Source organism: Ruditapes philippinarum, unplaced genomic scaffold, assembly GCF_026571515.1.
Source record: "Ruditapes philippinarum isolate M1 unplaced genomic scaffold, ASM2657151v2 ctg10928_1_1_1_1, whole genome shotgun sequence".
In the NCBI taxonomy this organism is placed as follows: Eukaryota; Metazoa; Mollusca; class Bivalvia; order Venerida; family Veneridae; genus Ruditapes; species Ruditapes philippinarum.
In genome coordinates, this window is record NW_026859322.1 from 1 (window position 1) to 62,211 (window position 62,211).

General features: G+C 32.2%; 2 protein-coding genes across 2 annotated transcripts; one reads left to right on the forward strand and one right to left on the reverse strand.

Annotated features, from left to right (window-relative positions):
* The first annotated feature begins 31,061 nt into the window (after positions 1–31,061).
* Positions 31,062–38,049, forward strand: LOC132756084 (COMM domain-containing protein 10-like). The gene is made up of 7 exons (XM_060747070.1): positions 31,062–31,200; positions 31,606–31,696; positions 33,452–33,562; positions 35,080–35,151; positions 35,561–35,644; positions 36,024–36,194; positions 37,637–38,049. The coding sequence occupies exons 1-7, from the start codon at positions 31,172–31,174 to the stop codon at positions 37,673–37,675; spliced, it is 597 nt and encodes a 198-aa protein (XP_060603053.1). The 5' UTR covers positions 31,062–31,171; the 3' UTR covers positions 37,676–38,049.
* A 480-nt stretch (positions 38,050–38,529) lies between these two features.
* Positions 38,530–48,890, reverse strand: LOC132756083 (coatomer subunit epsilon-like). Its single transcript, XM_060747069.1, has 11 exons — positions 48,705–48,890; positions 45,609–45,772; positions 45,092–45,194; positions 44,401–44,450; positions 43,960–44,013; positions 43,162–43,243; positions 42,360–42,515; positions 41,213–41,281; positions 40,671–40,745; positions 39,831–39,897; positions 38,530–39,194 (listed from the first exon to the last, which is right to left on the reverse strand). Exons 1-10 carry the CDS (start codon positions 48,801–48,803, stop codon positions 39,844–39,846), a joined length of 906 nt encoding a protein of 301 aa, XP_060603052.1. The 5' UTR covers positions 48,804–48,890; the 3' UTR covers positions 38,530–39,194; positions 39,831–39,843.
* Between the last annotated feature and the right edge of the window lie 13,321 nt (positions 48,891–62,211).

Genomic DNA, 62,211 nt, shown 5'->3' on the forward strand with positions numbered 1-62,211 from the left:
CTTTTTTTAAATTAAGGTTGTTTCAAGAGAAAGAATAACTTTCGTTCTGTTTGATTACGAACCATATGAAAGAGACAGTACGCCACAGCACACAGTACAAGTGTATATAGAAAAACTGAGAAATATTTTGTAAATATTAAAAATTAAAATTCAAGTTGAATTTTTAATGAAGTGGGGAGATTATAAAAATTAACATTCTTATCCATTTGAAATATTCATTCATTCATCTCAAATATAATCAACGACAACAAAGGGTAAACAAATTAAAAGCATTTTTCTGTCATGATTATTCTCCAATTCTGTTTGAACGCATGGTAAAGACGATTTTATTTATATTTATACAGGTGTCGCAATTGAACGGTATATCATAATGTGTCAACCGGACTTACGCCATCATTTAACAGTTCATGCAGCCAATACAACCGGTGTTATATGCTACATACATGGTTTAGTTTGGGCTATCGCACCTCTTCTTATGATGTACGGATACGTTTACGAGCCATCAAGACTTGCGTGCACACCAGACTGGTCACATGGCAATATTGGATACATTCTTGGACTCGTTTTTGTGTGCTTTTTAATGCCAGTGATAATATCGATGTGCTGTTACATAACCATTTACAAATTGGTGAGTGGTTCCTTTAATTATCCATAGGAAAACAGAATATTTTCGTTAGATTTATAAAACTTTTTAAGGATGCTCTTGCATTTTTGCATTTTCGACTTAAAGACATATGTAATGCAAAAACACCACATGTTTTATGTTTCTTATTTTTGCCTGATTCTGCGTTTCTTTTCGTGTTTTTTTTTTCGCATCGAGGACACATAAAAACCCCAAAGATACTACGGAGTCGGACTTTGTCGTATGTTCGTGTTCGTGGCGAATAAGCGAAAATACGACTTGACGTCAAGTCAAGTCAAGTAAATTTTATTTATAAGTCGGATACATCAACAATGAACATAAGCTCTGATGAGCTTTTTACACCGACTACAATAATATAAAACACATGTTTAATATATGATAAATGACGAAAATGGTTATGATAAAATAAGACAAATAGCATTGCTTTAACAAATATAGTAGACAAACAGCACTGTTCAGCATTCATCAGTAGCATACAAAAGTTAGAGGTAATACATAATAGATCTAAAAGAATCCATTGATATACATACACACAATAAAATGCATAGACAAACCAACTTATAAAAAGAGCAAATTATATATAAATAAATAAAATATGGTAAGGACTAAGCAATAGAATGACAAGGTTAAAATATGCATAATGAACATCAATCCTGACATTAACATACACACAAACATTCAAGTTATACATGTAAATAAAAGATGATACATAGCACATAAAAAATAGAAATAAATCTATTACAATAAAAGCACACAAAAGCATAACACATAAAAATAAATAGAAATAAATCTATCACACTAAAAGCACACAAAAGCAGCTCATATAAGATAATTAAACAAGCACAGTGATGAAACAAATGCAAAGCAAAAGTAACTAAAAACTTGAAACATCCAGCATGTCGCTGCCAACATTTTTTTTCTTTTTTGATGATGTACATGCGCTATGTGATATTACATGAAGTACAGGAGCAGTTCTCCCCTTGCCAAGTATTTATCAATGATCTAAAATGGTTAAAAGATGAAGTTTGTCTAAAATTATCTGGAAGTTGATTCCAAAGTTTGGCAGCGGCATACCGGAAAGATTTCTTACCATATCTGTCAGTTCTTGGTAAAGGTGCCTCAATAATATTGGTGTGTCTAAATTATATTTCGAATGTTTAAGATGTAGTAAATCATTTAAATAAACAGGAGACATATCATTTAGAATTTTGTATGTTTCTAAAGCAATTGCTCTTAATCTCCTAACTTTCAAAGAAATAAGGCCGGACTTCTTAAGTAGTTGATCAAAGTTACTGTTAAAATCATCATAAATAAATCTCAAAGCTCTTTCCTGAATTTTTTCTATTTTCCTAGTGTTTGATTCATTGGTAAAATGCCAAGTAAGAGGACAATAATTAAAGTTTGACATGACAAAAGGGTAGTATATTGTGAGTCTGCTTAACCTATTAAGATGTTTACCAATTCTCTTTAGTACATTCAGTTGTTTAGAGGCTTTCCTACATATATTTGACACATGTGAATTAAAATTTAACATAAAATCTAAGTTTACACCAAGCAGCTTTACTTCATCATCACATGGTATTTCTATATTTTTGAATTTAAAATTAATTTTCTGCTGGTGGGTTTTCTTCCCAAGAGCTATTGCCTGGAACTTCTCAGGGTTAGCCTTCATTTGATTTTTTGAGAACCAGTCTATCAAAGTTAAACTATCTTTTCCTAAAGTGCTAACTAGGTCTGTTTTACAATTGCTACGTAGTTCAACTACCATAGTTTCCCGACTAATTGCGTTTTAACACATCTGCAGATAGAACTTCTAAATCACACGTCATTTTCACACTTTATTATTGAATTCTGATCAAGCCGGTAGCCAAGGGGCATGAGTGTTGACTTCGTCCATAAACATTGAAATCGGACAGAGCTAGCTTGCGATAACTTAAATTTGGCCCTGCCGGACGACCAACAATGTTGACTTTGTGACATCATTGTGCTTTGTTAATGTTAAGATAAATTTGAAAACTGTTTTTGAAATGGTCATGAACCTCACTAAAACTTAATTTCTTTATTTATCACGAACTTTAATACAATGATTTTCATTTTCTGTTTTCTACTTGTAAACTCAAGTAATACAAACAAAACTATCATAATTATATTCTTTTGGTTCAGTACAAAGACAAAATGAAATTTATCAGTCAATGTTGTAATTTTGTGTATGTCTATAACCGTAGGCAACAACCAAAACGTTTTTCTTTTTTGACATTCTTTAACTGAAATATTAATTCATGCACATAGGTTTTGTTTAGTTTCTAGTAAAAATAAGGCTATTTAAGAATGTTTTGATAATTATATCTTTTCATTTTAGATTCAAGGACATGCAATAAGAACACGATTCAACTCATCTTTTGACAGCAATGTTGCGTTCAATACGGCGATTACATTAGGTATGAGGTCATATGCTTTAAAACAGTTTAGTCAATATCTTGTTACGCACCCACTTAATCAAACCAAGTCTGAAACATTCTCAATGCGTTCTTAAAGGGATTGTTTTTTATATGTCTCTATTTTATGTAACAAAGGTCACTTAAAGCCTATTCGACAAATATGTACGTTAACGTTATTGCTTATATAGAACGTTAAGATCTAAAGTGGCCTGCATATGTTTGTCCTTACATTTGATGTGGAGTTGGTCATGACAAAATGACCACTACTCATCAGTATGTAGAACTTGTAAGTAACCATTGACTTGGCCACTAAAAGATTATCAGACCATTTACTAAATATCGGTTTTGCCAACAGCCGGTTAGGACTAGCAATGTTTAGCAATGTCAGTAGGTCAAGGTCATCAAGCTCTTGGCAACTAAAAGCTTGTCTGTCAAATAACTATAAATATGACTAATAGATAACATCTATTAATAATGAGGTTATAAGACCAAAGGTCAAGGTCGAAGTATCAATGTTTGCGTAAAATCCTTGTCATGTCAATCATTTGAACACGTAAAAAGGTTAAGTTTTTGAGATAAAATGGTGCTATCCATTGATTTAATAAGAATAGTTTTTTTCCTTGGCCACCCTTCTTAAGACAAAATGTAGTTCCCACATCTGAAAATCCTTCCTTTCAGCCTGCAATGGATACAGTTCTAGTTTTATCATACTTTATGTACTACACGTATGACGAGTTTATAATATTCTAATTCGGAATCAATTAGTAATGTATATTGTATTTTCATATTCACATTTAAGATAACAAACAACTATGTAGACAAAAAGCAGATTTGCCTATTATGTGACATGATAAAAATCTTTAAGGGGAAACAGCTTACATTTGATTTTTCTAGTTCCGTTATTTACCAGTGATTTTATTGTTGTTGCAATATGATAAGATATGGAATAATTTATCCGTATAAAAGTGTATTATTCCTTTCTCCTGTCTTTTACCAAAGAAAATGATTTTGAAGTTGACATTTCAGGTACATACTTTATCACATGGACACCGTATATGTGTATTGCTCTTCATAAAACTCTAGGAATGGAAGGACAGATTAACCTATCCAAAGAAATAACGCTTATTCCCTTGGTTGCTGCTAAAACGGCAGGATTATGGCATCCGCTTGTCTTTGGTTTTATCAACAAAGATATTCGTAATGTCATTAGATCTGAGGTCAGTCAGTGCTGTCAAACATTAGGTATTAATCGATTATCTAGACTCCAATCATCACGTCGATCAAAATCACATTATGAAAGGTCAAACCATCAAGAAAATGAAGTTGTTCATAAAAATAAAACTTATCAAAAAGTTGACAACGCTTCAAGTGACCAAGATGAAAAACCGGTCAATTCATCGCCTCAAGCCACTTCTGAAGTTTAAATGTCTAAGACTTGAGGTGAAAATGGCATGGGGAAGAATATTGCTTATATAGAACTAAATTTTTTTCTCAAGTTCGACGGATATGGCGCAGTTTTAATAGCCTTATCCATCATTCTAACATAATTTCATCTCTCTTTTTAAAGTTCATAATATAATGTTGCATCATTTGTCAACTAAGTCATTTGTAAAAGATGCTTATTTACTAGGAAAAGATAGATTTGTACAGATTGGTACGACGCAATTCGATTTTATGGAAATCATTTTAACGGAAAATTGAGGGTATACCTCTTGTACTTTATTTACTGGTGATAAAAACTCTTTTAAACAGTTGTACATCTTACACATGTTAAATCCTATTGAAATTTTGGGTATATTTATGTTGTTGTTGATTCATTTTTTGGGTATATATATGTTGTTGTTGATTCATTTTTTTGGGTATGTTTATGTTGTTGTTAATTCAAATTTTGGGTATATTTATGTTGTTGTTGATTCATTTTTTGGGTATATTAATGTTGTTGTTGATTCGTTTTAATTTTTGTTAGAATAGTTATCTTTAAATTAAAAAGGACATTTAAACCTATATGTTCTATCACAACGAGTTTTTGTTTAATTATATATTTCTTGCAATTGTAATACACATTATTCAAAGCTCTTAAATTATCATAAATCATGCTACTATATTTTCTTTCTTTCGCGCCATTGTTCATATTGAGCATAACATTGGTGTTCATTACAAAAGACGTCTCAAGAGCAATGAAAAATCATTATATGTAATTAAAAGGAAGGATCTAATTTCAGGATCCACTAATGAGAAACAAAACCTTAGTGCAAAATTGCTCACCATCCGACTTAACCAGTATTCAATAACGCTACAACGATTTTTTAATCAGCCACCTCATGATATACATGCATGATATTTTGTGACATTTTTTTTTTTCGAAATTATCATTTTAACTGCAGATTTTCAAGAGTTTTACTTATTTGTAACGAAATGTGATTTATTAAGTACACAGTATATAAACGATTTGAACCCCAACCGGATCTTGTGAGAAGAATTCAGCATCTAAACGTACAATCAGGCGTAATGACACATTAAACTATTAAAAATCGGCTTGAATTTAATATGTTACGGTATGTTAACATTTGATTCATATTAAGAGATAATTTATCTTTGCTTAAATATACATCCATAACCTTCTTCGTAAAATATATGCGCATAAAACGCTGTGCTCTTCGCCTCATATTTTGTTTATGTCAACACACGCCGATTACACAAGCAAATGTATGCCTAAAATTGTTTTATTTTACTATAACTCATATCTGAATCTTAACTTTATTGTCTTAACCTCATGTTACCGGACAGACACTTGTGAAAATATCTTTGAATATTGATAAAACATAGTAAATAATAGTGGCGACATTTCTGATAACTGTACCCGTCTTGCTAAAACAATTTTAATGATCTGTATCCTACTTGTGTTTTCACTGAACCATTACTTGCGAGTCACTTTTGATGATTTTATTGTGTTTTTGTCGTATGTTCTTAATTTTGATGTGCAGAATATGAAGTTATTGTGTCACAAGAGAAGGGTACATGTTTTAGTTCTTTGTAAGTAACTAAAACTGCATATGAATGAAGGTGCTTCGTCATGTTTTCACTGTCTTGAAAATACCGGCATGAAGTGGCTGTTTATACGAATCAGAAAGACAATTGTTTCTTGAAAGGAATAATTAACTAACGACATTGTTGTTAGTTTTGACGTGACCGTTATATAACGTCACGTATAAAAAAAACTCGAAATATCATTACAAGATTTTTTTGCAGATTACTTATTTCAACATGTTGAAAGCTTTTCACCTACCGTTGATTTCATTCTGCTTTTTTAATCACTGTTTTATATTCTCAGAAATTAATTGACTTTCTTTTTCTGACATGTACGACTTTTATTCTTGAATATCTTTCATAGACGTCGACAATTTTGGCATCTTTTTAAACGGAGAATATTTGGGAATTTTGAAATTTTAATTGTCAGTGTTTCAGCTATTGGTGTTATAAACTTCTTTTTTTTTTCGTTTACGTTATTGGCTGTGACGCTGAAATTTTTTAAGTAGAAAATTTTATTCTTCTTATTTTCAAGTTGCAGTCTGGATGGCGAATAATTAGAGGTCAATGATATCATTGAAATTCGTAGTCTTTACTGAACAGTATATGCAGTTGTATTCTTGCATGGTGATGCGAAAGAAAAATATACATAGCATTATATATTTTCTTAAACAAATGATTAACAATATTATCAGTTAAACCAATTCTCGGTAAATACCTTATATCCCACCTTATATACTAAAATTCTACTATAATCATTTATATTTTCTGGCAATAATTGAGACAAAATCGCAATGAACGTAAACTTTTTCTCCAATAAATCTGTAAAAATACTCACAAGTCAGGGTACAGATAAAATTCGTAAACTCACAATTAAGTAGGGTTCACAATCACCAGCAAGTAACGTTCAGTTTACGGAAATGACCTCCTTGGTAAAACTCTTAAATTTATGTTAAAGATACAGCAATATGTTATGCATATGACTAAATTATCGTTTGTTATTGATTAATTTAGTAGTCCGATATCAAAATTCAATGTTTAACTAAATCAACATTGGAATAAGACGGATTTTTGTTCGTGTTCAATGTTGATCACATGAAAGCTGTTCGTGAGTTTCGATTATTTTATAGCCTTCGTGCTAACGTTTATGTTTTACATAACTTAGACGTTTAATAAAGTTTCTCTCTTATAATATAAATATAGATTTATTAACCAAACGTCCATCAGTATCAATATAAATACCAATATCGTAAACAAGTGAAGTGGCAGAATATGGCTGACACTAAAATCTTCTCACAAGATCCGGTTGGGGTTCAAATCGTTTATATACTGTGAAGTATAGAAGACAAATGTAGAACAGACATAAGCTAGATTCTTTTTACGCAAGTTTTATATTGAAACAGAAAGATATGATATTACCCAAGGTGTAGTAAAAATATGCAAATCATGTTATAGGAGAAAATCGGAAACGAATATCATTTTTCCGTAATGTTTATCCGCACTTCAAATATTTTCTTAATCCTTCTGTTGTGATTGGCTATATATGTTTTAATATTGATATCCTTTTATCGTTTAAGTCAAACAAAATGTTGTAAGAACTGTCATTGTTTTAGACACATGTCTTTATAAAATATATTTCGTAGAATTTTTGTACAAGTATATAGTATTGTCATTTTGTTTTGCATTGCACACAAGAAACGTACTTCTTTACAACACATAGCAATCTAAAAATGTTATATCTGAGAATCATTTTGTTCACGTTAAAAATAACATTGTACAAGCGTTCAATTACTATTGTTTATTCCGAAAAATGCTTAAACTTTCCGGAAAATGGTTTTATTTCATATTGCGTGTGTATGTATTATTTTATTTATATTTTAGGCTATGTTATGTTATATTATGGACTATTTAGCAAATATTTACAACTCATTTGAATTTTAGTAAAATTTGAACCAACTTAATCCATAAACTTGGCATATACACTATGCGTTGCTAAATAAAATGTTTCACCATCAAATTGAATTGAATTTTGCCACAAAATATACGTCACTTTTTATTATCACATTTTACCCAATAAAAAACTCAATTTATCTCATCAAATGTTATAAAGCTATTACTATAGCGAATGTAGTTTACAAATTACAAAAAAAAAACACATTGCCCAATATATCTAATATCTGGAGAGAGTTTTTACAAAACATATCTGTGAAAATGTCACTTGATAGGAAACCTTCAAATCTAAGAATTATTATTGTATTCCATGGACGCAGGTGTTTATTATAAAGAAACAGACAATTATGTTTCCTTTAAGTGGCAGGAAGATATACTGTTCTTTACCCTTTTATCTCAACATAATCACGGGGGAGGAAGTGTTACACGAAAGGATAACTTTGTCAAAGAGTTCTTGTGATAACTGTCACGGAGTTCGTCGGAAAACTATTGTATATACTGCAAAAACACACGTAAAAAATGTTAATTTTCAACTTTAAAAGTGAGTTTTAGGTGCTAAATTAAACTTTCATGATTAAGCTTGCCTTACATATTGTATTATGTGTCAAAAACTAATTCATAGTCCATTTTTCATCGCCTCTTGCTAAAAATCTGGTAGTTTTGAGTAAAATTTTCAAATTATTTGCCAATTCGCAATTATTGGCCTGTTTATTTCGAGTCTTCATTCTTTTCATATATAATTACCTATTTATCATGCAAAATTGCAAACATAAAGCGCCCAATTACGGTACCCATTTATACCCGATTTTTCAAATGTCCCGGAGTTCTTGTGATAACTCAAAATAAGTCCTGGAGTTCTTATGATAACTTTTTTTACTGCCAATGTGTTTCTTGTGCTAAATTACGGCACGTTTTAGAGTGTGTTTTTTATTATTATTCAATAAGGTTGTTTATCATTATGAAATGTAGTACGCTCATTGTTTGCACAACAATGAGGATTATAATGTTCGTTTTGAGTATAGTTTAGTTAAAGTGATTTTACTAAGATATCTTATCCCCGTTTCTGTTTTATGTTTTTTTTTTGCTGACGCAGATTTCGTAGACTGGAAAAGGATTGATGTAGAGCATTGACTTTCATGATAAAATGCGCTCAAGTATGGTGTCTTCATGTATATTTTCTGCCGATGTTTGATGGGTATTTCCCCTATGTAATCTTAGTGGAGGAAACTCTGTTAATTTTGCTGTAATTGAAAACAAAAATATATTTTAGTCAAACTTATTTCGCTCGAACCCAGAGGGACCGAGAGATCGGTAGTTATAGAACCAACCCCAGTTGATGAGTTTTTATCATATTGTCGTACTTTTTGGAAACATAGGTTTGAAGAAATTATCCTGGTTTTATACATGTACTTGTTTATTATGGTATAAAATATGATACAAATCACTTAGCCCTTACATAAGCGATGCACAACTATATATCATCTGCTTAAGAAATTTGGTTGAGAACAACGTGTTAGTTTGGGACATAATTGTTTTGTGGTTTAGGCCATGATACTGTCGCTGATTTAATCTTTACTGTAGATGATAGCCTATCACCTGTTAATCCTTTGCAGACACTTAAGCCCAACATTTTATCCACATTTTTTTGTGTGCAAGGATGAGCGTATTATATTTCATTAGTATTGATAACCTTATTGTATAACAAAAAGGCTATGTAAGGCCACATGTGTCACAAATCACATTCGTCACAATTGTGAAGAATGAGATCACATTCGTCACAAATTTTGTGATGCATGTGATCCAATGTTTTAGACAATCACATTCGTCACGAGTTTAAAATCACAAATGTCACAAATTTGAGATAAATATTGTTTTCTTCAATGCTTTTCACTGAGTCACAAACGTCACAAATTTTTAGGACTGAAATCAATTATTGGAACTAAAACTACAGACATTTTTATCCCCTCCCCCGCTGATGAAATCGGGAGTGATGGGACTGTTTTAGCGTGTTCGTCCGCCTGTCAGTCCAGATTTAGTTTCCGCACTATCCGGCCATTGATTAGTTATTATACACTGTATATGGAATCATTTCGTTTCCACGCTATTTTTCAGCAACTTCTGGATGGATATCGATGCTGCAACTTTGTAGGAACCTTCATTCACAAACCAGTTGCACATATAACCAGCATATCTCCATTTCTTTTTAAAAACAGACTTATTGCCCCTTGTTGTTGTTGTTATTTATAAAACACTGTATATAGAACTATTGCTTTTCTGCGCTCTAGGAATTTCAACGAAATTTAGTTTAATATAAAGAGGAGATGCGCATCTCGAAAAATCTCGACGGGACACTAAAGGATTTGGTCCGACTTGAGGGTACGGTCGCTTATATGGGCTTTCCGGCGGCGACTTTAGATAAACACATAAACAAACAAACAAGATGTGCATATCATCATCATCATCATCATCATCATCAGTATTTCCCGTTTGGCCGTTTAATACAGAGTTATGATCCATAATTTATTATCATTTATTGTTCATAGAAAAGCATTAATTCAACCCTATTCTTCAACAAATCTGCTGAATAATTTAAACAAAACTATGTGGGTACATCTAATACCAAGCGGAGATGTGTATATTGACGGCACTTACCCGAAGTTAAGACCCCTGGTTGCTTAATATTCAGTCAGATAACTTAAGTATTTCATGTCTTCAAATGTTAAATATATCTAATTTTAATTGTGTGGGAACCTTCAATACAAAAAGGGCATGTGCATTATCGCCGTGACCTTGAGTGATATGGGCCCTGATAATTTATGCTTTAACCGACTATTTCCCCGGAGTCTTTATTCGAAATGTATCCTGCAATTGTTTAATTTTCAATCAGTATATGATGCTGTCGGCGGTAAACATTAATTCAGCGAATTTGCTTGCAAGATATTTGAATGACCTCGTGTAATTATAGCTTCGCAAGACCAATCATATTCTACAAGAAATGTTAAGTTTTCTTTAAGTTTATTTATTCAACTTCCTTCATGATTCTCATTTAACCCTTTCCTTTATAGATATTACTGGTAAAATAACTATATGAACCGCGCCATATTGAACCCTAGATGAGCCGTCAGTACTAAAGAACTCTGATATAATATAGGAATAACGCATGTTTCTTTTTTCGTGTTAAAATATCTGTAGAAACCCAAGGGATTAGTTGGTACCCGACGCCCAACGTATCCCGAGGGTTTCAGCAGTTGTTATGACACGGAACAATCATTCGTTAACGCTATTCTAGCATAAAGCATGCATAAATCTAACACAATCCATACACAATCAAGCAACATCACTGATTTTCCTCGGATTGCACGGGAACGTCAGCGTTGTATGTGACCGTGACGTCATTTCCGTTTTAGTTAAGCAGCGTCCGGGCCACAATGTATTGACGCTGTGCCACGGAAAACGTATATCAAAAAGGTGTTTTAACAGCGCATGAGCGCTAGAATCTCCTTGTTAAAAGACCTTTTTGGTCCTGTTAAAACACCCCGAAATCATGGTTATAACGGCAGTTTTATGCTAGAATATAAAGTAATGAATAACAACATGGATTCCAAGAAGTCTAAAAGCAAACTCACATTGCACAATACTAGCCGCAATTATAATACTGCTAATAAAGTTCACGAATTTTCATTGGTTTAGAGGCGGGATATATTTATAGGTTATTACAGAGGTCTGATGTGCCTTTATTCGATTTTGGCCCACTAAAAGAGCCCGAGGGCTAATACCGATCTTGTAGACCCATATCGCATTAAGGCACACCAGACCTGTTCTATAACCTTTTTATTGCATGTGCTCATTTATGTTTTGGTTTTCATTATAGAATTAAAAAAATCGTTTGAAAACATTGTTCAGCGACAATGTATAATTTATTTTAAAAAGCGAGGGACTTTTGACGTCGTCTAATGACGTTGACGTCATTTCCTCACAAACATTTGTTTTTAATATATTTTGGCGTTATTTAACTGTTTGGAGATTGTTTTTCAAGTGTTTCTTCAATTTTGCTTTTTTATCAAGATATATTTCAGTTAAACGTATTTTTTCTTATAAAATTGTCAATCTTTCCGCGTTTTTTTAGCAACCCGAAGTGGGAAATCGATATCGGCCCAACCGGAAGTCGGACCGATATCGATATTTGGCGCATCACGTCACCTGACCACAGTCATATTACATGGACAAAACTCATATACGTTTAAATTCACATTTTTTTTCTATTTATAGTGTTTGCCGTTGCGTATTTATAGGTTATTACACAGGTCTAGTGTGTCTGAATGCAATATTGGCCAAGAAGAGGTATTGGCCCGAGGGCTTTAGCGGTCTCGTAGGCCAATATAGAGGATATTACATGAGTGTCTTTTCATATTGAATTTATTAAACGAGTTGGATAAAATAATAAATTGCGAGGCTCTGCCGAGCATTTTATTATTTTATTCATATCACAGGTTAAATTTTGGAGCCGATAAACCGAAAAATTGTTGTTATTTTGCCTTATAAACGCGGTAAAATCAAGCGACGTCCGCTAACGTTAAATGACGTCGACGTCAAAACGATATTATATAGAGGATATTGAATGAGTGTAAGTTCAATACTGAATTTATTGCACGAGTTGAATAAAATTATATTATGCGAGCCTCTGGCGAGCATAATATTATTTTATTCAACGAGTGCAATAAATTCAGTAATGAACTTACACGAATTTAATATTCTATTTATCACATACCCAAAATAAAGACCGTTTAAAGTGAAACAAATGTCATTTTTCATTGACGCGCCTACAGTATAACGCTAACATTTAGCGCGTCATTACACTATGTTTGTATAACGCTAATGACGTCACGTCAAAATATATGCACGGCCGTGCAATACCATTTTTACGGAGTCGCAAAATCGGCACGGGTGTGTGATAAACTAGTTTATTGCATTTGTTACTATAAATAGTAACAAAAATGCTAAGGAAGTGTGCTGATATTGCCCAAAGAGTGCCGATATAAGCATGCATTGAGCAAGTGTGCCAGATATCGGCACACTTGCTAGTGTGCCAAAAATCCATATCATGACGTCACGTCCGGTTGACGTAAACAAGTTTTGACGTTGGAGCGCTCAAGATATAACTTATAGTTAACTTGTCAGCATAACACGCAACAGGATAGATAAAGATTAAATTTCTGCACATTTTTATATGATTTTATAGAAATTTAATGAGCAGATATTTAAAATACAAATGTTTGTGGCGAACGGAAAATGTGAAGAAAATAGACACGATTTGTTAGAAAACAGTATGGAGATAAAACATTAAACTTTGTTTAGAAGAATAACATAATTGAGTGTCTACATATGCAATAAAAAGGTTATGATACAGGGCAAGTGTGCCTGAAGGAAGATATCGGCACACTTGGTCCGCATTGGCCCTCGGGCTAAAGCCCTCGGGCCAATACCTAACCAAGTGTGCCGATATCTTCCTTCAGGCACACTTGCCCTGTATAATAACCTCTAAGTAATATGGAAAATATGTAATGGCTTTATTACACTCCCGCGACGTCAAACATGTGATAAATCGCATTTAGGCACACCAGACCTGTTCTATAACCTTTTTATTGCTAATTTATGTTTTGCTTTTCATTTTCAATATAGGGATAACGCATGTTTTTTCGTGTTATAACATCCAAATACGAGACACATAATACCGAGTTTCATGTGAATATCTTTAGATACTAGTTACAGAAAAAACTCAACACAGAGGTTAATAATTGGAAAAATTGGGTAATGTTATGGGTATTGGTATGTTAGCTAACATTTTCATCCCGAACACATGTGTTAATATCTTTTGTGGTTGTACTAGTTACAAGAAAAACTAAACGCAGAACAAGGGAAATAATTCAGTCAAAATGGAAGATTATGAATCTTGGTGTGTGACTTCAAGTCAATATCTTCTGTTGTTGTAGAGATAAAAGTTACACGCAAAAACTAAACACTGACTTTCTAAGTCGAAAAAGAGACACTATTCAGTCAAAATACATGACAGAGTTATGGAACTTGGGATGTGACCTTTCACGTTCACCTCATACACATATGTGAAGTTTTAAGTGAACAGCTTCAGTTGTGGAGAAACAAGTGAAACGAAAATAAATCTGAACATTCCGTTTAGCTTATATTAACGACAATGAGTAGGTAAGCTCTCCTTTTCTTGGAAAAGTCGAACTAAAATACTTTTGTTTGAAACGGAACATCGTAAAAATAGAATGAATACTAAAACAGCTTCACTCGCTCCTTATATAGGTTTTTTCTGTCTTGGCTTACTAGTAGTTCTAGCTTCCCGCGTGATCAACCAACACATTAAAACCAAGGTGCAGTATATGAAAAGACTGAATATCATTAATAGATTTTGTTCAATAGAAAGCGGCCAACTTTTTATCCCTTCTTTATGGACTTCACGACACAACTCCCCGTCATTATTCCATACATTAAAGTGTCTCAAAATTGCGTACTGCATCTATTTCCGAAATTTATTTTAACATGTTTGACATCAAAATTAATAAAGTTCGATTTTCCACCTTTGCATACATGAGCTTCAATTTATCTTCGGTTATAGTCATGTTTTTACTAATTTGTGAAAAGTGCGTAATATTTTAAATCGGCCATTTTTGTGAGGATCTAATTCTAACATTTATTAAGAAAATAAAACAAAATAAAACTGGCATTTATTTTACTTCAGCAATATTTCAAAAGTAAATCATTATTGAGTCATGTCCAGCGAAAGTCAACAAAGTTTGGTTTTTGCGTGGCACGACACAATTATATGTTCTAGATAACTATAGAAAAACAAAAAAATATGTCCGTGTATCTCAATAAAGTTTCTTTCAATAAGCCATCATTCTTAATCAAGACAAGTGTTTATTTGGCGAGGTCTTTGTAAGTTGTTGCTTTAACGGTAAAATATGTCGACGATTTCATACCAACCTATTCCAGATATTTTTAATCGCAACCACGCATTGAACCATCTTTTGTTATTTATTATTCGTCGGATTTCCAAGCCACGCCCACTCTGCGTACGTATTTATAAGTCTGGATTCCCTAAACATGCATTAAAATAACTGTTTAATTTCATTCTAAATGACATATTTCTCGATTCAAATGTCCGTAATTTTGTAAGATTGTTGACAATGAGACCGCAAAAAGAAATATAAATAAATAAGGATTATTTTGCTTGCAGCGTTAACGTTTGCCGTCATATTGTTTACGCGCGCGTAGTCTCCGCGCTTCAGTAGTAAACGGTCTAAAAGCACTTTTCAAAAGGCACATAAAATAAAAAGAAAATGTGTTTGCTTTTCGTGAATATGAACTATATCTCACATCGAAGTGAGAAAATGTTCATATTTTCACTCGCGCTACGCGCTCGTGATACATATTTCATTTTTTTTCTCACTTCTCAGTGAAATATATTTCATATTCACTCAAAACAAACAAATATCCTCTATAAAATTCACTAAACACCGTCGTTTGAAACTATCTAATCATAAAAGGCGAAAAAAGCTAAGACGCGTCGAAACGATAAAGCGGCCACGCCACAAAGACACGATCTGTTTAAACGAATTAACTATATTATTATTACTAGTGGAATAGATATGGAAAGTTCCATAGAGCGTCTGCAAGCAATTGGCACAGACTTGCAAAATCGTCTCAGGAAAGAAGGTTCCTAGATGTCAAAATGTCATACTCTTTAATTGAACCAAGATTCCTGAAAGTCTGCGGAAGTCAAAAGTCTGTCAGACCAAAAAAGGTTCATTGATGTCAAAAGGTCCTAATCTCTAATTAGATATCCTGAAAGTCAACGGGGGTCTCAGCTACTTCCCAAACAATCATATATGGTCTCATTGGTGTAAATATGGTCATAATTTGTACTGAAACTAAGATTAAGTCTGTGAGATTCCTTTAGACTGTCGCTGTATGGTGGGAAGAAATTTGAGGGTTCACAGAGGTAAAAGATCACTTCCAGTTGAAGTCTGATACTATGCCGTGCATTGTCACCAAAATTTTTTGAAGGTTTCGAGAACGTAAGACGACTTGATAGCAATACCATTACGACAATGCGACAGTTCTATGAAGACAATACAATGCCGACGATACGATATTGCAACAAGTTAGTACGATGGCGATAATGCAATGGTGGTGAAAAGATATTGGTATCGTGATGTCGACATCACAATATCGATTTATTGCATTGTCGCCCTTGTACTATCGCACTGATATAACCACGATTGTCCTTATGATATTCCGTGTATCACATATTGAAAAATAAACTTGTGACATTTGTGATTCGCCTGTTTAAAAATTCTCAATTTTGCTTGTGACGTTTGTGATTGGCATTTTTACCCGATTTTGGTCAATCACATTCGTCACAAAAGTCATTTGTGACGAATGTGATCACATTCGTCACAAATTCATAAAAACTTGTGACGAATGTGATTTGTGACACATGTGGCCTAACAAGGCTAAAACGTACCGTAATTTAGCACATGAAACACATTGGCTGTAAGAAAGTTATTACAAGAACTCCGGAACGTTTGAAAAATCGGGTATAAATTTGTTAGCCGGGGCTTAATGTTTGCAATTTTGCATCATAATTTTGTATTTATGTATTGCAAGGATGAAGATTTGAAATAAACAGGTCAATATTTGCGAATTGGCAAATGATTTGGAAAGTTTACTCAAAACTACCAGTTTTTAAGCAAGAGGCGATGAAAATGGACTATGAATTATAGTTCTTGACACATAATACAAAACGTAAGACAAGCTTAATCATGAAAGTTTAATTTAGCACCTAAAACTCACTTTTTAAATTACCAATGTAAATTATAATGTAAATTACCATTTTTGACGAGTGCTTTTGTATTATATACAATAGTTTTCCGACGAACTCCGTGACAGTTATCACAAGAACTCCTTGACAAGTTATCATATGAAACTCCATCCTTCGTGTAACACTTCCTCCCCCGTGATAATCACCCAATCTAAATACAGATAGAAAAACAGCTATAGTCTGTCCCATCAAATTTGAACATTCCATTTTTTATTTGATATAATAGTAAAATCATTTAAATTAATGTCATCTTAACCCTGACATCAATATCTCTAGGCATGTTTTTCATTTTTTTCATAAAGTCAGTAATGTGGTCAAAATGTTAAATTTATATTTTTTCCCGTTGACTTACGTTGTAACCTGACGTGACGTCCATTTCAAAATGGCGGCGCCCATATAGACGTCATTTAGGGTTCGTCTCACAATTACGGTGAAATGTACTCGGTAATTATAAAAATTTGATTATTCTTATTTACTTACTGATCAATAGCTAAATGTTATCATTAAAATGAAAAATGAGAACAAAGTTGGTGTCGAAAAAGGCAATTTTACTAGCAAACTATTATTTCAAATAATCTAAATCATTTAAAGCTAAAATATCGCTATCCGCTTTATAAATTCTAACACACAAAGATTAAATTAATTACCAAAATAAACTGTCGTATTTTTTTTTAAGATAAAAAAGAACAATGAAGTGATTTGATTAGATAGCTTTCCAATAAAGTGCGTATCTTACCGCAACATGTCGTAGGGGAGCGGGAACACTAGCTAGAATATGATAAACAATATCAACAAGGAAAGGCGGCGTTCAATGAACGCAACCCCCACATGACCCAGCTAGAAGACTATAAAAAATGGTTCTTCGCTTATTAATGTTTAATTTACACAATTATGTAGTTGTCTGAATTCTGTTCATTAGTATGTATCACTTCTATTCAAATAATTAAATTGACCAGGTTCGATGGGATACAAGAATATGTTACCCTTCTTATTTCGGGTGCGATGTTCGTGCGCTAAAAATTTCCGTAGGTTTCAACTTTCACAAGAAATCGCCAACAAATACTACTTTATCATGCAAATCTGACAAGAAATATATAGAAAGGAAAACTGATTCACTATACGTTCAGAATTGGTTTGCTTGTTACCACAGTGTCTACTTTAACTAACTCCTTCACTAACGAGAGAACACAGACTCGCGTTCGAGGAAAATGTAAATTATAAGAATATAATATCATGCTTTCTAGTTTGAGCAATCAAACGTAGGCCTATACACTTTAAGTTCGTAAATACAAATTTAACTTTCCGTCTCACAATTCAACAAAATGTCAGTGATTTGATAAATTATTAAGAATAAGTTTGAATTGGAGTGTTCAATAAGCGACAATAAGCGTGTTATTTTAGACTCAAAGTGTTACATATAATTTGTATGTTAATATGAAGAGGAGATCGAGTCAAAGAGAAACACCGAGTGACTTTCTCAATAATTTTAGCCTTCCTAAAATTTAAAAATATTCAGTGAAAAAACCATAATTCTAGCATATTTTTCGCGGGAGAAAAATACCGCGTATTGTATATTTTGTAGCTAAAAGAGTAGGATTTACAGAAGTCATGAAAATATTATTTCTGAGAAATATGTAAAATAGTTTAAAAACATAAAATCAAAACGAATATTATGTAATTGATGTAAGAAGTATTGTACTGTTGTAGATTCATGTCATTAAGTGTGTTTAAAATTATTTAAATGTTATCAAAAGTTTTATTATTTATATATGAATAGAAGGTCTATTTTTTACAGTTAAGTTGCAAAATCTGGTTATACAAAAATTATTTTAAATGTCATCAAGACAAATTCATCTCAACGCTTAAAATTATCTGTTTGAGGTTACATATGCCTAACCGCTCTCTGTCAATGCCGCAACTGGAATCATCCATAAAAAGCGCGAGGCATTTTTGTTACGTCATATATTTCGTAAATTGTTGTTGACGTAATAAAGTTTTTTCGGGGAATCCATTTTCAAGAGTTATAAGCATTGTGATGTTGACAACTAAAATTGATGGGCCGTTTTTGAATTATGGATTTGGAACATGCTGCATTATGATGTGTTTCATTTACATATTTCATTTGCTAACCCAGATAACTCCACAAATTGAACAATGCTTTAATAATGAGACGGATTAACAGTTTAAAAAATCTGGATCATCATAAGTGTAGGAGTCATGTCATTTAGGAGTTTCAAAGTAGGCCTAAAAAAAATCGGATCCACGGAACTGGATAGAATTCTGAAACTGGCAATGAAGGAATCTTCAGAAGTGACGTTTATAAAGATCTCTTCCGAAATTCATAGGAATTCTATTCAGCTTAAAAGTAAGTGTAATTTCTAAATCTTTTATCCATGTGACTCGGTGTTCTTGTTGCTTATTTTTCATTTTTTTTAAGTTTTCCATCATGCATTGCAACTAAACTGTTACATCTTGTAGATCCAGCTTTGTAAAATAACCATGAAACGACCCCGAGAACCTCATGTATATTTTAGAAACATGACACGTGCTTTCTCCCGTTCATCTTCAAATGAAGAGTACTTCGGCAATGGCTACGGAAAATAAACAACAGAGATTTTCCATAGAGAAATCAAAATTTGCTTTCACAAGAAAAGTAGACACTTTAGAGTAAAATCCTGAAAAATCTCGAGGGTGACTTTTTTTTAGTTTACAAAAATAGTTAAATTTTTATTCAACCTCGTTTTGTTAATTCACACCAGACAAAAGTTTATTTCCATTTTTAATGGGACAGACTATAGTGGTATACATTATGTCAAATGATGACGTCATGATAAAACGGCCACTAATCTGTTGATTTCAAATGATTTTCGATAGGAATAAGCAAATCGCTTTTTAAAAAAATTGAAAAATCTGAAAAGGATAACAAAGAAATAAATTCATATTTAAATTGAATATCGATTTCAATTGACGCATTTTATTGTTGAGCTTTTTTTTTTATTTGATAAAGGAGATTATTCTGAATAAAATAAAGAGAAGAGGAATTGGACTTAAAGTTTGCACACAAGAAATAATAAGTGTAATAAGATTCTAATCGATTGGTGGCCAATTCTCGGAAAAATCTTTTCAGTCCCATCTTTTCAAAATACATTAGTGTAATCCCTAAAGATAAATTAAGAGTCCAGGAGATACTGTGACAGAAGTCTTGTCGAGTTGCCTGTTGTCTCATTGGTCTTTAATGGAAAGGAAATCAGCATGTTTTACTACATCATCACCGGTCAACTTCTTAATGAGTAAATAGGAAATGAGTAAATAGGAAATGAGTAAATAGGAAATGAGTAAATAGGAAGCCGTACTGTATAGTTTCAGACTAGTTAATACGGGATCATTGAACTTTACATGATGTCAACAAATACATGAGGCTCCCAAGTTTGAGATATGTAAACTAATACACTTGTTCATAATACAAACTCCTTCTTTTGTCTGATCATGGTCTGCAATGTCGCTATTCAGATTGCATTTGTTTTGAAATTATCCTTAAAAAGATGAATGGTTTTGTCCAGACTGAATGATGGACAAGTCCATTTAAGATATTTAGCGAGATAAGGATTAAGTACCTATAAATAGTAAGTGTATAATAGAAAACACATTTACATCGTTTTAGAAGATGATTTTAATCAATCACTTTTGATAGATCCCTTCTTATACAAAAGTTTTTTTCAGTTGTCCTTTTTTTATTAATATGCACAGGTTATACGTTCTGGTTTCATGTGTATCTAAGTCACGTAGAACAACTGTTTCCAATTCTTATTGTTTTTTCTGTTGCAATTGGCTTTGTTTGTTGAGTGTTGACAATTTGAAAAGGCAGAAATATAAACACAAGCATGTTTTGACGAACTTATTGGCACTAAATGAAGTTTTTGTCTTTAACATGTACTTTTATGGACATTTCAAGTTTTCTAATTAGTCTGACTCAAAATGCCACAAAATGCTAAGTATATTATTGTATTGTGCTAACGTAATATATAGAGCATTTTTCTTTGGAAAATCGATTGTCATTACTGTTGTTATTATTACTAATCGTCGGAAAATATCTGATCAGAATAGTTTCTTCTGTCATCGGTTCAAGCACCATAAGAAATTTTGTACTTTGTCATAAGAACTATCGTTCTTCTGTAAGGTAGCTTGATACCACCCTCAAATGATGAAATACAAAGCTTTTCTCTCGGGACTTGAACAGAAGAAGAAGAAAAATTGTTTCTCAGTTCAGATATTCACATGACAATTTTGTCAAAGCCGTTGTGTTAATAGATGCAACCGCAAGGACCCCATATCTTGTCTGCCTTTGTACATATAATTTGTACATATATTTTGTACAAATATTTTGTACATATATATTTTGTATATATGTTTTGCATATACAATGTAATTTGGGCCATCATATCTGACGTATAAAATCATTCTTGAGAATTATAAGACCTGTAAAAAGCATCTCAAATAACAACACACTGATGTAAGCATTGACTTAAGAAACCAGATGAGAGCGGTTTGATGGCTTAATCTTTGATTTACGTGACCAGTAAAGATTTCTGCACGACTTAAGAACATACAATTATTTCACACACCCTTAATGGCACTTAATCCCTTCTTTCTTTTGTCATTTATGACGACAGGATGTCATTCCTTTCAATTCAAAAAAGTAGGCACATTAATTTAAAAGTAAAGTAAATCACAGTTAATGGTTTTGCCTTACTTTACTACTGTGACTGTTGTCAAGTAATATAATAAAACACGTATCAAAACCCTTCCTTAGAATGCCATTATTATTATCCATTGATATATCAGAGTAATGTATGGCTTTATAAATGAATATTTGGCTATATTTGCCGTTTGACGTCATTTTTTTGCTGCAATTGTTATGTCGTATATATTTGTTATGCGGATTTGATATAGACAAAAAATCAACCTACCCTTGTCTGTCAAGAATACTTCTCAAATCAGTAATGAATGTACAAACAATTATGAGTAATGTTTTATATTTTAACGAATTGTTCAACAATTTAGACTTTATTGAATAAATTAAAATTGATGAAAATGTTTGTCCTTTCGACTCATTACGGGCGTATTACTGTACCGTATAAGAAGACCGGTAAAATAACTTGGTAGGGGTAATTTGAATGTGTCATTTTACAGAAAATGATAACAATGTAATAAAGTAATAAGCTAAATAATTAAATAATTATTTTAAGTATAGTAACAGTTTGATACGTATTGATGTATGCTAGTTGTTTTAGTTTGTTATAACGCAGGATAAAAAGAAAACAACAAAATTACTTAAAATTAAAGACTCCGTTTGACTGAGAGTGTTCGTGAGGGATAATGGAAAAAGTATAACGTCCCTAATGCCCACTTGCACCGATTTAAAAGATTTTCAATTTTCAACACTTTTTGTGCTGGAATTTTCTTGTTTCTTTTCTTTTCATTGTCGTCGAAATATATCTCCTTTTCCCTGACAAAAACACGCTTAAATGTTTCCCGTACTTACATGACTTATTGATATGAATACATTTAGCGTTTAGGATTGAAAACAGACGGCGCAAGGGGGTGTAAAAAATTTGCGCTATCCAGTATCTCTCATGAAAAGACACTGACCCCGCAATTGTTATCATTTGTTCCGTCGAATTCATAAGGCATGCGTTATAGTTCACTCCGATCGTGTATGTTTCGGAAATGTTGTAAATTTGCTTTATTCAAATTTCTTTGATATTAAAGCAGCAAGCCTCCAGATTTATGCTCTGAAATAAATTTGTATGAAAGAAACTACGTTTGATATATTTATTATTCTATGGACACATCAGTTTGGCAAGATCAACCTTTCATTTGTGATAGTTGAAAAGTAATTCTTTACATTGAAATGCTCCATGAAACTCCTCACACAATGGTCCTTTTTCCAGAGAGGAAATTGCATGAAACAAAGTTTTTTTCCGGCCGAAGGCCGGCGCCTGTTTTCGGTTTGACTTCCTGTAAAATTTAAAGGAAAGAACTAAATATATGAAGAGTTTACATTAGTAATTTAAAAATTGTCAAATGAAATCTGGGAATCTCATTGGCCATTCTAGAATAAGGATGGTTCTTGTCATTCTAAGGTAGTTCTAAACTAAAATTATGAAATAAAATGTAAAGGGTAGTTCTAAAATAAAATGAACAGGATAAATCTTTAACTTTCTAGACAAATTGCTCAGATATTTAAGTTCTGTTTAACAATACTTCTTGCATTCAGATCTCATAACATTTTCTAGTGAACAGTTTATTTTACGTAAGATCTTACTGAGATTATTTTACACAAGCCCTGAGTTTTAAATTTTGTAAAAAATAACGAGAATAATATCAGAACTTTTTAAGTAACCTTAGTTTATGATGTTTTAATAAGTGTCTAATATATTATATGATGAAAAGTCCCGTAATTACATTTCCATTAGTGTTATCAATTTAACTTTTGAATTCCGCAAAAAAAAAAACAAAAAAAAACACAAGAACGGTTTAATCTTGTTTTTTCTTGAAAACAACAAGTAATAGAAAGAGCATCGGAACACGAGGCTACCACATTTGTACGAGACTTGGCACCCTCGATGCAAAATCAATGATGTTCTTCCCCTTTTGTATCATAAGCAAAAATAAAGATATGTTCCCTGTCGTCGCTATATGAAATTTAAAATAAATGCATCAGAATATGATTTGTTTTCTATCATTATCGTCATAATAAGTTTCCTGGTGATATATATATATGGAAATACGATAATGTAACAGACATACACATGCATATGATTCTATTATATTCAATCGTATCCACAAATACTTATAAGAGCTGTCTGCTTGTGACAAATGATGATAGGTTTTTTTCTTATTTTGAATTCAGGGACATCTGTGTAATTTCGTTTGACATGAACATGTATCTAGAGCTGACATATTTGTTATGTGTTTTCTTCCATCTAATTTCTTAATCATCCTTAAACCTTCTGATAATGAAATGTAACAAACGAATGTGTTTAGCTATTGAAAGATATGTCATAAGCAGTGATGAAATAAATTGTGGCTGAAGGAAGGAATGACAGACGGCACAACATTCCGTTTTAGCAACATTTTACACACTCAGTGAGTACCTGATACAAACAAGAAGTATCATCTAAAAAGATACTCGGACGAATTAAAATTAGGATTATTCGAAGTTTAGTCAATGCATTTAATTTTTAGATTTTACATTACATGTATAACCTTAGCTTATCAACATTTCTTTTACTATTTGCAAAATAAATAAATTTACATACATTTAATAATACCAACTTTTCGCATGACTGAAGAAATTCGCTTTGATAATTGAAGCAAGTACTAAGTTAATTGCGAATATATATAATTCTCTGTCTAAATATTCACCAATTTGAACATCATTGATTCTTTTAAAAGTGCAAACATATGAAATAACTCCGGCATCGGGGTGCATGCGATAAATTATAATTAATAAAATAGACACAATATAACGATTATATTTTATACACATATACCCTGTCCCTGTAATTCATTTACGTAATCATACTTATAAAGGACTTAAACGATTTACGGTGACTCTCCATTGCGTGCGTTTGCGTGTTTGTGCATCAACACTGCAAGAGTTTTGGAGTTTGAAATATAGTCGAAGGAAACTATCTTCATCAAGTACCAATCATGCATCATTATATCATTGTTCAGTATCTGAGCCTCCATATTTATCGACAATGTTACCGGAGGTTTTTACCTCCTAGTTTGAATATTTCGATATAAATATGTACATGCCATGTTTGTTATTATGTAACATTAATAAATGCCCTATTTCATTCAACTTAAGTGTTGTATTTTATCTCATACCAAACAAGTTCGTCTTGCCAGTAATATTTGCTTGACCTGGACAATACATAAATCGACATTATTACCAAATTATAGATCAACTTTGGTGTTGAAAATGAAAAAAAAATCATAAAAATGAATTGTTAACCTGGCCGTCTTAAAAAATAAGTTTGTCTGTAATAACCGAATCGTATCCACAAAGGTTAAAATGTGAGTGCTGACAAGCCCTTTCTTTGCAGACGAATAATCTCTTGTTGCGTGAAAGTTACAATTATAGCATGTCTATAAAGCATAAGCTGCGAGAGAGCATAAAGGTAAAATAAATGCCTTCATTCGTACGACAAATGCGTCTGAAACTGACATTATAATTATATTTGTCACGAATCACCATAGAAGAACCTGACATGTCACTTGGAGGTCTGACAAGAACATGCAGTTACTACGGGTACACTCTTAGAAACTTATATATGTATGCCACTCTTTAAAAATAGTTCTCTGAATTATGCGAAGTGAGTTCTTTGAAATTTTCAGGTGTGGTAGAATAAAGATAGATAAATACTTTCCAAATAAACTTACATTTTGAAGTACATTATAAAAAAGCGAAATACAGAAATAACAGTCCCCATTTCATTTTACAGCTTATAAGAGGACCGCGTTCGTAAATTGTATGCCAAACATCTGCCTTTCTTACAAAATAAACATTGTCTTAAAGGACAACAAATATAACTATATCATGGGGCCCTGTAGCTTTTGCGTATCGGGCAGTATGTTTAAACATAGTGATCTTAGACAGGTGTTCGCTATGGGGGAATTTTCAATATCTTCCGTGGCACCTTACTTCATTTATAGTTTATTTGTCAAGTTGCTGGGTACATCATTCTTCCTAGAGACATAAATTAGATAGATGTCGATCAATTACTGATTGAATTGTGGATACTGTTAAAACGTGTGTATACTATTAAAACATATTTTGTTTTTGTTTCTGTCTATCTGTAGTTGACGGCTGCCAATGTAGATGTTAAATATTTTCAATAGTCAACTTGGAATTCATTTAACAAGAGATCCTTGGTGACCCTGGATTGCTCACAATTCTTACTTTTTTAATGTCAGTCAGTAATGAGGCCACACTGGGTTTGTCTTTTTCACCCAACCAATGACTTATATAACTTTTGTATAGGCCTATTTGGCAATAAATCTATGTAAACTAAGTAACAACTTGTGGAGGACCACAAGGTAAGGCTTCTTACAAAATATCAAAACTCTGGATATTTTAGTTTCTGAGGTTTTTTTTAGATTTCATTTTTAAAGTCTATTTCAACTTCTCTGACCTTATTGTACATAAGACTAGAACCATTTATATAACATTGTAGATGACTACCTAGCTAAGGATCATTTCTGTGAAGTTTGGTCAAAATCAATCAAGTGGTTTAAGAGAAAGGGTTGTTTAAATAAAATGTGGACAAAGATGACAGATTCACTTCTATCATAAAAGCTCACCTTTGTGTACATTGTACAAGTGAGCAAAACTAGCTTAGGTTACAGAATTCTGTTTAATGCTTTGAGCATTGTAGTTTAACATAAGTCTCAGATGTGATTTTCCTAATATAAGTCTATTACCCTATAAGTCTATATAAATCACGTGACCCTTGGGGAGAGCCCAATATTGATCCAAGGGACATGATTCACATCAGCTTTGTAAAGTTCAATAAGGCAATGTTACATGCTACATATCTAAGCTCTAGACATTGTAGTTTCACACATTGAAACTAAAATATGTTTTTCCTAGAATATTAAATCAAGTAACCCAGGGTCAAGGTCAATTTTGAAGCCCAAAAGGAAGTACCAAATAACTTAGTGTTACCTTGACCGGAGAAGTGTCAAACCTGCGCTCTGCACATTGTCTCATAATTGTTTACATTTCTGCCAAGTACTTTCAATTTACTTCCACCTGTTCAAAGATACAGACTGGACAAAAAAACTGCTAACAGACAGACAGACTGACAATCAAAAGCATAACAATACATTGTATATGTTGAAATTTTTTCAGGCATATAAAAAAAAGAAGAAAAGACCATCTCCAGGATATGATTATAACTTAGAACATTACTGGGTACTGAACTTCCAATGCATTTACTGTTTGAAATCCAACATTGTACAGTCTTGTATATTTTAAGTTCAGTTTATATTCCTGATTAATAGCAGTAATAAAATACTGTATTTTACACACAGCATGTGTACAAATGTATGTACTATCCACACTGTTCTAGTTACCCATGGCCTAAACTGATCCAGAGGTAGAGGCTTGTATAAGGTTGGCCAGCAAAGATTTTTGTGACACTGCTTGGGTTGGGGGACTGTACAATCTTTATCTTTTGTATACTAGATTGGGACTCCACCAGAAGCTACAGTACTCAGTACCAAGGGTTTTGTAAGCAAACTCTTGAATTATTCTGTATTTTGATGGGATATTGATTTAAGGAGAAGTAATATATCAAGATGAAGTTGTGGAAAATGCCGCACAACTCACAACAGACCAAGACATCTTGCGATCACAAAAGCTCACCTCTGAACACATTCTGAGGAGTTAAAAACATTCTTAATTTCAATGCAGCCAAAATAAGAACAAAAAACTGTAAAATGTGAACCACATTTTAATCCCTTATTCATCGCATGCTCTGTTGCAGTCAGAAAACTATCAACTGTGATAAATCAACTCGCAAATATATTACATGATTTACAATTAAATCTTGTAACAGACTCTAAATAAAACAAACTATTCCAAACAAATAATGTTTTGTAACACATAATCATCACGTTTTTTCAGCTTCTTTTAAATCAGTATTTGAATCGACTTCCGTGGCATCAACATTTGTACCACCTGCTCGAGCTTCCATTTCCCTTGTTTTTCTAAAAGCTTCTAACCTCGAATTTGGATGGATAGGAAGGAATCCAGCATATCCTAGAATAAAATTACAAACATAGATTGCAATAGCCATTGTATTTCTTGGACAATTTGGACATGCTATGATTTTGTTAAAATGTTGTTTTAGTTTTATTTCTCTATATATATTTAGCCCTAAAGTTAGCCTTATATGAACTCAAAACTTAAGGTCACTCTCATTTACAAATTTACTAAGGGTAAAACGATTATGCAATGGTGTTAGGTGACATAAACTCTGGAGGAAAATAATATTCACTTGAATAAAATTTAAAGGCCCATTATTCCATGAAATGCTTTTATTTTTCAAAAGCTTTTCATTTTGGGTATCCCGTTATATTTTCTACTCATAGGCTAAAGACCTGAACATTATCTTTTGCCTCTGTTCCTTATTGGCAATTAGTAGAGATAGAGTGATTTCGTATGGAAGTCAAAATACTGCTTTGTTTACATTTTGCTACACTGATGATTAACAACAAATAATTTTTCAGTCAGGTCTACTTTCTTCAAATGATAAGTAACACACACTAAAATCAGTGCTTAAATGTTTTAAAACTCCTGTGTGCACTTTCTTAGGAAGGAAATTTAAATAGAAAATAGCCATGACTTAATATAACATTTAATATCAATTAATAGTATTGACCCTACAATTTTGCATTAACCAAATAACTTAAGATATTACGAAAGTTCAAATTTTACTATAAACCAATTGAACAATGAGATCCAATGGTTCCACACAGCCCAGATAGTCAACTTTTCATCTTGCTCAGTTTGAATATTTCTTTTAAATGGCATTATATGTTCCATAGTTCTTGTCACCACTTGAGATCTCTTAGTTGTCTGTTTTCTTAACCCTTATATAGGTATTTATTGGCTAATCTGCAGTAATGAGATAAAAATTATTGGTACTCTGAACCTTCTCAAAGTGTAAATAATAAACTAGACGAAATGTCTCATATTTTACAAGATATATATAATCTAGTTAAAATTTGAAATTGAAAACAGCCTTTCTTTAGGTCTTTAAGACGTTTATTCTTCTTCAGAATTTTTTTTTTTTAACAAAGAATTTAAACATTTAAATTTCCAGAAATCCTCAGAATACACAGTATTTAGTTTAAATAACTTTAATATATTTTGAGCCATTTCAACAACTTTTTACTGTTATTGCTTGATACCTGATGGCAACTAATTCTATTTGTGCTTGTTATGTAATCATAACAGCTTTCTGCATTATAGGTAGCACCTTAGTAGATTTTTGTTGTGTTGGTTTGTTTTATTGGGTTTTACGTCACACCAACACATTAAAGGTCTTATGACTGACATTCCAGCTTTACTGGTGGAGTAAGACCTCAAGTGTCCTTCTGTGCATTATTTCAGGCACGAACAGGCACCTGAGTAGAACCACCGACGTTCCGTAACCTTAGGCGATTAATCATAACAGGGAATTGGTCTGCATTGGGCAAACTTCTATATGCATTTAAAAAAAGTTGATAAAAAAGAAAGAAATAAATCATTTGAATATTCTTATAAAACACTTCTTAAACAAGAGCTGTCGTGCAAGAGACAAATGCCCCCGAAAAGGGTTTCTAAGCATGCAGGTATTATGTAACGAAAAAAGAATGAAAGAAACTAATTGCTTAATAGTGTTCTTCTGAAATGAACACTGTTGCAGTTTGGAAACTAATGTGTTACTTCAAACTCTTCTTGTGAGCATTAGTACCTTCAAACTATTAGTGTGAAATTTGACCTTGGAGGTAGGAGCATGGGTCCTACACAAAACATGGCAACTTGATGTGTTAGACATTAGTGCCAAGTTATTTTAAAACTCTTCAATGTATGACAAAGTAATAGTCCCGAGACAAATTTATGTACCTATCATCTCTAATTGTGATAGCGAGAACCTTCAAAATATAAGTGTGACCTTTGCCTTTAAAGAACGGACGTGATTGTTTTGACATGACAGACATTTTTGCCAAGTTATTTCAAAATCCCTCAATGCATGACAAAGTTACAGTCTGGACATGATTGTTGTGTAAGTGGGGACGCACGCACAGTATGACTGACGGAGATGAACCTTAGCCATGACACAAAGTCTTGATGTGGTAGACATTTATGCCAAGTTATTTTAAAATCCTTCCAGGCATGACAAAGTAAAAGTCTGGACATGAATGTGTATCTTCAAACTCTTCTTGAGAGAATGAGTACTTTCAAACTATAAGTGTGACCTTGACCTTGAAGGGTTGGACATGGGTCTTGGACGCAAAATGTCATCTTGTTTATGCCTAGTTTTTTTTAAATCCTTCTATCCATGACAAAAATACAGTCCAGACACGAATGGGTGTACCTATAAACTCTTATTGTGATAAAGTGAACTTTAAAATGGTAGTGTGACCTTGACCTTTGATGAAGGGATGTGATTCTTGGACGCGACACATTGTCTTGAGGTGATAGACATTTATAAGTTATTCTAAAATACTTCGAGTTCGTGGCCCGACAAAGTTTAAGTCTGAACACGATTGTGTGTATCTATTAACTCTAATTTTATTGTGATAATGTCAAACTACAAAATCTTAGTGTGACCTTGACCTTTGAGGTACCATAGGGACATGGTTCTTGGATGCGACAAATCGTCTTAATGTGGTAAATATGGTGATGATCGAGTTTAAGGAAAATTCACATTAAATGAGGCTCTGATCAATTGATAATTAAGCACAATCTGTGCAGTACTGTTCTTGTATAATGTAATATTCTTGTATTTGTTTATTTATAATTATCAGTTAAAAATGAAGAATTATAAAAACAACAATTAATGTTTTAATAAATTATTTTTCATTTGTCAAATACATTTGTATTAATTATTCATATTCTATTAACAAACATTAAATCTTATCATTTTTTATTTTTTTTTACCTTAATGACACTTAAAATGATTGTTTAAAATTGGGCGAATCGTCAATAATCTAGAGCGAATCTGCACAAAAGTGGTGCGAGACGTTATGGGGCTATATATTATACACAAATATGGCGCCCAACTGTCAGCCTAACACACTAGTTCCGGTTGGTCCAAAACCTTCCGTTAACTTTTGTTAACTTCCGTAACCAGTACCATACGGTACTACAGGGCGAATCGTCAGTGGGGCGAATTGTTACCAATTCCAATCAGCGATAATCAAAATATAAAATTCTTTAGGATTAGAAATAAAGAACAAAATATTAAGCGCAAAATGGATAAGTTACGATTATTATCTCTTATGATCTGCAGTCAGTAATCACGTAAGACAAATTGTTCACAACATTGAAAACTCACATTTGTGTACAGGAAGGACAGGTCTAAAACAAGCACGTACGGTATTTCGTAAAAACGACTCGTGAAATTGACATGTGCACCGGTCAAAATGGCGTTAATGTTTACTTCCACCCCCAGGTTTGTTAGACCTTAATATTTGTTCCAACACGATTAAAATATTTGTTTATATTGTAAACTAACTTTGATGACACTATTATATATGAAATAAGGTATTGTAGGCCTTAACAAGGCTCTATTTTGAAAAAAAAAGATAAATGATGAAAATCTTACGTATTGCTCGGATATGATTTTTCGGATAAAAAATATTAGGTCTTCATTATTTAGATAATCACTGACCATCACAGACATGGTGCCATATAAATTTTTTGTCATTGCACACAGGAATAAACTTAAAAACCGAAAGCATACAATGATGTGAAGGAAAGTTTATAGTTTATGATCTATTTTAGATTTAAAATATTCTTTGCTTTTTTACTTTAATTTTGGAAATACCTTTTTTATGGAATTGTGTTTCCATTTCAGCATCAGAAAGGCTGTAGGTCTGATCAATGAGGTTGATCAAGGCAAATTTCCATTAGTTGTTTCTAGAATTTTACAGAAATTACATTTAAAGGTAAGTTTGTTTTGAGAATTAATTAAATAAATATTAGTGGACACACGTACATGTATATGGGTAATAGGACATTTCGGACCATGGACGTTTCGGACCAGACACTTCGGACCAGATTTTGGGACACTTCGGACCAGATTTTGGGACATTTCGGACCAGATATTTGGACGTTTCGGACCATGTGTTGGACATTTCGGACCATTGTTTTGGACATTTCGGACCAGATTAAATATTATTTTTTGTATTAGGCTTCAATTATTCGATAAACTAAAGAAACTTTATATATATTTATATATATTGACACAATGGAACGATTTTACACCTATCCCGATTTAGATTTTATATATTTTGCACTATAAATGAAGAAAATTAAAAAACAAACAAGCAATGTTTTAATGACACACGTTTGCAAACAATTTATTTTTAAATATATACAAAAAGACATGACGAAATAGATTATTTATAGATAATCAATTTTTACATCTTTTTATATTGCAGTCATTTGTTTACAATTAATCAATTTGTTTGTTGTTTATTGTTAATTAAAACTGTACTTTAATCGCATTCCAATCTAATCCAATCAATTTAAATATTTGTTGTAAAATTAGGTGAAAATTACATACATACTTCTTTTAATTGAGTGAATCGTAACTTAAACGAGTTCTATTCAGCAATTAAAACGTGTGAAAAACTGCATTGACAAGGATGTCGTTGTTCTTTAATACCTGCTAGATCACGATTTAATTTGGATGAAGTTGACTTTAAATATGTAAATTCAGCGTATATCCTACGCTTAGCAATATAGATCTAAAGGTATTCTATTATTGTTTTAATTTTTTTTTCAATATTAAAAAATTGTCAGCGTATAGAAATACATAAATGAATTACGATAGAATTACGATATAAATATTTTACATGGATAGTCAAAACAATGGTAATATAAGCTTATCAGAAAATGTTAAAATCGCGTCGGACAGGTCTTTACTGCATGCATTTTGAATATCATAAAATATAAAAAATGTCAAATATTGTAAATACATCCTGAAATAACAAATAATTATATATAAAAAGGAATATATGTTCTGGTCCGAAGTGTCCCCATCATGGTCCGAAATGACCATCGCATGGTCCGATATGTCCCAAAATCTGGTCCGAAATGACCCAAAAATCTGGTCCGAAATGTATGGTCCGAAACGTCCGTGGTCCGAAATGTCCGTAATTCTGTATATGTACCTTATGAAAAACCATACATTTGAACTCTCCCACTTGTAGCGGGAGATTCCCAATTTCTGCAGCCATATGTATGTATTCAAAGATTTTTCTTAAGATAAGGGGTATTTTCACAAATTAAAGAAATCTACCTATTTTTGATGTCAGAACTTCCTTCTAAGTTCTTTGTTCATTGCAAATTCTAAAAGCTCATTCTTTTCTCTTTTGGAGGAACCCCCCACCCACATGATCATTTAAAAAAGTTCACATGTATGATGAAAATCTAGAAAAAATTTGATTGTGTTTTGAACTACTTTGAAACTATTGTTAGATTGTAATTAACTTGTTTAATGTAACAACAAGCACAGTTTATCCTCGTGCAATTAATTATTATTTTGTGGACAGTGACAATTATTTTTGAAAAATTTTGTTAATACTAAAATTCTGCTTTTTTCATCCCATCATAATGAATTGATGATGGAAGTCATTCTTGTTTTTTTAACATAAGTCTTTTGTTCTTGTAAAAAAAAAGTTAATTTATATTTTTAGGATGAGAGAACATTTTCCGAAGATGAGGAAGAGAAGTTGCAAGGCACGCTTGGTATGTCAGGACCAGATCTTGAATTACTGCTACAGACATTGGAGTTTTTCCTACAACAGGTTTTCCAAACTTGAAATTCATCCTTGTATACAGAATTTACAAGATGTCATGTGAATCTGTTTATCATGCCCCCCAGCCCCCTCCAAAAATGGGAATAAGTAAAGTTTTTGTAGCATCCATCTTTTCGCACAACTGAATAGGGATAGGGGGCAATCTAACTGTAAACAGAGCAAAAGAGAACAATAGATTGGAGTTTATACCGTAACAATAGAATAAGGGGCCATTGGCCCTCTATTAAAGAAAAGAAAATACAAAAGAAATGGCCCCTTATTCCATTTTGGCTGGATTTCCATGCTTCCGTCCAAATTTTGTCTGGACAATATAGCTTTTACATTTATAGATGGATTTTAAAATGATTTTGTATAAATGTGTAGCAGATTAGGACAATGTGTCATGTACAACATCTTCATTTAAACTTAAGGCTCAAAAGTGTAGGTCACATTCTGACTTCAAATTCTACAGAGGTGTGGTGGCAGGGCCAAAAAACCCTTCTTTGTAGGGGCCGAATATAGGCTACTTCCCCAACCAAACTAACCTGTTTTTTTCCCCAGTTTGGTCCTTAAAATTCCCCAGTCTTTTGAAATTTCCCATAGAATTTAGAACAAAATTAAATGATGGTGTTGAATTAAAGATCCTGTAACACATTATTTTTATGGTTTTATATACAAATTATGATGCTCAAATTAAGATTTATCGATATTGTAAGTTTCAAAAAACATTATTTATAAAGATATTACCGAATTTAATATTTCATGTAAATAAAGGGAGGTAATTAGAATTTAGTTTTCTATAAATTCTAAGTCATTTTTTCCAATAAGAAATGAATGCATATAATTTAATGATTACCTTAAATATGTACAAATATTTGCAATACATATTTTACATATTCTTCCATGTTTGAAAATTGACAAATTTGCATAATTACATACATATATAATTCAATGAAGAGTGGTATGCAATCTCAATAACAAAACATACAGGATCTTTAAGGATTTTGACTGCCTTATTTGTATTCCCCAGTGCTTTTTGCTTTTCTATTTTGAAGAACTTGTTAAAAGTTTGTGTTAAATATAAGACCCCTTTTTCCAAAGTATGCCAAAATCACGCATATTTTCCCCAAGAAAAAGGCTGAGGCCCCTTCCCCAAAAATGGTGTTATTGTCTCATCATGTGAGGAAGTTATCTAGTAAGATTGTAGGACAATGGGTTAATTAACAGCTGTTTTCTGATACATTATTAACATAAATTCATAAATAATTACATAAATATAAACTACATTATAAATGGATATAAATTTACTATAGTTCATAATTTATTTAAATGTTTAATTGCATAAAACATAAAATCATCAATTACATTAATTTGTAATTACATGTACATAGTTGATTAATATAAGAAATACAAATTTTATGTTTTTAGGCTTTGGAGCTCAGCAGAGTGCCTTTAAACCTTCACACAAATTGTTATTATATACATCAATGTAATGAAAAAGTAACTTTTTTGGTATGTTATTTCAGTCAGCTTACCACACAGCCAAGCCAGCAGCACTCTCTCAACAATTGTCTCAACTAGGAATGGATCAAGACAAGGTTTGACATTTGTTTACTTACTATCAAATAACATATTAGTCTATTAATTGTCATTAACCACTTCATTGGTTTCAGGCTGCAATGCTTGTGACTCACATGGCAGACTATAAATATGGCTTACAACATCTGTACAAGGACACGATAGCTTCGATAGATTAAATTATTCTCAAATGTAGAGAAATGTCAGGTGACTACATCTCAAATGTATTATAGATTACCAAACTGTTCATCCTTTGATGGAAAAAAATCACTATCCGGATAACTAATTGTAAACAAACAAAAAAAATGACCAAATCGCCCAAGGGAAGTAACTCCAACAGTTGTAAGTATACTAATTGTTATAACCTAACTATACTAGAAATCAAGAACATTAGCAGTAATATACAAACATTCTTTTTATACAAAATAGGTTGATGCCATTGTTGAATCATGGACCACAAACGGACGGGAAGTTATACAGAATCTAAGACAAAGGACTCTAATGCCGAATCAAGCAAGTTTTTCTAATAGTTTTGATATCACTATTGTCATTAAATCATATAGTAAGACTAATGTAAATTAACAGTTTGATATTATAAAGATATCATTAAATATCAAAGGCTTTTAAGAATATGAAACTTTTATTCTGAATACATGTATGATGTATAATAAGATTTTTGCATGTCTTTAGTATCATCAATTTCTTAATATAATTCTAGAATCTTAAGAAATTTTCAACCAAGTATTAAATTTTAAAGGAAAAATAACTTTTGCTTTGGGATAAAAGTTATCTATTTATTAAAGGACATTCATAAAGGGACTTCATTTTTGTTCAATTAAAGGTTTTAAATTGATTGCATCTAACAATTTTTAAATTTTGCTTTCAATTACAGTTAACAGATATAAATTGGAGATTAAATTTACAAATGGCCCAATCAACAGAAACTAAGCAGAAATTACCAAATGCTATGTTTGAACTTGGTGTCCATCGTGAAGGGCAGGAAGATAAAGAAAAGATACGAATGGAGTTCACTCATGATGAATTATATCAATTTTACAACCAGGTATTATTTAAAAGAATGAGTAAATCTGTATTTACATCACAGTGTAAGATTTAAAATAAAATTGTTACAGGTCTGGTCAGTGCATTGAAAAGAATTTATTTTCTGGTGCCAAAACAAGAAACCTTCTCGTTGGTAACTGGCAGTCAGTTCCTTTGAAACTTGTAGTAACAAACCAGCCCTTGAAAAGTTAATAAAATGAAATTAATATCTTGATATTGTTAAAGGGCTTCATTGAATGCCAGTAGTTATGGTCATGTCACTTCTAACCTTTTAGGAGAAGAATTTCATAAGACATGTTGTCTTTCATTCTAATCCTGTTTTTTTAAGAATATTTGAATTGCATCTGTATATTTAAGAAATAACATCGGCCTGAGAGGTGTATATCGGCTATTTAACACCGGTTTGGAGTTTTGATGCGTAGGAATTGACCACGAAGGCCGTAGGCCTGAGTGGTAAATTTTCTCGCATCAAAACGACAAAACCAGTGTTAAATAGCCAATATACACCTCTCAGGCCGATGTTATTTCGATTCTAACACGTTAAGATAAGGAAAATCACTAATGTTATTTTTCAAGCGGAAATAACTGCCGATTTTCGTATAACGCTGTTCGATTTTCGCACCCTACTGTGGCGAAGATATAGAAATTATTAAACAAAAGAAATAATTTTAAGAAAAAAAAACGTTATTTTATCAAGTTTTCAACAATTAAAACTTACGTCGTATTGTGTTTACATCAGCGCCGGCGCCCCATTTATCATTCTTGTATCATGAAATAATAACGTCAGCTTGTTTATGAATGAGTTGTTTACTTAGGATGACGTCATTACGCTGCTTACGGATTGGCGCCGTTTTGTCAAAATATTTATTAACTGATATGGATCTAATATGTGGCGTTAGTGTATGTGAGATATTATTTCGTTATTGTATGAAAAGAAAACATTATACGAACTGAAAATATAAATAAAAATGCTATTTATTGTTGCTTTAAAATGCTTTGTAAACTATACAATCGAGGGTGAAAACAAAACAGCGCATATACAAGTAGTCCCTAACCGGTGTTTATTGGCAGTTTAACACCAGTTTTTTTCCTTCTTTGTCTATAGTGACAAAATCACGTGAGTGTTAGAATGTGAATTATAACATGTATATATATTCTGAGAAATAAAATATGTTTAAACTAACCTTTTGCCCCTCACCACTGTGGGTTTAAATCCAACTAGGTACTTTGATTCTTTCATGCTAGACAGCTCGGCATCTAGTAGGTCTGTGGTTCTACTGATGTGCAAGCTTGTGTCCAAAGTAATGCATGGATGGGGCTTCTGAAGCCTTCCTTTTCATCCATGAAGTTGAAAACTTGCAATATATCCCTTTACTGTGCTGTAACACTTAAGACCCTTACAAAAAAATTACCGTTAACATTTGTACCTCTTCTTTATTTCAGTTGGAAACCATTCAGAAACAGATTGATGGTTTAATCTGATGGTTTACACCAAGATTAGAGGTAGTCCAGCCAAATTCTTCTTACAGTTCAATGTCTTGTTTGAAATATATGTGGAACAATGTTAAGCAATGCATTCCGGACATTCTATTTAACTTTGCATAAGTAGAAAAGACATTGTTTTGTTGTAGTAGGCTACAAACTTCTTGTATTTGAATACATCCAATTAAATTATTTGTAGAGCATAAATTATTTTACATGTGTCTTAGAGATTTTAATGTTTGTTCTCCTGAAAACTTGATGTTTTTAGATTTGCATTTATTGAAATATGATGTATTATTTCACAGTATTCTTTCCAAAAGTTTAGTGATATTGCTGTTAAGACATACATTATTAGTTATTAAAATTTGGACAGGTTATAAGCTTAAGTATAGTTATATAGTAAAAAAGCCATTTATATGCAGCCATGTAACGTCATAATTTTCATGATGCGACACATGTGATCACTGATCGCCCTTGTTTTGCGAGCCATTTACATGTGATTTTATTGTGTAAACTACATGTATAATACAAATTGTGCAATAAATTATTTTTATAATGCAAATTAAGTATATTTCACTTTTTCATTATCTTTCCCTTTTATCACTTCTCAACAAGTGCATTGGATAATTCTAAATACAAAGTATGGAAAAGACATGAAAATATACCATGTTTAAACATTGACCCATAGACCTTGGTCACGGCATAAAATATTCTCATTAATTTGCTCCCTGTAAAAAAATTTCAAATTATAATAACCTATAATTATTTCCAAGCTAGGTTTCTCTTAGCCTTTTCTACCACATTGCCAAAACAAACTTATTAACAATTTTTCTTTAATAAATAACAACATCATATTACATATATTACAATATTTTATTTGTTATCATAAGCCCTTTTAAACACAAAATATATATAAAATAATCCTATCGTTTTCATTCAATATATTGCCTCACTGACATATTTCCAAAACATGAAATGAATATCCACATTTGATATGGGTCATATAGTTTGCCTTGAAAATTGTGCTGTTGGATTATTTTTGGTGTTGAGAAAAGAACACGGACATTTGCATTGAATCCTACAAGTATGATTACATTTGATCACTATCATACCATGATGTTCTTTTAATTTGAAACTAAAATTTGATACAAAAAGCTTAGAAGAATTTTTAATGTTAATTTACCAATATTTTAGATTTATTTTTTTCATTCTGCCCCCTTTATTAAACTCCAATTAAAGCAATGTACATTACTACCACATTTGGGCCTACATGTATATGTATGATATCGAAAGGAATGAAGCACGATAAAAGTTTGGTGTAATGGCCAATTCATACATCAAAGTTTGGCGACATGTTCTCAGTTCAATAAAGCTGGTCAACGACTGATCATCTATATTACTAGATGATGAAATACAAAATGCAATTCCTTGAAATTTAACACCATTGGTCCATTATCTCCTAATAAGATTTTTTTGTACACCATAAGATTGCTCTTCTTTATATACAATCCAAATAAATCTGAAACAAAAGAAAGTTTTGGTTAATAATTCATTGACGAAATAAAGTTCTTGTGTTTAATTTTTGGTTAACCTTTTACTAATTAAGTTTCAAATGCAGCCAAGTAATTGTATATGATATGATCTATGAAAGAAATACAAAAATGCTGGATGTCCTCTTGACCTGTTATCACATAAACACCGACATGTTCACTACTTTTTCTTGTATTAATTATAATAGTTTGTTTTGTTATTCTGATTTTAACATCAATTTTAACACACTTTTAGCCATATCTCTGCAGTCAATCCACCTAAACCATCTCTCCTTGATAACTAACAAGAACACACCAATTTCTTCACAAGTGACCAACGGCTTATCCCACAAAACTTTCTAAAGCACCAGTGAGAGACAAATGACTATTACACTCAATGTCCAGGATCAATTGTCTCAGAGAAATTTTACCTCACCTTAAGATTGAACCTGCAACTTTTGGATAACTAATCCAATGTTCTCCCTATTCAGCTAAGTTGACAGACTAATTATAATAATTCGACAATTTAACTTACAGACACACATATTCTTAATTATTTCAATGTTACCAATTACATGTATATATGAAGAATATATTTTAGATTTCTTCTTTCATGCAATACTTACTAATTAAAAACCTTTATGCAGATACTGATGCACTGTAATTTTTACAAACTCTGTCAAAATCATTTTCCTGTAATTAAAAAAATCATTGGCACAATTACTAAGAGGAATTCATTTTCTAAACATACATATTTATACATAAAAGCAATAACATTAATGAATTTTTAGAACAAGCAGTGATAAGCACTACAAGTTTTTTTTCAATCGAATATATTACACTACCATAGATCTTGTATCCTGTTCACATAAAAGTACAAGATGCAAGTAATTGAAAAGAAAGTTTTGAATTATTTGCAGAGCATTTTGATATGATAAGATAAAAACATATTTTATATATATAATGCATTGTAACACATTTGATTTAAGTATTCTCTATGTTTTGTTTTGTTTTGTTTTATGACCCCACAACACAGTTTAGGTCAAATAGTGCCAAACCAGTTAATATGATTTTGGCCAAAACTTGACTTTCTTGTTTCTATGTACATGTAGTGATGACAGAGAAAACAAAAACCTCATTAAATAAGATGTACTACTTGCTATGAAATAAATGTAAACATATCATTTAAATTATTGATAGGTCACTTAAAAGACAGTGTTTAAATCTAACACCAAAAATATTTTGCTTTGACCCTGGTCAATGACAGATTACCTTTTGTAAGGGTCTGTCCACTTTTTCAAACAGACATTGTTGACCTAACTTAACCCTAAAAAGCTAATCGTTTTGTTGAATAGTAAATGCATACTATTGAGGCTTATATGAAAAACATTGTATTATTAAACTGGTAATTTAAACAACTATGTCAGTTATGTGTTAAATACCCATTTGACTGTAGAAACACTTACCTTTTGCATATAATCTTTAACAAATGGATGACTTCTATGAGAATCCTTCAGTTGAGAGACATATCTGTTACTCACCTAAAAGATGAATATTGTGTTAGCAAAAAATTTATGAACTTTCAGTTTTATCAATATGCCCTAAGCAAATTAAATGGACTAAACAAGAACTACGTTAACTATGACTAATATTGTTTTAAACAGCCTGTGTAATAGTGTGTAACAAGTTAAGAGGCAGACCAGTCTGCACATTCCTGCAACTTGACGGAATAAATATGTTGTTTGTGTAACCAGTTAAGTGCCAAACAAGCCTTTACATACCTGAAGCCCAACCAGAATAACCTGGCATAAATTTTGGCATTTTGACACCACAATCCTAAAACACAACAACCTTAAACGTCTTGCCAAATTTGTAGAAGGGCAAGCTTTTTGTAGAAACTAAATGGCGGATGTTGCCCCCTTTAAATCTCTGCAGGGCAGTCAAACACAATATAGAGCAATTATTAGAATATCAACTCTGCTTAGACAAAATTAAGAGCAAGACTTACTTCAGGTGCTTTACCAAGATGTTGTGACAATACAATGAGGTTGATCAAAGTTTCTGGATTATTGCTGTCCTGTATAAACAAAACAAAATAGATGAGTACTAATGATTCAAGAAAATATTCTACTTTAATAAATGAAAGAGCTTGGAGGAACTTTTAATGAAATAAGATGGAAAAAAGGCACTAGGTAGCTGATTATTTCCTGAGGAAGATGACTCCTCTATAAAACTTTTCAAATCATACATTTGCCTGTTCTTAAAATTCACATCTAAGAGCAAGAAATTAGAACAAAAAAATCTAACATACAAGCGGTCAGTTAACAGAGATGGTCAATCAAGCTTATTAAAAGCAAGTTTATTATACAAGTGGTCCTTTAACAAAGGTCAGTTAACAGATGTGGTCATTCTATTAAGTTAGTTGAACATGACCCCATTATACAAGTAGGAAGTTAACAGAGAAAGTAAATGAATCATGTTAGTTGAATTAGGAACAATCCGTCAGATAACAGGGGTCGCAAACCACCTAATGCAGTGGGAATCTGATAAACAAATGGTCAGTTGAAAAAATTGGTTAGTCTATCAAGTAAGTTGAAAGGGAATCCTATATATAAAGGTCCGTTAACAGTGGTAGAAAATATATCATGTAAGACCATGGTTCGTACAGACATCAAATGCCAAAATAAGGTTATTATAATAGAAGAACAACAAAGGGTGCATCAAATACAAATTAGTTTAAAACAACTGCAATTTGTCCGCTTACTGTTACATTGAGAAAATATTTCATTGATTTTAATACTAAATTGGATCATTCTTTTGATTATGTTAACTGTTGATTTTTATCAACACTTTGTCATTCAATCATTTTCAAGCACATTTTTAGCAAATTTAAGCACTTTTTAAGCACTTTTCAAGAGAGTAATCAAATTCAAGGACTTTTTACATTTTTAAGCATTTTTTAAGAAAGGGACTCAAATTTAAGCACTATTTAAGACTGTACGAACCCTGAAGACGAACATGACCCTGTTATACAAGTGGGCAGTTAATAGAGGTGGCAAGTTTATCAACAAGTATGTTAAATGTAAACCCAATGAAAATGATCATCTAACAGAGATGGAAAGCATATTAAGTTAGTTGAACATGACAAGTCTAACCTTATCAAGGGCTTCCTGTAAGCATGATTCGGCATCATCAAATCGTCCTTGACCCATGTAACTGGCAGCCTGACCATTCAACAATAGTGGTGTGCTAGAGAACTTGTCTGCCATCTCTTGGTATATATAGTAGGCATCCTGGAACTTCTCCCCTCCCTGTAATCAATTTACTTTTCATTCTTCTTTACACTAGCTTTTCAGGGATACTTTTTGCTAAAGAGAGTGGCTAATTATAGGCCTATTCCAAATATATAAAACTGTTGAATATCCTCAAATTTATTAAACAAATTCTAAACAAATTGTGTACAGATTCAAATTAGTTTGTTAATTTTTCCACTTTTCTTAATGTGAGCACAACAATATTTTCAAATTTGAAAGACAATGATGTAAAGAAAAAAAATAAATATTCCATAACTTTAACCTAAAAAGAAAGATTTTTTACACATTAAAAATGAAAGTGTTAATTCTATAAAATTTAAATTTTCTTACAAAGTGTAGCATTGACCAAAATTTTGAATTATTCTGCCAACATAAAATCTTGACTTATTTTGAATTATTTACAGTGCTTTAATTTAACTAATCTTTTTCTTTAATCTCTTAGTAAATTGGATGCACAGATATTTCAAGAGAATATCTTCAGTGGATTATTATGAATAATGATATATATTAAAAGAGGCAATAAAACCATAGCAAAGTCTAAGATGACAGTAAGCCCATTGCCTGGTAGGGTAAAATAGCCCTTTCATTCTTTCAGCATTTAAGCTTTGAGTGAAAAACTGAATTAGATAATAAGAAAACTTACGACAGCTAGATTGAACCATGCTGTGGCAAGCTGGGTGAGAATACTGTCTTCATCTGTGTCCTGCATACGTTTTAATTCTTTCCTGGTGGAAAAATAATACTGATCAGATTAAAATTCTAGAACTTGATAAACAAATATTGAAAACTTCACATTAAGTTTAACTAGAGATTTTGCTCTCAGTTAAGAAAAACTACCTAAGGCCAGACTATATAACCTCTAGTAATATTCTGATAAAAATTTAAACCCTACCTTGATATTACAATAGAAATTAAAACGAAATTTTCACAGAATAAATCTAAAAAAATCTGTTAATTATTGTTTACAACATGAACTGTTCAACATTATCCAGTTAGAAAAGAACCAAAAAAAAGGATGTTGCCCCAGTCAAGTTTTGTCAGTCTCCAGACCAACAGCACGACAGTAGGACAAGGGTATATCTATATGCCTCCACTTACTATAGGCATAAAAAGTTAAGTGATAACTTTAAAGTTTAATGCATGATAGAATTTAACCATTTTATTGATATCATTATACTGTACATACTACATGTATGTACCTTTTTTCCTCAAATTTAAGAATCTATTCATATACTGCAAGCTAGATTCATAGACTAAGACTCTGTGTATAAATTGTAAAATGAAAATACATTTTTTTTCAAATTAACACTCAAACTGTTTCTAAAAGTCAATAAAGTATATTTCGGCATTTATTAATTGTTAATATCTTTTAGGCAATCACATAATTAAGTTTCTTCATTGCACAAAAAAAATTAAAGCATTTTTTGTATCTAAAACTTACTTTGCCAAATCAACTCGGTCAAGTTTCAATAAGATCTGTACTGTCAATGCCATGCTGAAAATAAGAAAACACACACATGTTAACACATTTAACTGTGTCAAGAATAAACAGATGGGAAAAGGATAAAAGAAGGGTTTTTCGGTGTTTTTTAAAGTAAAAATAAACAGGTGGGAAAAGGATAAAATAAGAGTATGTGGTGTTTTTTTTAAGTAAGGTCAAATGACTATATTCAGCTTTACTGGTGTGTTATTTTCTGGCACTAGCTGGCACCTGAGTAGAACCATAAACTTTCCAAAAGCTACCTGGATTGCTCCCTCACATGAAATAATCAAAAGTCTATGGTGGAACTTAAAACTACAGTGGTGATGTGCAAGTCATTTTAAGTCAGCAACCATAACTGTTGGGACATGGTTGTCATGGTAATAGATAAATCATACTTACCATTCAATGGACTCGGATGAATGGAGAATCCTTAATGCAGCATCACAGTTCTACAAAATTATAAATTACATAGATCATATAACTTATTTTTTACACTCTCAATTAATTTAAATAACTATATCATGTTTTGTATGTATTTCTTTACATGTGAATATAACTGATTGAATTTATAATAACATGATTTCTTGATGCATGCATTGTAATAAATGTATGTTATGATGGTGGGTGTGTTGAGCCCAAGTCAAAAATAAAGTATGTGTCCTGTACTGTGTACAAACATTATCAATATAGCACTTAAAGAAAAACTGAATTTATAAATTACTATTACTCTGCAGTTCAAAGAGTCTGAAATTGTTTTGAAAAGACAATATCTACATATTAATTAATCCATGTTTTACAACAAAATACTTCACTGTATAAAATAACTTGGCTTTATCTGCAGATTTAGTTAAAATCTAAAAAAATGATTTATTTTTTATTAAATACTTGACAACCAGGTGCATAACATACTATGTTGAATTTTTTTCAGGCATTTCATAAATATACTCTAGGTTAAATGATTTTGTTAAAATTGTAACAAGAGGGTTATTAAATACTGCACTATTTCATGCCCACCTTTAAGAATATCTTACAAAATGATCTGACTCTGCTTTAATACATAAAATTTAAGATCTGACAAAGATTTTCTCACCTGATCTTGGAAATAGATGGATGCTGCCATTAGCATGAATATATTGTTAGACATAGACACACTTGAACTCATTTTACTATCCAAATCTCGCACAATCTTGTCTCTAAAAATAGAAAACCTTCATGTAACAATGTCAGAAAAAGAAGGTACACATGTAGTTCAATACTTACAGTTTAAATTCTTATATTTAATATCACTGTTTACAAAAGGTAAGTTTTTTCTTTCATCTAGTTCCTTGTAAATTTAAGATGCTGGACTACTTGCTTGCTTGAGTAAAACAGCACATGAACGCTTAAGGTCATACCACATCCCTGTTCCACTTAAAACTTTGAATTATTTACTGTTTAAGACTTCAAATTGCTTCCGTACTGGATTAAATGCTTTTAAGACTAAATTTCAACTTGGTCAAACTTCAAACAATGATACAAAGATGATATAATTTTATCAGTTGTAACTTGTATCATAGACAATCTGAATTATTAATTTCTCCATGAATAGCTTGGCAAGTAAAATTTACCTTTGATTTTCGTTAGCCATATATTCTGCCAGTGTGCGGACTGCCTGTAGTTCATCTGACTGGGATGACCTGATTTCGTCCAGAACGACACCATATTTCTTCTGTGCTATATAAGCTCTGTATAATAACACATCCTTCTCTGTACGGACATCAGGATTGGAGGGCTGAAAATTTAAAACAATCATAATCTGGCTATTGGTCAATGTAGGACTGGGTGCTGACTACAGGTATGCATTCATGAACCCTAGATTTGTCATTTAATATACATCATAGTTAGTGATTATTTTTTTTAATATCTTATACAAACAAAACAAACTTTGCTAATGTCTCATATGTCCAGTAGACTTACTGTAAAGTAGAGCTAGAAAACATGACATTAAATGACACATGAAAAATTTCATCATCATTGCCAACTGGCATAAGATTTCAATAGTCCTTTGTATTTAAATAGTCTTAACAGGATGATATGAAAATTCATCCACATATTTCTTTACAATTACATAAATTATAATGATTTAAACACTCTGTTTAATGATTGATCTGCTGTCAATTGGACATCAATTTAAGACATTTTATTTACATGCAGTTATTAGTTGCTTGTCCAGTTATATTATTTTCTGAACTTAAAGATATAATCAATAAGATAAATTCACAAACAGAAATATACAATATCAAATAGATACACTTACAACACATTTGAATAAGGAATGGATACAACAATGTGTTTAAATATGCTTTAAGAAGGAAACGTTGTGCTTTTCGGTGATGTATAATTTTTCTCACAGGACAGGAAAGCAGTCATTAATCAATATTATGCAAACATCTTTAAAGCAATGACAAATTTTGTCAATGAACCATATAATGCTACTGATTTTGAACTAATAAATGGATACATAACAAAAAACACCAATTAAAATAATCATTTAAGCTTAATTTTTCATTCTAGAGTTTGCTATTAATTTCAGTAATGTACACATGTTTGATTTTGAAAGTGACCTTAAAGCACTTGAAATATCTATTCTATATTCCTGAACAGTCATATAATAAATGATAAACTACAAAAAAACTCACATTTATATATGATGATTTTGGCATAATAAATCAATTGGTATCACTTAAACATTCATAAAATTGAGTTTTTATGTGTTTTAAAGCGAAATTTGAGTGCTTTCCAGTTATTCGGTGCTATCTGGTGCTTTCTGATTTTTCTATGCACCGGCAAATCTATGTATCATCTGAATGTCCTTGCTTGTACAGACCTATAAGCTGTCATTGATAGTAACAATATTGATGTATGGTTGATATTTTTTTGTCGACCAATAATCGACTTACATTTTAAAAAATTGATAATTTTCACTTATTCATCGAATATCTAGAAATTACAAAAATTCACCCAAAACATATACAGAGGCAAGTTTCCATGTTTGTTCCATATTTGTTATCTGATAGATATGCTTTGCACTGAATCAATTATGACAGCTCTACAGATCTGTATAGTCCTATAAATATGACGTCGCTTTGAGATATTTTTGCTTCTGGGCAAAGCAACATCATCGAAATTGCTCAAAAACCCATAGCACGTTCCGCCAGAAAATCGGGAGGAACGAAAAAACAATAAGACAGCATGTATTTACATTAATTTTGACCGATTTATGAACAAAACTAAAAAAAAAATACCTTTTGACAAAATAATTAAACTGTCACATCCGAAAAATCATGATTAAATCCTCTCATATCATTAAATTCCTTATACAGCCGATAAACAAATGGCCACCATTCAGTGCGCGAAATCTGATTGGCTAATTCAAATGCAGCGTTTAACTGATTCAGAACATTTTAACGGATTATTTTTTTTAACGAAATAATTGCCCATGCACCGTCAGCATGATCGAATATATTTTTCAGTTAAAAAATTTGGAACCAATCTGTAAAACACCTTACTTAACCAGTATGGCTGATAGACTAAAAGAGATTGATGTTTATATTTTATTTTAAATTGATAACTACCTTTTTTGAGAGTTTTGGTTGATGATTGAGCATAAATGTGAAAGAAAAGAAGAAAAGCTTTTGAATAAAGCTTGAAAGGCAGGACAATAGACAATATTTGATTTTTTCATGATGCTATGCGTTTATGAGCAATAACTATTAGACGTCAGGCTTGACCGACATAAAACTATCCCGGTGTAACCCAAATTTGGCGATATAAGAACAAATGTCAACGGCATTTTCAATAAACTACAGTAATCTATAATTATACTTGATATAATTTTACTACAAATATTTAAAAGTTACTTTAAGTTCATTTCTAACAATGTAATCGTTCAGCGGTTGCAAGATATAAACAAATATGGCTGATGTAAAATCTTACTACGATCTGAATACGTCACCTAAATTCGGCGATTCTGATTGGTTGCAGTAATTTTTTTATTTTGGCGGGATTGTGACGTAGTATGTTGACCTAGATCGGCAGTAAAAATAGTTAGTGTAATATTAGAAAAAAAATGGCGACTGTCAAATTATTTTAAGCAACAATATCAATCAAATAGAGGGAAGTATAGATAAACTTGAAATTGCATCAGGTAAAACACACAATTTTCTCCATGTCATGTACAATTTTTAATGTTTACCAGCCGTATCTCCATATTTAGCGCAGAAAATCACTGGAGTTGTAAAAATAGACCGTGGGACATAAACATGATTGACCTTCACCTCTGAAATCTCGTGTGAATGATGAAAAACAAAACATCGCCGAATTTAGGAGAACGCCGAATTTGGGTCACGGTGTAAAGTCCTGAAATCTTATATCCGATTTCAGGACTTTACACCTCCTGGACGTTTCACCTTTGGTCTTTGTAAAGTCCAAACACCGGATATAACAAGTCTGTAACCTCTAAAATATTGGACTACAGATCTGTAGTGCTAGAGACCAACTTAGACCAAAAGTAACAGATAAAACAAGTTATCCTAAATGTAGCAACAGCATCAATGTGATATGAAAATATTCAAAACCAATGATATCTACAAATGTGTGTTTTTCTTGTCGCTGTCCGAATTTTGGTCATAACCGAACAAGGCTACATCATAAAAAAATAATACCTTTATTCTTTGAGCTTCATTGATACATTGTTGATAATTTCCGATGTAGAAATTAGTTTTTATTTCAAATAATTGATCAACACCTTCTTTATCTGCCATAACTTCAAAAAATATATTTATTTCCTGTTAAAAATCGGGTTGTCAATTTTGTTTGCGTGTACAATGGTTAACAGACGCTTGTTTCAGTTTATATTTTATAAGCGTCTAAGGTGTACGTTTGCAATTAAAATACAGCAAAGGTAAAAAAGTTCGACAAAGAAAATATATACTGCAAAGAATTATATTAGTGGTATTTTTTTGAAAATTTTGCATAATATATATGATAAAGCAAAGTCATACATGTGTAAAATTTCATTTTCTTTGGCAAGTAATGCTGGCGTAAGACAAGGTGAAAATCTTTCACCCGTGTTGTTTTCATTATTTCTAAATGATCTTACACAGTTTATGTCTGATAAATATGCTGGTCTATATACACTTGCTGATGATATGAAAAGCTTATTAAGTAATAAGGATTTAGAGGTGTTTTAGACTCTTTCTGCTCCTTTATGCTGATGATACCATCATAATTTTAGCAGAAAATGCAGATGAGCTTCAGACTGCATTAAATGCTATGCTAGAATATTGTAATGTTTGGAATTTAAAAGTGAACTCTGCAAAAACAAAGGTTGTAATATTTTCTAGGGACAGGAATCGTACGGAAGACGCACCTCTATTTTCTTTTGATAATTAGAACCTAGAATAAGTACATGATTTTTCTTATTTAATTTATCGAAAATGGTAAATTTGTTAAAACTAGAAAACGTCTTATTGATCAAGCGAAGAAAGCTATGTTCTCTCTGATAATAAAGCTAGAAAATTGTTACTATCTGTAGATCTACAGATCCACACAACGATTGTTCCTATTCTTTGGTATGGCTCTTGTTTGGGAATAGAAAATTTAAAGTATTTCGATCAGTTTCAGCTGTAATTTTACAAAATTATACTTAACCTCTAGCAAAGTACTCCCAATTGTATGTTATATGGTGAACTTAGTGTAACTCCGATATCTTTTCAACTAAAAAGTAGAATTATTAACTAACTACAAAGATGATAAGATTTGTAATATTTTATATAAGATATATATACTGCGTACTCAGTATATGTTAGATATAGAACTGAATTACCATGGCTTTCTTTTGTTAAGGATACTTTGGACAAACTTGGGTTATCAAATAATTGGTTAAGTCAATCTGTACCCAACCCGTTTAATAGTCTAGTTAAGTCCAGACTTCGAGATCAGTTTATCCAAAAAGTTGGAGCAGTGATGTCCAATCTTTAAGCAAATGATTAAATTTTTAACTACCGTTTATATAAATCAGAGTTTTGTATTCGAAGATTATTTTAACATACTTCCTTGGCAATTGTCTTCAGCCTTGTTAAAATTTAGATGTATGAATCATAAAATGCCAATTGAGAAAGGTAGATTCCTATATAGAGAGTGAAGTCTACTTACATGTATATGTACTTTATGTACGTGAGTCAAACCGACTGGGTACCGAATTTCACTATCTTTAGCTTATTAATTGTTCACATTTTTGTAAATAGTAGACTTAAATTTATTTAACCGTATTATAATAGGTATCCTAATGCATGGAAGTTTGAAGATCTTATGAATAGTAAAAACAAGTCACATCCAAAAAAGACCTTGCTTTATTTTGTAAAGAAATAATTACGACATGCAAATAATAAGTATAATGGTGTATCATTAGTCTCATATAGAAATAATGTTATTGGAGCATAAATTCCAGTTATTATTGAGAATCTAGTCATATCTTTATTTTATCTTATGGGTACAATATAATTGTCATTCATTCTCCTGTTCTATGTATATTTTTATGTATATTTTTCTGTATTCCGGTTGATACATGTTCACAATTTTATATTTTATGTCACGCGTTCTTATGAACCATGACAGTATTGAATAAAATCTTGAAATCTTGAAAGAATAGCCATTCTCTGTGCAGAGTTGTTTCCTGGTAGATCTAGTCCAGTAATGATGTCTCAGTCCAGTTCGTTTCAAGCTGCTGCTGGTGTTCGCACAGACAAAGTATTTTGTACTGCAGATATTAGTACTTGTCACCAAATCAAAACTAGTAATGGTAAACCACAAATCATTGTGCGTTTCTTGTCGCGCTCTAAAGTGTATGAAGTTTTCAAGCATAAAAGATTAATGAAGAAAACTGTCAAATTTAAGAATGTGTTTATTTATTTCAGAAGGCTTGAAACGTCTCCAGCGTGTTTAAAAGAGAAGGAAACATTCACTGCACATATGACAATCCAATCTAGAATGTGAAGGAAAGGAGGGTTATTTCTTCTCCAGATGACATCTTTCACATAAATGTTGAGGCCAACCTGGCAGCTTTGGGTTTAAAGTCTTTAGAATAGGGGGACGAGGAGAAAGAGACTAGACCCTGGCAGTGGAAGGTCTGCAAATTGTTGCAATGACACTAACTCTGATTGTTCTTGTTCAAACTTTGAATTTGAAAATTGTTCTTCTTGTTTTCATTGCTTTAAAGATAGTTATTCTTCTTATTCACTGCAAAATAATGCCAAAGTTTGTAATGCTCACAGTTCTAATTTTGTTTGACAAGTGAGGGTAGTTCTTTAACTAATGAATGTATAAAATATAGTTTTATACATGACCATGCTTATTGTTCTCTTTTTGATACTACTAGTAATAAAATCAGAATTGCCATTTATAAATGTTTTTGGATTAAGCACGAAATTGAGAAAACCTGACCTCATCAGTTTTATTGAAAAGTATGACATTTGTGTGTAGCAGAAACAAAACTTGATCAATATATGATGAAATTTATGTTAATGGCTACTCTTTCTATAAACAGATCTTGTGCCAAGACCAAATCTGGGGGTGTTGGCGTTTTTGTCAAAACTTCTTAATAGATTCTATTTGCTTTCTTGATTTTGGTTGTGAAAACTTTCTTTGGTTTAGATTCAAATATGATAATTGTATTTTTGGAATTGTGCCCTGAACAGTCACGTTATAGTTCGCTTGAAATTTTTAATTCTATTGTAGAAATTTCTTCTATATATGATAACGCTTCTTGTTGTATTGTTGGTGATTTTAATGCAAGAAGTGGTGTTTTGTCTGATTTTACTGATTTTGACATTTACGTTGTAACAGAATACTTTAGTAATGATATAACTGATGCATTAAATCGTAAAAATTTACTTGACCTGGGTTTTCCAGTTGATCGTTAAAACTGTTTTGAATAAAATTTCTAGTGAGGTATTTTATGGGCATTTTAGTGAGCTTAATCAGAATGTAAATGATGTTGACACACAGTATGATGAGGTCAATCTTGAAGACATTCAGTTATTAAATGAAGAGTTGAATGCACCATATTCCGAATCAGAAGTTTCATCAGCCATAAAATCTTTAAAGAATGGTAAAGCGTCGTCAGTTTTTGACAACATTTTGCATGAGTATTTGAAAAGTTCTGTTGTTATATTTCCTACGTTTCGCAAATTGTTTGATATTATTCTTGACTCTGCGTGTATTTTCCCAGCGATATGGAGTAAAAGAGTGATTTTACCATTGTATAAAAATATATAAGGGTGATTTAAATGACCCTGAAAATTACGGGGGCATTGGTTTGGTAAACTCTTTACTACTGTATTAAATAACCGTCTGAACAAGTATCTAGAGTCATATGATATTTTGTGTGAAGAGCAAGCTGGTTTAAGAAAAAAGTACGGTGCATTAAATCATATATTTTCTCTGAAAATGTTGGTTGATTTTTATTTATCAAGGGGTAAATATTTATATTGTTATTTATAGATTTCCGTAAAGCCTTTGATTCTGTTGATAGAATTGCCATATGGCAAAAACTGCTCAAGGCAATGTATATTTTCAGAGTAAAGCGTATCTTATTTTGATATATCAACTAATTGTTGGGACATTTTTATATAACTATAATCAATTGTGGCAGGAAAACTTACACAATGAATTTGAACTGAAACCGTTGTAGAATGTAGACGTCACATCGACACAGTATAGGTCATATCGCGACGTTCCAGCTTTACTGGTGGAGGAATACCTCAGGTGCCCTTCCGTGCATTATTTCAGGCACGAACAGGCACCTGAGTAGAACCACCGACGTTCCGTAAGCTAGTTGGATAGCTTCCTCACATGAAAGAATCCTAGGTCCCTGTCGGGATTCGTACCCACAGCGGTGAGGGGCAAGTGGTTTGAAGTCAACGACCTTAACCACTCGGCCACGGACGCCCCTTTGCTGGGTGTAAAGTAACAAAAAAGATTTATTATTGGAAAAAAAACTGACATCATGTTCATATTAATTTTTATGTATAATATATAGAGGATATAAAAAATAAATATGTCATGAGTGGCGGTAGCCACAAGTGAAATATAATATTTTTTATACCGCAAGATGAAAATAAATCATGTATTAATAGACAAAAACTTTAATTTTCTGTTTATTATATACATTTTTTTCTCTTTTTTGACATAACATTTTGAAAGACTTTCCTTTAAATTTTTTATTCGCTGAATTTAGAAGAAATTAGTCCGGCAAGACACGAGTGAAAATGCGGAAAATGTGTTTCACTGCAGTGAAAAATATTTTTTATAGTGAAAATACGGAAAATGAAATACAAATTGATAAGTCCTAATGGTGGATATTAATTGATAACAACTATGTTTCTGCTTTAATCGTGTTTACTAAGGTTCCATGTTTTTCCGGAAGTCCCCGTATCATATTACATACAACATATATATATACTATGGTGGTCTCACATACATTATAACATTAGTCTATAGGACATCACATCCCTCCTCAAGTTAGATATAAAACATCAGTTTTAAATTGAACAATCAAAATGCTTAAATCATTACGATATGAATTATGAAAATATTATATTATAGTTATGTAAACTGATATTACTAAACATGATAAACTATTCTTACAATTATTTGATTACGATGGAATACATATAATGAATCTAACTGTAAAATTCATCCAAACTTTTTTTTTTCTTTTTTTTTAGAAATGTTCACTCATGGCTGTTAACACATTCCAATCGTTTGTAGGTCAGTTCTAGGTCAGTTTTACTATAGTCTGCAGTATCTAAATATATCCACTACATGAGCAATATCGAACATTTACACTATACAAACATGAATATTTATTTTGTTCTAAATCTGATAATTTGTTTATTTTTCTCTTAAATATTTGTTGTTAAATGCATTGTTAATGTCCACACTATATTAGAACTTCAATGTACTTTAAAAATTGTCATTTAAATCATGTTGCCGTATATAAGGTGTCATGTTACTATTGCGCTATTACGTATTAATTTTTCTATTGAGAATCTAATTACATAAAATATATCCATGATGTATACACTTATTAAACTCGCATGGCAGATCGCGTGACCTGCTGGGTTTATTATGCCCATTTTCACTGTGGAACCAATAATCTAACTTACAAAATCTTTTAAATATGCGGGCGGACGACTATCTCGTGCTGGCCTTGCCGCATAACTCGTGTTTTGTCTTTCAGCGAGTTCCTCCCCCTGATAGTCCTCAATATCGCTTTCCCCGTGCTGTTTAGGCGTATTCCCCATTAAGTCTGGATCTACTGTTTTCATAACAGATGAGTTCCTGGTGATACAATGTCCTTCATCATTTCGAACACTTATCATTGGTCCCTTTTTGTTTATAACTTTATATGGGACTGGATTATACATTGTATTTGACTTTCTTGGTGTTTCGTTTCTAAGTAAAACTCTGTCTCCGACGTTAATGTTTCGTTCTCGTGCGTTCATTCGCTGGTCCTCGTATTGTTTTGATTTTGCTTTTGATAACTCATCATTTCTTCGTGCTATTTCGTCTGCACGCGTGTCCTCATTTTGGTATTGTTGGCATTGGATGCCGTTCTCTTTCAATAGCTTTGTTTGCCTCTCTCATGTCTATGCATAACCTTACATCTCCATTTTTCTTCGGTGGGGTGACAATCGGTGACACCCATGGTGTTGATTCATTTTTAACTTCTTCTATGATGCCATTTTCAAGTAGCTTTTCAATTTCCTTTTGAACTTTCTTTCTTAAATGAAATGGCGTACGTCGATTACTCTGCGCTACAGGTTTTACATCACGGTTTATGTGTAATTTGACTTTTTGTCCTTTTAACTTCCCAATACCGTCATAAATTCCTTGATATTTATCTTCCATATTGGCCGTTATCCCTTGGTTTATTTTTATTATTTCTAATTCACATGATGTTTCACACCCTAATAGAGCTCCATAATTTCCTTTCACAATATAAAATGGTGTTACTGTGTATTTTCTGTTCTTTTCGACCGTTAAATTCACACAGCCCTTTACGTTTAATGCACTTCCCCCTCCGTATGGAAGTAAATTTGGTAGCCCTTTTGTTTTTATTTTAGGTTTTCCTAAGTAATCATACGTGGTTTCATCTAGTATATTCACACTTGATCCTTTGTCTATTGTAGCTGTAATCGTTTTATCGTTGACTTTTATCTGTGTTTTGGGCGTTTTTGATCCTTTTTGTTTACCGACATTTTTCACTGTGATGTTATAGAGGTACTCCTCTTCCGAATCGAACTGTAGCGAACTGCTGGCGTTATCGCTGACCTCTTTGACATGCTGATATTTCGGCGCTAAACAGCAGCGCGCGAAATGATTAGGTTTCTTGCATACATTGCAGGTTTTACCTGTGGCTGGGCCACGGCTTATCTCTGTGCGGGAATTCATAACCACATTTTCTGCAAGTATTGGCTGACGCACCATCACGTGGTCTACTTCGTTGATTCGATTGGTTCTTCGGACCATATTTCCCACGACCTCCAAAATTTGCATACGACCCTCTACTGTTCCCACGGCCATGAGGCATCGGCGCTCGTCCTCGTGTTCTACTATTGAACTTTGAAACCTTGTGTACAGATCTAGAATTTTCTGAATTTTCCATTGCGGATGCTTGCATATCTGATTGTTCAAACATACGTCCATTGTAATAATGTCATCGAGTTTTTTATCTGGTTCACGTAACGCTCTTCTTCTGAGTTGATTTGAGCGGCCATGTTGTATCACTTGTTGTAAAATTTCATTGTCAATGTCTGCGAATGCACAGTTCTTTGCCAAAAGTTCTTAACTCAGTCACATATTCATCAATCGTTTGTGCTTCTAATTGCTTGTATGATCTAAAGTTGTAAATTTCAATTTGAAACGTTCTTTCTGGGAGCAAAATAGTCGCTAAGTACCTTTTTTCGTTGCGTCATAAGTCGCTGCACTGTCCTTTTTCTCTACGTCATAGATGTCGTACACTTTTTTCTCCGGCGTAATGTAGTAATAATGCTCTTCTCTGGTCAGCGTTTGATATTTTCATCCCCACAAATAAATTTTCGAGGCGCCCAATCCATTTCTCCCAACGCGTGCCTGCATTGGATTTATCCGTTTCAAGATCAAAACTTGGAAATGCTGGTAAATTGTTCATGGTTAACGTCTTAATCCATCAATTAACACATGAAAAATATATCCAAATATTATATAAGTAATTCCGTTTTGTTTGTTTTTATCCTCGTCGCCAGATGATAAGTCCTAATGGTGGATATTAATTGATAACAACTATGTTTCTGCTTTAATCGTGTTTACTAAGGTTCCATGTTTTTCCGGAAGTCCCCGTATCATATTACATACAACATATATATATACTATGGTGGTCTCACATACATTATAACATTAGTCTATAGGACATCACACAAATGTACGCATTTTATTTCATCAATTTTTCTATATATTTCATATATAAGCATTGGCATTTGGTTTTGGGATAAAAACCCTGTTGAAAGTTTTGTAGAGCTCAAGTTTGATTGAATGTAACAATTTTTAACTAGATGTCTCGATTCTAAAAACGTCATTTTCCCGATGTTACTAAAACACTTAGAAAAGAGAAATCTGAGTGTGTTTAAAACTTCATTTATATAGAGATTCATCAGAGCCATCGAGTGTAACGGTTGTATCTTTACTATTGTCTGAATGACCGATGGTCAGTTATCACCATAACACTATTGATCTAAATGACCACACACAGGCATACACAAACACACGCACGCGCGCATGAAAAAAACAACAACAAAAACATGATGCATAGTGTATACTTTTATTTATAATAAAATAATTTATTGCATAGAGTGAAAGGACAGTCATAAATTCATGAGAAAATGGTACAATGTTAGGTATGAATCTGTGACTATACTACAATCAAAAGAGATATGTGATTGCAAGCATTTTTAAGATTAAAAAATATTCTTATCGATGATAAGTGAAAGAAAATGTTAACAATAACCAGTGTACGAATTTATCGTAAGTAGTCCAATAGCTTCAAATCATTAAAACTTCAGAGTGTATATACTAGTATTACTTTTTAAACATGTATATCATTCTATAATATAATTTTACTATATATCATAATTTAACGATGTTGCAATAAACTAAGGAAGCTAAAATTAACCATCTTTACACTTCAATAAAATAGAGAAAAACAGAATATCTAAAGAAAGTCCAACAAGGCAAAATTGAAATTGCTGCAGGGTCGGATTGATTGAGAGCCTGTTCACGGATGGTAGTGGTAATTGCAAGCTACTACCCTAGTCCTTTAGCATCGGCTTAAACACTTTTCAACATTTAACATGAACTGGTAAAATTTTGAACTTTGACACATTCGCAGATGTGATTATAATTATGGCTGTTATCATGTAACCTTCAAGTTATATACACATGTACTTGGAAAACCCCAGTCATTTGAAATCAATCAACGCACCACAAAAAAAACATGTTTTATTATTCACCGCCGATATAGTCAAGCAACAATTTAATATTAACCAGCTTTACACAAATAAAATCAAAATTTTCAAAATAAATGCCGACACAAATTACATTCATGTCGCCAATAATAAACACTCATAGTAACTCTTCTAAAAAGGGAAATTCTTTAGCCATTTGTAAATTCAAAAATTTTACAATACATTAATGTTAGAGTTTTCTAATATAGAGATTTTATTATTTGTATATGTAATATACAGAATGTAGCTATACAAGGAACATAATTACACCATGTAGTATTGAACATCTAATTATCCGGATTTGTTTCTGGATCCACACTGACATCTGCAACTTGAAGGAAATGAGGTTTCAACTTTATCAATCTGTTGGAGATGCCCCTCATGGCCTGATTCGCTAGTGCTATTGAACTGTTCGTACTGTCAGACATAGTCAGAGGTATTGGGGAATGTCAATGTTTTGACCCCCCGTGGCGTGCGAATATGGGACGTTTCGCCTTTTCCCTTTTTTTTAAACTAGGTAATAAATGAGGGGTCTTTTTGTGCTACTGTGGGCTATTTGGGTAATCATAAAACGTGCGTATTACTATCAGAGACAGGTTTATTTTTGGGTTTCCGAAGCCCCAACGGAAAGAGACAGGCCGTGCCTGGAAGCAAACATCAAAAGGACGTTGCAATAACCCTGGATTTCTGTAAGTTGGCGATAAGTTTTTTCGCCAAAATGATCCTCCATCACGACTTCCGCTACAAACCACGCCGGGAAGTTTCAGGCGTCCTCGGAAACCGGGATTAGAAAGTCTGTTTTTCCAAATTGGAAACTCCCCATCAGTAATCCTCTCTGAATATCGTGTTTATCAAAATGTTCTTTGCTTGCCATCCATCTTTTGGTTTTTTCCTCCGTTTTCGCAGGCCAATAAATGACGGACAATAAAAATCAGCAACAAGAACAAACGAAAAAAAACAACTGCTGGCTATGATAACAGGTAATGGATCAAAGCCTTCCTCTGGTTCCTTGTTTGTTTTTGGAATACTGGCCCTGGAAAAAACATTCACAGTTACAACAAATCAATGACAAGCTAAAATTAAAAGTTGGCGAATAGACATTTAAACCTTCTGCTACGCTAAAATTTTGTTTTCGAAATAATTGTTGTGACAATGTTTTACGTCGCACCAGCGCCTATACAGGTCTTATGGAAGACTTTATAGCTTTACTTGTTGGAGGAAAAGACCTCCGTGCCCGTCCATGCAATTAATTTGGGGGTAGGCACGTAGTTTAAGCTACATGTCATTTCAATGTAAACGTTGTTGTAAGTGTTAAAACAATCAAAATCACAAACTTTTTTTTCTTTGAAGACAAACATTTGGGTGGGGGGGAGTAATGCCCACTATGTAAACTTACAAAATTTTAAGTTGAGAAACGGTTAAAATTCAAAATATGAAAAAAAAAAAGAAGAAATTTCCAAAATCGTTTTCTAAAAATGCTTATATATGTTATCCAGAAATTTTTTAAAAAAAATCTTTTAAAAGGACCAGGTTTTTACACTGTATTTTAAAAAAGGAGGAGAACCAAAAAAATTTAAATTTAAATTAAAGGTTATTACTGAATAATCAAAATCCACCCTCAAATGTAAAATTTTTCATTAATGCCCCCGCCAAACCCGAAAATTTTCTACAGACTCATGTCTGGATGTAACGGTAGGAAAGAAGGAAAATCTTTTCAATCTAGTTGTCTGTTACAGACCAAAGTTCTAAATAATAAATCCATTTCCTAGAAGTAACAAACCATCATTACACCTCTTCCCCAAATTAAATAAATATTTAAAAAAGTTTAACAAAAAGGGAACATAATGTATAAATGTAAACAGTAAATTTGCAAATAAGTTATATATCAGTCCGACCCCCGGTTTAAATTCGACAAACCTTTTATTCGGGAATAACCCGACCATTATTCGAAGATGTTCGGCCAGCGCAAGAGTTTTTTATCATAATAATAGATTTCATGTTTAAATACCGAATGTATTTTTTTTTTCGAAAAAATTGCCCCCCAATTTTAAAATCCCCGAATCCTCCTATTTTCGAAAAGTAAAAATTTGGTCCCTATCATCAATTATGACAAGAAAATTTACACCTAAATTATTCGAAAAAGTATTTGCAATTTCCAAAATTTTAAACCTACCCGGTGGGGTTAAAAAAGGGAAAGAAAACCCCTAACAGACAACAGAATTTCAAAAATCTTCCCCCGTCAAATTTCCCCTTCGGGCAAGAAATCTGTAACATCCGTCTCAAGTCCAGTACACATCACCTGAATGTTAAATTCTTATTTAGTAATTGTTATATTCGGTAAAATAAAGATGAGAAGATGCGTCAATTTTCAACGTTCTTATATCTGAGGACGTTATCTAGCTAGCATACAAAAGAGGTCGGTTATTCTATTCTTGACCTGCTCGTTTCTGAAAAAAAAAATACAGGGAGAGGCATTGACTCTTTCGTATCTTCCTGAGTTGTTACGAATAGGAACTTGGGCAGAACCATCGACCTTCCGTAAACTAGCTCGATAGATTCTTCACATGAAAGCATTTTGAGTTTCTGAAGGATGGTGAAAAAATGAATAAAGTCAGTGATCATAACTTCTTGGGCATGTGGAACCCCTCTAAAAAAATTTAAAAAATTACTTGTAAAAGCAGATAATAACGAAAGTTTTAAAAAAAATGTCCAAAGGGGCCAAAAGTTTTTCCCGTGCTATTTTTGATTCAGTTTCAAGAAAACAGTATCTTGTAGTGCAGGGACAAATTTGGGATTTCTAAAATAAAACTTTTTAGTTTTAAATTTTAAATCCTATTTAAAATTTTTAAGTCAATAACCTTTTTAAAAAAACGCACCTTGGGAGGGTTTTTAGACGAGGATACTGAAAGGGCTTTCCCAATGGAAGCAACCCTCGACTTAAAACCCTCCTCCAAAAACCCAGTTCTTTACCCCACAACCTTTTGCCGAAATATCCGTGAAAATTAAATTTTCCAAAAACAGTGTATTAAACCCGGGGCCCTCCTTTGGTTTAAAAAGCCCCCGCCTTGATTTTGTTCTTTCGTCCCAACATGGGGTAGTTTTAAATGAAATGGGGTACACAAAATAATGCTATATATATTTTAAAATATATAAAATATATATATTATTTTATATATATATATATTAAAAATATATATATATATTATATATATATATACAAAATATCCTTTTTTTAAAAAACTGTGAAAAATATGTTTACGGGGTTTAGAAACACTAAAATATATTGGGGAAAAAATAATATACAAAATACTTAAAATCTCAAAAAAAGTTAATTTTAAAAGGAATGGAAAACCAAAAACAACTTGAAATAGTAATAGGCAATTAAATTTCAAACCAGTTTTTTTGCATTCCCCCTGTTGAAATCAAAACCCTACTTAAAAAAATTCCGGGGATTTTTAAAAAAAATTTCTGCAGAAAAAATAAAATTTTTCTTAAAAGATTTAGCAAAAATATATATTTTTTTTTTTTTTAAAATTGATCTAGTAATAAGAAAAAAAATACCAAATTTTAAAAAAATGCTCCCGCTCCCTTTTTTATGCCTTGCACAAAATTTTTCCCAAATCGTGATTTCCGCCAAAAAAGAAGCAGGGGGTCAGAGCGGTCTCTGTGCCATCCCCACATTTTAATTTTGTCCCAAAAATGGACCTTTTTTGCTTTTCATTGTAAGTTCCTCCTGAAAAAGCTTCCCCGGCTCTAAAGTCCCAGCATTTTGCATAAAACATTGGCTCAAATTTTTTAAACCAATTGGGGTGTTACAAATCGTGGGGCCATTTCCCCCACAAAAGAAAGCTCCCAAAAGCGGCCCTTTGCGTTCCCCCCCTGACCCAAAAAAAGACGGGAAAATTTTCCTGAAAAAAAATCATAATGTAAAACGTCAATGTTTGTTCGTTAAATGGTTTTTTGTTTTTTTCTAGTTAAAAAAAGGCTTTTGGGTATCAGTTTTATGAAAATAGGGCCCATTTACTTTCCAAAGTGGGGAACTACGCTTCCCCCTTTGCAAACCCTTTCTGAAAACAAATCAGGGGGTTTTTTTAGGGAAAAAAGTAAGAAAAGTGAAACGGGTAGTGAACATTTGAGAGTGCCCAGAAAAGTAAAGTGGTAAAATTAAATGCAAAATTTACTTTTGATTTTTAAAAACTAAACGACAAAGTTTAAAATTTAAAAAAAGCATTTCGGTTTTTCTCATGTAAAAAGGGATTCGATTTTTATCACCCCAAAGATTACAAAATAATTTAAAAAAATTTTGCCAAATAACTCAAAATTTTTGAAAACTGGGCAAAACAAAGGGAAAAATTACCCCTTTATTGGGCAAAACAGATAACTTTTCCAAACAGCCCTTGGGAAACTGCTACAAAACCTTTTTTTTTTACTCACCAAAATTTGGGGTGAACTTGGGATTGTTTTATATTTAAGTTTTGTCTCCCCCTTGCAATTTACTTGGGGATTTTCCCCAAAAAGGCCCAGAAACAGACCTAAAATCACAAATAATAAGAAAAATTGATAAAAATTAATGCTGTATAAAAAATATCCCTCATTGTTTAAATTTTTGATTTTACGGGAAGTTTAG

Coding starts and splice junctions, on each gene's coding strand:
- LOC132756084 (XM_060747070.1), top strand. CDS start 31,172: ATGGCGTTAATGTTTACTTCCACCCCCAG. Junction 31,697..33,451: donor TACAGAAATTACATTTAAAG/GTAAGTTTGTTT, acceptor TTATATTTTTAG/GATGAGAGAACATTTTCCGA. Junction 33,563..35,079: donor TGGAGTTTTTCCTACAACAG/GTTTTCCAAACT, acceptor ATGTTATTTCAG/TCAGCTTACCACACAGCCAA.
- LOC132756083 (XM_060747069.1), bottom strand. CDS start 48,803: ATGGCAGATAAAGAAGGTGTTGATCAATTATTTGAAATAAAAACTAAT. Junction 45,195..45,608: donor ATGGCTAACGAAAATCAAAG/GTAAATTTTACT, acceptor TTCTATTTTTAG/AGACAAGATTGTGCGAGATT. Junction 42,516..43,161: donor CATGGTTCAATCTAGCTGTC/GTAAGTTTTCTT, acceptor AATTGATTACAG/GGAGGGGAGAAGTTCCAGGA.